Genomic DNA, 72,089 nt, shown 5'->3' with positions numbered 1-72,089 from the left:
TGTATGTATATTTTCATTAGTAAATTATAATGAGCTCCATCGACTGATGACCTCAGATGTCAAGTCCCATAGTGCTCAGAGTCCATCAGGTTTAGTCACCTTACCAGAATAAATTCTGATTAAATCTGCAATGAGCTGTACATTTCCCGTTAAAGAACAATGGCAGGCCCCAAGTGGTCATGCACACAACGCTACCGTTACTGAAACAACTTTCCGATTGAAGTTGCAGATCTTTCTGGAGCGCCAAGCGCTCGCAGTGTTGCTTGGTTACCTGGCATATGCAGAATCGTTTCACGCGTAGCTGGCTACTAGTCATCAATACAACGCTGCCCTGCTTCACCATTCCCCTCCTTCCTGCAATCTATCAATCATATAATTATTTTATTGAAGTTACATATACCCTTTGTGACAGACGTCAGTATGTAGCAGAATATTTTAGAACATTTAATTAATGCTTATTATGAATTTTTGGAGACCGAAAACTTCCTTCCTAGGAAATAACGTAGGCCGACCGCTGTGGCCGAGCGGTTCTAGGCGCTTCAGTCCGGAACCACGCGACCGCTACGGTCGCAGGTTCGAATACTACCTCGGGCATGGGTGTGTGTGATGTCCTTAGGTTGGTTAGGTTTAAGTAGTTCTAAGTTTTAGGGGACTGATGACCTCAGATGTTAAGTCCCATAGTGCTAAGAGTCTTCTGAACCATTTTTTTTTTGTTTTTGAAAGAACGTAGATACCAGTGCCGACGTTAATCCTCGCAATACAGAAGTGGGGCGTACTTCGTATCCACCTTTTTGAAAATTTTGTGATCTAGCCAGCTTCTCATTTTAAAATTTTCCAAAAGATTTATTGTTTTTGATGAATTGTTCTCCCAGTGTTTTGAATTTTTCCGTTAAACTTAACCCAAAAATTTACATCTCAGTAGTAGATGTCACTTCAACAATAATGGTTGTATTAATTAGTAACAGGTTCAGGGCCTTAGTTACAAATCAGTATCTCCATGAAAAGTATGCTGAGAGTGAAAGTCAACAACAATGAACGAAATTTTTTTTTTTTTTTGGGTAGTCATAATGTCGGTAGCACATGTTATTGAAAGTATGTTGTTATCACTAAGGCTGTCCTAGAAGGTATTTTAAGGTTCTGAACCCTCATTACACATCAGTACCTATTTAAAAAGTATGTTGTTAATATAATTCAATAACAATTAATAGATTTCTTAATTTTTTTTTCAGTTGGCACCAAGTACCAGCTGCCCCCAAGTAACATGCGTTATGGGAAACGGTTCAAAATGGCTGTGAGCACTATGGGACTTGACTTCTAAGGTCATCATCAGTCCCCTAGAACTTAGAACTACTTAAACCTAACTAACCTAAGGACATCACACACATCCATGCCCGCGGCAGGATTTGAACCTGCGGCCGTAGCGGTCGCGCTGTTCCAGACTGTAGCGCCAAGAACCGCTCGGCCACATGGGCCGGCTTATGGGAAATGCCTTGGCACTGCTGGGGTTAATGGCGTGTTCATCGACATCCAGAAGGTGTTCCGTACAGTTCCGCACTATCGCCTGATGAAAAAAAAGTGAATGTACGGAATATTAGACCAAAATTTGTGTTTGGACCGAAGAGTTCGTAGCAGTTACAACACGGCTTGTCGTTTTCAGGAGAAAGATCTTCAGACGTAGAAGCAAGCCAAACAATATATACACCGGATCACACTCGTAAGAGACGTGAGGTACGTTTTTTCATATGTTTCAGCAGATGTTTTCGATTTCGTTCTTGCAGTGTGTAGCTAGAGGCGGCGCAAACAAATGCTGCTAATCGCGTCCTTCATACAATGCCCTTTATCAACAGGGTGCGTTGGTTTGTTTCCCATCACAAAAAAAAAAAAAAAATAGATTTGAAAGCGGAACTTTAGGTCTATTCGATAGAACGGTCCCGAGTTAGTCTAGTGCGATATTCGATTTAGATATGTGTATCAACAGGGACAGTAAAAAGCAGTAAAATGTGAGTTCGTCACGTATTAGTTGCCCAGCTTACCCTGTCACGTGCGCTGTACTGGCCCGCACTGTCTGTTACCGCTGTGCAGCACCGCTACACAGTCGTTGCTCGGGTACTGGTTATTCTTCGTGTTTTGATGTCCCTGTTAATACATATCGGTAGAACGAGTATCGCACTAGACTGATCTGGGACAGCCCTAGAGAATAGGCACGTGTAATTCCACTTTAAAAATCGTTTCGTTTGTAACTAGAAAATCAGGGACGATGCGTCTGACGATTCTAAGAAGATAAATACCGATTGTCCCTCTCAAAGGTCGTCAGGCGTATTTTCTCTGATGTTTCGAAATACATTTGCAATTTAGTTTTTGCAATGTGTTGTTGGCGTCAATTTCAGACAAATACTGTTCATCACATTTTTGATGCGACACGCAGCGCTAACGGAATGCGTCGGTTTTTTTCTAGTTACGAATGAAACTATTTTTGATGCGGAATTATACGTGTGCGTTCGGTAGAGCTGTCCCAAATTAGTCTAGTGCAAATTCGTTTCATCGGTATGTATCAACAGAGACAGTAAAACACCAAGTACAGTATAACCAGTACTCCTGTAAAGACAGTTTTGCCATAGCTCATGCTGACTGCTACTGCGATACAGCAGCGCTGCTCAGTCGCTGCAGGAGTACAGGTTACATTTCGCGTTTTACTGCCCTGTTGATATATGTCGATAAAACGAATATCGTACCACACTAATTTAGCACCGCACTATAGAACGGGGAGGTAAAATTCCACTTTAAAAACCATTTTGTTTGCGACGGTCAACGAAGGCTATACGTTCCGTCGACGCTGGGCGTCGTACGTAAGACGTGAGGAGCATTTATTATGTAACCTGAGTCAAGCTACATACTGAAGAAACGAAATGCAAAGAACTTTAGAAAAACCAGATAAAATACGCCTGATAACACTTACGAGAGACATGCTGTATATGTTATAAGGTAATGGATAACGCCGTAAGCGCGAAACGGCTGCTCAAGGATGGTGTTGTTGTATATACTATGTAAAATAATCTTAACGCTGCAGAAATGTTCAGAAATAATTGAAGACTTTCAGAGGATCGACGTTTGGTTCAGGATCAGGTAGTTGACACTCAACATAAACAAATGCAACGTATTGTGCATAAAGAGACGCGAAGACCAGTTGTTAATTCGTTAACGATAGCTGATCAGCCACTGGAGGTGGTCACATCCATTAAATATACAGGGTGTTACAAAAGGGTACGGCCAAACTTTCAGGAAACATTCCTCACACACAAATAAAGAAAAGACGTTATGTGGACATGTGTCCGGAAACGCTTAATTTCCATGTTAGAGCTCATTTTAGTTTCGTCAGTATGTACTGTACTTCCTAGATTCACCGCCAGTTGGCCCAATTGAAGGAAGGTAATGTTTACTTCGGTGCTTGTGTTGACATGCGACTCATTGCTCTACAGTACTAGCATTAAGCACATCAGTACGTAGCATCAACAGGTTAGTGTTCATCACGAACATGGTTTTGCAGTCAGTGCAATGTTTACAAATGCGGAGTTGGCAGATGCCCATTTCATGTATGGATTAGCACGGGGCAATAGCCGTGGCGCGGTACGTTTATATAGAGACAGATTCCCAGAACAAAGGTGTCCTGACAGGAAGACGTTCGAAGCAATTGATCGGCGTCTTAGGGAGCACGGAACATTCCAGCCTATGACTCGCGACTGGGGAAGACCTAGAACGACGAGGACACCTGCAATGGACGAAGCAATTCTTCGTGCAGTTGACGATAACCCTAATGTCAGCGTCAGAGAAGTTGCTGCTGTACAAGGTAACGTTGACCACGTCACTGTATGAAGAGTGCTACGGGAGAACCAGTTGTTTCCGTACCATGTACAGCGTGTGCAGGCACTATCAGCAGCTGATTGGCCTCCACGGGTACACTTCTGCGAATGGTTCATCCAACAATGTGTCAATCCTCATTTCAGTGCAAATGTTCTCTTTACGGATGAGGCTTCATTCCAACGTGATCAAATTGTAAATTTTCACAATCAACATGTGTGGGCTGACGAGAATCCGCACGCAAGTGTGCAATCACGTCATTAACACAGATTTTCTGTGAACGTTTGGGCAGGCATTGTTGGTTATGTCTTGATTGGGCCCCATGTTCTTCCACCTACGCTCAATGCAGCACGTTACTATGATTTCATACGGGATACTCTACCTGTGCTGCTAGAACATGTGCCTTTACAAGAACGAAAAAACATTTGGTTCATGCACAATGGAGCTCCTGCACATTTCAGTCAAAGTGTTCGTACGCTTCTCAACAACAGATTCGGTGACCGATGGATTGGTAGAGGCGGACAAATTCCATGGCCTCCACGCTCTCCTGACCTCAAACCTCTTGACTTTCATTTATGGGGGCATTTGAAAGCTCTTGTCTACGCAACCCCGGTACCAAATGTAGAGACTCTTCGTGCTCGTATTGTGGACGGCTGTGATACAATGCGCCATTCTCCAGGGCTGCATCAGCGCATCAGCGATTCCATGCGACGGAGGGTGGATGCATGTATCCTCGCTAGCGGAGGACATTTTGAACATTTCCTGTAACAAAGTGTTTGAAGTCACGCTGGTACGTTCTGTTGCTGTGTGTTTCCATTCCATTATTAATGTGATTTGAAGAGAAGTAATAAATTGAGCTCTAACATGGAAAGTAAGCGATTCCGGACACATGTGCACATAACATATTTCCTTTCTTTGTGTGTGAGGAATGTTTCCTGAAAGTGTGGCCGTACCTTTTTGTAACACCCTGTATGATGGTAAGCACATGGAACGTTTTAAAGTGGAACCTCCACATGAAACTAAGCGTACAAAAGACAGATGCCGGACAGACTCACTGGAAAAATCCTGAGGAACTGCAAGTCCAGTCATGAGGGAGAAAGCTTATGAAATCATCATTCGACTATTACTTTAATACTGATCCTCACTCTGCGGTCATTATATAGCTGATAAAGGGAACAGAGAGTAGCCATAGAAGAGCAGCCCGTTTCGCCACGGGTTCATTAAGTAAGCCCGTTAACGTCAATATAGTGTTCATTGAACTCCAGTGGCAGACGCCACAAGCTAGTGTTTCTGTATGACGGAATGGTTTACCGTTAAAATTCCGTGAGCTCATTCTCCAAGGAAAGTAAACTATCACATTTTTTCTTCCTACGTGGATCTCGCAAAAACACAATGAAGCCGAAGTTACGAAGATTGGTTCTCATACGGAAGCTTACTAATGGACGTTCTTCCCACCCAATTACCCTTCTCCGTACGTGGTAAGATGGTCTGTGGAGTGTAGATATAGATGTTCCAGCCGCGTCGAGATATAACCTATTTTTCTAACATATCGGCCACATGATCCGTCTGGGATATGACTGATCGACAATGTGCTCGTCACAGTCCACCAGCAATCACTGTTGGTTCTTCCAATCATATGGGAGCTCATATGAAGTTATTCTGTGGTATGCAGTTCACTTTGTATCCCCTTTGTTGAATCCTCGCTAACGTTCGTGGAAAACAGAGCAGAACATAAATACAAGGCAAAAAACCAAAACGGGTAGAGAAAATGTTGGTAATAACACAATCGATTTAATTTTATTACGTATTTTACTGTTTGATCAGTGCGTCTCATTGGATACTGTCCATCAAGTAACGTAGGGCAATCTCATTAATTACAAAAATTTGTTCCCATATTTGTGTTAAGACCTCACTTGTTATAATTACTCTTTAAGAAACAGTCCGCAGCTCGTAGTCTAGGGGCTAGCGTTGCTGCTTCTGGATCACAGAGTCCCGGGTTCGATTCCCGGCCGCGTTGGGGATTTTCTCCTATCGGGGATTGGGTGTTTGTCCTGTCACCATTTCAATGTCATTACCATTTGTGAGAGTGACGAGATTGGATTGTGAAAAGAAAATGGACTGTGCAGAAATTGGGTATTTGTACGGGCGCTGATGACCGCGCAGTTGAGTGTCCCACAAATCCATCATCATTATCATCATCTCAAGAAACGGTTTGTGTAAAACACATAGAAAGAAGAAAAAAACACACTGCACTGTACATTTATATTAATTCAGCTCTTCAGATTTGTTAACATCACGAGGATGCGCTCGCTCACTGCTTTGCAATCAATTTAGAAAATGATGAGCAGGTGATTTATTACAAGAGATGAACTTCAAATATTGAGGTATAGTAGTCTCTGCACGAAGAGCGAAAGCAGACAAAGTATGACTACGTAATAAAATCGATCGTTTATCAACCGAATGTATGCCTTTATGGGTTTGCGTTCTGAGTCGTCTCTTGACTGCCTAAATATTGGCGTAAGAGAGAGTTTCTAGAAGACTGAAGTCATAGACCTATTATATTGATGACCTCTGCATAGCCGTCGAAAGTAATAGAAGCTCTTAGCACAACTATCGGAACTAAAATTAATCGAATTACATAAAAAGAAATCACAAAAAAGACACCTAAGAGTCCACATAGTTATTCGGATTTTCATCCCTTCCCCCTGTTAGGGCACAATATGCGTTATTTTCTCGGTCATACACACTGTGTTTAATTCGAATTTTCTTCTCAACATTGCTGTAAACGTTATTTACAGTTGTGCAATTAACACCTGTTTAGTTCTGTCGGATCGTTATTTTCACTTTGTAGAGCGGAAATTAAAAGCCGAGTGTGACTAATAGCTAGCGCCCAGCTCTGCTCAAAATTAAACTGTGCGTCGGCATGCATTTAACACTAAATAAACCGAATCCCTAAGTAACAATAAAAAGAAGTAAATGCCAAACAACACGGCAAACGCCACTGTCATTAATTTACGGGGATGTTACGAAATAAAGTAGTCGTCTGCCGCAGACCATACACCCATTGCGCACAACGCATGAAATAGAGTAAGTACGGCAAACACAGAATTTCTGTTACCAGAACGTGAAACTCGAAATGATCAGCTCTTGCAATAATTAATTATGAACAGTGAGCTAACTACTAGGACTCTTACTTGATTTTGCAATGGATGGGGACATCTAAATAAACGCGTGAACTACTAGCCAACATACCTCGTAAAAAAAAGTAGGAAATATTAAGGTTTCTTCCAATTCCATTCGTTTACGGAGAGCGAGAAGAATGGTATTTAAATACTTCTTTGTGCGCTCTCATTACTCCAGTCTCGTTTCAAATGTTCAAATGTGTATGAATTCCTAACCTCCGGCAGGAGAGGCCGCGCAAATCGTGACATGGCGCCTTAAACCACGCGGTCACACACCGCGGCAATCTCGTTTCCGCGTTTCGCAGATGTCAATGAAAAATACGAAGTATACAACAAGAGTTAAAGGCAAACTTCCTGACAGTTTTGTAATTCTTATCTTCTGTACGTGTTATCTGCGTAATCAATGGAAGAAAATTCCGTACATGTGGCTCTTTCTTGGTTATTTCATTTTCATAAATATTGCTGTTGTTTCTACTTATTCCTTATAGTTTCCGAGTCAAATAGTGGTGGAACAGTTGGAGACAGTGAAACAAAGCTTCACCCATTTTTGTTTTTCGTTGAGGCAAATTTTCGTAACAATATTTACGGAGATATTGAAGCAACTACAGTTTATCTAAACGCAGTTATGGTTTATTTAAATGCAGCTACTGATATGGCACACATTGGCCACTGAACAGAATAGTGCACCGTCGTAACACTTGTTATGGTTCGCCGTGAACAGAGGGAGAGGAGGAGATACACGCTGCGCGGCGTGGAGAAGAGGAGAGGCAGATATGCTGAACATTTTCACACACAGCAAATTCCACCCCATTACGTATATCAAACGTAGTTCTACAGACAGCATGTTTTCCGCTTCATGTAGTTTAACTACACTACTTTCGAAAGCCACTTTTTTAAGAAACAAATATTTCATAAAAAACCACAATTGCTTCAGTATGTGGCAGGATAACTCTAAACGATTCGACGCAGATTCCGTGTAGCGTGTGTAAGATGGAAACATTTTGTTAACAGATCACATGTGGTTTATAAAGGAATATGCTGAGTTTTTCTTTAAGTAAGTATTTATCAACTCTCACTGAGTGTCTGCATAAAGCCACCACCGTAACAGTGAGTTGAGTATAGAAGTTCAAAGATGATGTCCTCTATAACACGCTATAGCTTCTACTATGTTGAATGGAAAGTTTATTTCCAGTATTCCACGCCAACATGCTGGACAGATTCCCTGGATATCATCAAAGATTTCCCTTCTTCGGAAAATAAGAAGAAACAATATAAATGTCTAAATTAATAGCTGACTGGCCTATAAACAACACTTAAATGTATGTGTTTGTGTCTACACTCGCACTTTATTTATTTTGCCTGCTGGCCACCGGCTTCAGTAGGTGTGTATCTGACACCCCTACTTGGGAAGCAGGCGTGACAACTGCGTGCCGTGGGAGAGCCTGAGAATGGTATTGTGTACCGATACCGGTAGCCAGTATGCAAAATAAATAAACTGGGACTGTATACACAAACACGTACTTTTTCAGCACTGTATTGGTCGCTTTTCCGCTGAAAGTACGACGGGAATATACAACGACCAACAATCTTTTTTCTAGCTTTATTTTTTAAATTCTAATTTCGTGAAGCATTTTTTCTAAGAAATAAAACACAAACTAACACAACTGTAACTAAACGATAACGCGAAAACAGCAGTTAAACTTTTTGTCAGGACGAAAAGCGGAAATTTTCCAAAGAAACATGTTAAAACAATCTTAATTAAGCTGCATTTAAATAAAAAAAAAACCGTTTTGTTACGTGAAATACTTACAAAGAAAATGGTGCAGTGTTGAGTGTCGTACATGCCTTACCTGTAACAAAAATCATTCCCTTCAATAAATGACTCTTATAAAGATCATAGAAGTAAGTTAAGCTAGAAATTGGTAGCCTAAGAAACAAAGATTTCTTTAAGACACAAAATTATCCAGTTCATCATCTTTTCAGAGAGAGAGAGAGACTAACCATTGTTAAGTATAAATCACTGCTCGTAAAAATAATAAAGGTATTTTAAGATCATAAGATCAATGGAAGCAAGATTAATGTAATAATCATACAAATAGCCATCACTTTGTTATTTCCATCACTGAGAAATTTATAACAAATGTAAAATTACTCGACCCCGTCACAGTGAGAGATCGCATCTATGATCACAGCACATGCAAGTAACTAATTACTCACGAAGTCGTCTGTATACAGTACTTAATTACTGGTCAAACGTCTGGAGCAAGAAATGACACAAACTGGAATGAGGCCGAGGTCAATGGTGTATAAACAGAAGTAATAGTCATCGAATCGCATTGTAGTTGCGGACTGATATATTAAATCTTTTGAATGACGAATAAGAGGTTAAATATCATGATCACCTAGAGTCGAATATTTAACAACTCTCTCACTGTATCTCAGGTATCTGCAATCTGAAAACACCCCTAAACTTGCGTTTGCGTGGTAAATGACGTCTGCTTCATCCAGTCACGTTACCTATCACAGCAATTTTCGCTCTAAGCCAACTGCTGTCCTACATTCAGTCCTTCAGTTGTTTGGAGTGCGTAGATGAAGCAAGCAGATTGCAACGCTGTGAATCTGCGTATGGTAGTTTTAGCATATCGGTTTTACTTAACCTCCTTTGACGGAGGTGGTGTAAGGTGGTGCAGTGTTAGACACTGTACTCATACTGGGGAGGAGCACAGTTCCAATACTTTTCTGGTCAAACCTATTTATGTTTTTCCATAGTTCTTCGTAATACGCTCACGCTGAATTACGGGATAGTTCTCTAAAACGGCCCATGTTGCATCCTCCCCCTCATCTCCGACGGAGCCTTATCCTGAAAGCCTTGGACGAAAAATTAATTCCAACTATCTTTCCTTCCATCTGGAAGGTAACATTGAGCCGACGAGTGGCACAACGTTATCTTCTGTAAAGAATCGCGCTTTTCTCTTTGAGGAAACGATCGCCACGACCATATCCAGTAACGTACACAAGAATAGCTCAGTCCAAACAATTTCTAGACTGGAATAAAAAAAAATGGAGAAAACTATTATGGTGGTTTCAATGAATCAGATGTTACACTGTCTCCCCCACGTAAGTACAACGTACGTAACTTTCATACAACCATGTGAAACGGTCAGAAATGTCTTTCTTTTGGATGTTATTCAACGCTCGCGTCACATTGGCTTAAATATCCATTATGTCAACAAAGCATTAACTCTTCACATGAATTTCTGCACTTCGTCGTTTTGTGGACATTGTAGTGAATGGAAACTATGGAAAATATCTTTAACATTATATTTAGAAATGCTTCTCCATTACGGTTCATGACGACAAGGTTGACACACTACGGCCGCACAACGACTACGTAACACCGCCTGCATGTAACCGGCTGATCGAAAACACATCTGTTGTCTACAGTAGTTAGTTCAAACGGCCACCGTAGGTACTGCGCTGATGTCGCTTATAGGGCAGGAGTGAAATCAGTCTCGGAACCTTTTGGACAGACACTGAAATTTGGTGAGCTTACAACATTAAAGTGAAATTGTTACTTTTGATTGCTGAGGACAGATTGACTGACTGGCAGTTATCTGGCAAAACTCTCAAACCACAGTTTAATTTTCCGATGGCGAACGTAAACAATTCGATATTTTCTTAAAAGGCAGTTCGATCATACAGAGACTCGGCAGACCACGTAAAACGTGTAGAATACAATAGCGGAATAGCTCCACCACTTCTATCACTGCCTCTTACTGCGGATGAATACCGCTAGCTTTCACATACTATAAAAAAAAACGTGACAGCTAAAAATTGCAGGCAGTGCGATGATGTGTTCCGAAAGTTACCGGAAAACAGACAGCATGTGTTTTCTGAGGGAATGAAAAATCAAATTGGAAGCAAATTCTCTCTGGAGTGATACATGGGCTGGCCGTGCGTACATTATTGCGATAATAGTCAGCACGCAGTATAAATAGTGTATCTTTCCATTAAAAAAACCTGCTTCAGTATCTCAGATCGTGCAAGGGTTTTGTGGATAAACAATTTAACAAAATTAAGAGGCCCTAAGCTTACGGAATGGAAGGGGTGCAAGTTTTACGTGACACACACACAGTACAGACGATGCTTCGATTACGCAACAGAAAAAATACAAACAGCTGTTGTAGAAAAAGAAAAGAAACTATTTTTGTGTTTGCGCCAGTTTAAGTAGCCGTGACTTCCCTAGAAGACACAGCACTAAGTAGCGTACCGAAAATATTTAAAGGGAGGTGGAACTATCAGCTTGCGAAACGAATAGTACCCATAACAAATCTATCTACATTTTCAATTTAACGTAACAGCTACGTTCGAACATGTTAATGCCGTAACAACAACGAATTGTGCCTCTCCAGCAGCCAAGGATAGCGCTGTGTGTGACACGCCTGTGGGCGCAGTCCCATTTTTGGGGCTTTTCACATTCTGCCGGCGCAACCGCGACTAATCCGCGGCGCAATGTCCCAGTGACGTCACGCAAAGGCGGGATTAAGCCACGCTGTGTGAGCCGCCGAGATTTCCTCACGTAAGGGTCCGGTCACCCCACAAAGGGGGCTTTGCATGATGAAGTAGCTACCATTACTTACCTTGATTACTATGCTCGCTGCCTACTGCTACGAAGACGCAGTGGGAATTAGGAAACAGTTGCTCGCTCGAACGGATAAAAAGTTACACCAACACACGTACTGTGCAAAAGACTCCGAAGTGTATGACGCAAGATACGTAGTATAGTACCATATACTGGAGTTTCTTTCCGTTCCAGTCGCCTATGGAGTACTGGAACATTTCCTCTGTACGTACTGTAATTAATCCAATAGCTTACATTATCATTCCGTTCGACCTTCTATACATTGTATTTGTATAATTTGACTTATTCAAACTGTGACTCATTGGTATGGTAGTCACAGAATACTTCACTGCATTTTGTGAAATGTGCAATTTTATGTTTCTGCACATTTTAAGCCATTTCATGGTACTTCTGTCGGCTGTTTTCGTTGTTAGCTATAGTGTGTGTTTCAGGAGGCATGGGCTATACTGACACCTTCTACAATAATTAGTAACTAGCTGCGTACCCGAAGTTGACTGCCTATTCCAATTCTATTAGTCCATTGTCTTCTCTCTCTCTCTCTCTCTCTCTCTCTCTCTCTCTGTGCCCCACACACCTCTCCATGTCGTCCTTCACCCCCACTCTCTGCCCCTCTACTGCCATCTCTGTCAATCTGCCAGCCCCCCTCTGTCCGTCTCGTCCCTCCTCTGTCTCTATCTCCTCATAGCCCCTCTATCTCCTTCCCAGCCTCTGTATCTCCTACTCCCCTCTCTCCCTTTGTCCATCTCTCTCTCTCTCTCTCTCTCTCTCTCTCTCTCTCTCTCTCTCTCTCCATTTCCTCTTTCCCGTCTCCTTGTCCATCTCCTATTCTTCCCTTTCTCTGTCCATTTCTCTCTCTACCTCGCTCTGTCTATCCCCTCCTCCACTATACCTATAACTATGTCCTCCCCCACCTCACTGTGTCTCTCTTCTTCCCACTTTCTCTCCACATTATCGCACCCGCCAAAATAGGAGGTTGCTGGTTCTTACTTCCCACAGTATTTCTTTCCAGATAGTAAATAATACATCTACGAAGTTTGATTGAAACCAGTCGAGCGGTTTAGGAAAAGTTAATTTTACCTGTGGCTTTGCCTCCATACGCGTGTCACATATATTTCAGGTACATATTGGACATATTTGTACACATATTTCACGTGTATTGCTATCGAACTTCGCGCTGCAGGTTCGTTTCCCTGTAGCTCAATGTTTCTGACGTCGTATCTCCTGAACTGTGTGTTGTACAATGATATAATTTTGTAGGTACATTCACTGGCATATGTGGGTACAGTCTACGAAATGCACAAATTATAACTTCGAAGGCGTATAATCCCTCGTCACAATCCAAGACCTACCAAAACTCGAGAGGCAGAACCCTAATTATTCTGTTATGTCTATGGTCTGGATGCAGGTGAGAGGAAAAGCAAGCTAGGAGATGTGAAGCATAAAATTGTAGGACCCCTCTACTTTTCTAAAGTAGCTGGTCAGCATCCGAAGTATGGAGCTTTACTGCTGTTCACCAAAGTGGAGAAGCATCATCACTACATCTAGATGAACACTTCCAGCCTACTTCTCCCCCAACTGTCGAAACGTCACGGGGAAAAGCGTTTTTTGCTTTAGATACCTGAACTGTTTTTCTAAGCATTTGTATTTAGAACAGGCGAGTGATTGCTAGAGCCAGAAACCAATACATGTGAAAATACCCACTGACGATAGTAAGTTCTTAAAGTTTAAGAACGCGAACTATTTGATGAAGAGACTCCACGAAACTACACTGCTACATATAACTGCTTTCACCAGTGAACACACAGGCACTGCCATAACAGATGCTGCGTACAGGCACGTGGTGAATGTTTGGCAGGAGTTCGACATCTCCGATTCAGATGGATTGCTAAATTGTACATCGAGACAGACGTGCACTTGCTCGCAGAAGTTTTTGAGAAATTCCAGAATGTATGCCTGGATAAATACTCTCTGGATCCTATCTTCTGTTAAACCTCAGCAGGGATTTCATGAAACACAATGTTGTAAACGACAAATATCAAAATCGAACTGTTGACTGATGTTGATACGTTGCTCTTTTTCGAACGCGGGATTAGCTGTGGAGTTGACCTGTGTGTGCGCAGGCATGTCATAGTGAGTAACCCTCGAGTGAATGAGGAAGTGTGCATGCCATTTAATGATTTGAGTTGCGTCTTTTACTTGGACGCAAATAATCAAAACGGGCATATCATGCAACAAACTCTGCCGTTTGGAGGGATCCGATCTCTATCCAAGGAGAAAAATCATCAGATTGAACAAAAAGATCCATTGTGTGGCTGCGAATGCTGGTGTGGGATATGTTCTGAAACAGACCTGGAATATACTGCTAATTTGCATGATGTGCACAGCGACTTGCCGGTATGTCTGGAGCGTCTAGTCCCGTGAAATGGTTCCGTTCTCGAGCTGATGACAACGCTGAGGAATAAGTAGAGATACATTCTACCCTATAGAAACCTCCAGCAGGGTCTCAGGTTGGGGATGGGACTTATTACAACCACCTGTGTTATCTCCTTCAAGCAGCGTCATTACTTGAAGGAGTACATCGATGTTAATACCAAAAAAGAGACCTCTTGTGTTGTTTGGAAAAAAAGAATTTTATAAATTAATGAACAACTCAGTTTTCGGAAAACCGAGGGAGAATGTTAAACGCCATCGTGAGGCCAAATTTTATGTGGGCCGCAATCTTCTATGAACGACCAGTAACTATCAATGTTTCAGTGGAGTTCATGAAAACTGTCTATATCGATATATGTATTCTAGATCTCTTCGCACTCCACATGTACTGATACCACTATGAGTCTGCAAAAACGACTTTTGATGACCGCAAGTTACTGTATATGGATACAGACAATTTAATCTAATGGGCGAAAGGCTGTGATCCATATGAAGTAATTAGGTGCAATCCCAAGGTATCTGACATGTCTGGATCCACGACCGATAATCCTCATCACGTAACATCTCAGAATGGGAAGGTTATCAGCCTGACTAAAGATGAGGGAAATGGTTCGTCGAAAGTGTAATTTGTGGAGCTCAGATTGAAAGGTTATGCATGCTATATAGATGCAAGTGTCACTCAAAAATGGGCTACCGGTGTGCATCATGCGGCCTCACAGGCTCTTACGATCGAAGACAACATGGAGTGTTTGCCCACTGGTGAGGCATCTCTGCGTAAGTTGCACCATATACTATTTCCGTCACAAGGCCATGAGGTGCATACAGCACTGCAATTAACCTTGATGTGTACCCTCAAATGGTATATTATTATTACGTGTACTGTTTACAAGCTTTTGCATACAATGTGTACTTGTATATATACTGGGTGAACATTAACAGAACTGGAACTGCAGGGACGAATTCATGACTATAAATGGAGGAAGAAAGGTTCTATGAACATGTGTCCGGACATGCATTGTTGTCACAGTAGATGTCACTGACGAACCACAGTTCGTCTGATCCCATGCCGTGTGTTCTTTGTGTGTTCTACGTTGTGTGATTGACACAGCGCACTGTAAGCAGCAGAATAGTCTGGTATTGATGTCGGAACAAGCCGAGAGTGTGTTTTTGTACGGTCAAGAAGAGAGAAACAGTCGAGAGGCAGCACGCCAAACCAAAACAAGTACGCTCACCCAAGATTTCAAGCCCTTTTTGGGTGTTTGTGTGCTCACGGGTCTTTTGAGACAGACAACACGCAGAGAGGTGGCGGACGGGAGAACCAGTTTCTACAGGATGTCCTAGCTGTGCTGCCCCTCGAACGTTTCTAACTGCTTGGCAGTACACAAACACCATTTCGATTTGTTTCCAAAACTAATACTGGACCATTCTGATGCTTACACTACGTTGTGTCAGTCACACAGCCTGCAACAATAAAGAACACACGGCACATGGTCAGAGGAACTTTCATTGGTCAGCGCCATCTACTATGGCAAAGATGTATTTCGGGACCCATGTTAAAAGAACCTTTCTTTCTCAATTTACAATGAGGAACCAGTTTGTCAATTTTATTAATGTTTCTCAGCCTACAAGCAATCAACTGCGGTTGTGTGAATATTGCATATAAAATTCTCCTCCTCTCTCAGTATGATATATGTCTCCATACATGTAACCACATGCTGCTCGTCATGTATAAAATATTTAATTGTATTTGTGTGATGAATGTGTCTCTGCATATAAGCTATCTCCTTTGTAAAAAAAATATTAACATAGAATTGTAAATAATTTTCGAAAATGTATTGTTAATGATAATAACAGACAAATTAATTTTGGTTAAAGTTATTGTACAGTGAAATTAAATGATAATTTTCAACACCACCATTTATGTACATACATAGAGGCACACAGTCATGCAGTTTTTACGGTATTGTCCAAATGATTCTGTTCTATGACCCCAGAATAGGGACTGAATCGTATTCAGGGCTGTATGTGCAAATACACGCATAGGCATTCCTCCAGTAAATTCAGTCTCCACAGATTTTATATTTATAGGGTTTGCAGATCCATATTTTGATATTGTATAAACACAGTGATTTATGCACTGTTCTAACTGGTTTATACTCGCACTATACGCACGTAAATAGTCAATAAGTCACAGTATGTAGTTCTAATGTAAAGATGCCAGTGGCTTAATCTGTCTGCCACAATCAGTAAAGCATTGTATGGGTTGTTGAAATTCTCCACACTTCACTTCAGTGGTTAATGCGTATGAGTGCACCTTCATATTTTGACTCAAGCACTGCCTCTCCATACATGTCAATAATTGATGTCTCACCCATCAGCACACTAATGTTAACAGGAGTATGTGAAAGGTCGTATTCAGTCATCATTCTTCTTTCTGTAAACCCTATCATACTATACAGACAGTTCCATTCATGTGAAGCATACTGCACTCTGGTACCAAAATTCTGAAAGTTCTTTAACTCAATCGCAACGTAAAGTCACTATAAGGTGCTGGGCCTACATTCCCATGCTTAGATTCAATGACAGTCAGATTGAACGTATTGGTGAATAGCAGTATTCTGCTAGCAATTTGCTGAGACTCACATTCTCTGTATCTGCTACTATTGTGCTGAAGCATAGGCAAACAATACCAGGCCTGAAATGTTGAGATGACGTCCTGTGGACAGTGACTGGTGCTGCTGTGATTCAGGCAGGGATGTGTGTGTCCTCGATGTAACAATAATAACCAAGCCCTAACTATAAAGAAACACATTAATAATAATAATAAATAAAACTAACAATTAGAGATGGATTAATAAAACGCTTACTGAAAGTCTGCTTCCCATCTGATCACTGCTGCTATTGGTAGTGCTTCATACTGAACACAGCAAATGATGACACTCATACAATCCAATTACAAAAATTACAATTGATCAAAGAGTGGGCGGGGGGGGGGGGGGCGCCTAAGCTTGACGTCGACGAGTGGAGGCTCGAGGGGTGGCGGGCGTGTGGTGCAGGTTGGGGGTGGTCTTCACAGGGCAGTGACATGATGTCACAGCCCTGGTGCTCTTGCTCAGATGCTATGATGTCAGAATCCCAGGACTGCTAATCTGATTTCAGCAATTTTCTACCCAAAACTCCCACTGATCCTCTACCCCAGTATTCGAAGAAGACTACAACAGTTCTGTTTCTTCCATGGCACATTGACCACAGTGACAAAGAGCACAGGAGGCATACAGAGTAAATTTCCCCCTCACTCCATACATGAAATAGAATATAAAATCGATAATATTGTTATGAATTGCATTACGCTGGTTAGTCTACAGTGACATGAAGCGTATACACGCTGATGAGCCAAAACATGGCGAACACCTCATTAATAGCATGTTGGTCCACCTTGGAAACACAGTATTGCAGCGTTTCTGCAGGGCATGGATGCATCAATTTCTTGTTAAATTCCAGGAGATATGTGGTACCAGATGTCTATGTAGACGCCAAACAATTCTCATATATTTACAGGCTGGTGAACATGGAACTGGCACCCGATAGCGCCTAATATATGTTCCTTCTGTTTCAGATGACGCAAACTTGTGACGAAGACATTAACATAAGTTCACTATCATGCTCCTCAAATCACTGTAGCACCATTCTGGCCTTGTACCTGGTACAGTTATCCTGCTGGATGATGCTAATGCTGGCTGGCAATACACCAAGCATTAAGGGATGCAGGTGGTCTGAAATAATATTCACGTAGTCCACAGCTGCCATGGTATCTTCAATTACTACCACAGGTCCCATGGAAGCCCAACCGAATGTCTCTCATATTGGCCACCGCTAGCATGTGTCCATGACATGGCGCATAATTTGAGCATCCGTTCATCCAAATGACGTAGTATACGGACCTGAACATCAAAATGGTCCAACAAGAACTGTGATTCATCTGACCAGGCAACAGATTTCCATTGATGCATGGCGCAGTCTAAATGATCCTATGTCCACTGTAGAGTTTTAAAACTACTGTAGCCTGCGACGGTACTTAACGGTTATCTCTGATTATTTGATCTTCCTAAAAGCATCCCTTATGAGTAAAACCAGTTGCTGTTTACGTGTGATTACTAGTACTTTAGATACCTGGGCTACACATGGCTCTGTTTACGAAGAATAGCTCGATATAGTCATAAGATCAGCCGCAAACATCTGCTTTCATGTTCCACGGCTAATTCGCTGCAAATAATAACCTGTAGCTATGATCCAGCAGTCAAATAGCTTATACACTGGCTAGAATTCCGAGATAATACAATACAAAGAAATATAAAACAAAAGTTAAATGAATAATTTAGTAACAAGGGTTCTACTTTAACATTTGTAATTGAAGAAGACAACAGCGAATTATGTTTAATGTTTATTCAAGAAAGGACATCTCAATCTGGACGTGGTGCTACGATATTCAGTTCAAATACAGACAAAAATATCCTTATCAAATGCAGTAAAGTTACACTATGTGATCAAAAGTATCCACACACTCCGAAAAACATTTTTTTTCATATTAGGTGAATGGTGCTGTCACCTACTGCCAGGTACTCCATATCAGCGACCTCAGTAGTCATTATACATCGTGACAAAGTAGAATGAGGCGCTCCGAGGAACTCACGGACTTCAACGTGGTCAAGTGATTGGGTGTCACTTCTGTCATACGTCTGTACACGAGATTTCCACACTCAAACATCCATAGGTCCACTGTTTCCGATGTGATAGTGAAGTGGAAATGTGAAGGGACACGTACAGCACAAAAGCGTACAGGCCGACCACGTCTGTTGACTGACAGAGACCGCCGACAGTTGAAGAGGGTCTTAATATATAACAGGCAGACATCTGTCCAGACCATCACATAGGAATTACAAACTGCATCAGGATCCACTGAAAGTACTGTGACAGTTAGGCAGGAGGTGAGAAAACTTGGATTACATGGTCGAACGGCTGCTCATAAGGCACACGTCACGCCGGTTAAGTGCCAAGCGACGCCTCGCTTGGTGTAAGAAGCGTAAACATAGGAACACTGAACAGTGGAAAGACGTTGTGTGGAGTGACGAATCACGGGACACAATGTGGCGATCCGATGACAGCGTTTGGGTATGGCGAATGTCCGATGAACGTCATATGTCATCGTTTGTAGTGCCAACAGTAAAATTCGGAGGCGGTGGTGTTATGGTGTGGTTGTGTTTTTCATGGAGGGGGCTTGCACCCCTTGTTGTTTTGCGTGGCACTATCACAGCACAGGCCTACATTGACGTCTTAAGCACCTTCTTGCTTCCCACTGTCGAAGAGCAATTCGGGGATGGCGATTGCATATTTCAAAACGATGGAGCACCTGTTCATATCGCACACCCTGTGGTGGAGTGGTTACACGACAATAACATCCCTGTAATAGACTGGCCTGGACAGAGTCCTGACCTGAATCCTATAGAACACCTTTGGAGTGTTTTGGAACGCCGACTTCGTGCCAGGCTTCACAGACCGACAGGGATACCTCTCCCCAGTGCAGCACTCTGTGAAGAATGGGCTGCCATTACCCAAGAATCCTTCCAGTACCTGATTGAACGTATGCCTGCGTGAATGGCTCTAAGCATTATGGGACTCAACATCTTACGTCATAAGTCCCCTAGAACTTAGAACTACTTAAACCTAACTAACCTAAGGACATCACACACACCCATGCCCGAGGAAGGATTCGAACCTGCGACCGTAGCAGTCCCGCGGTTCCGGACTGCAGCGCCAGAACCACACGGCCATGCGTGAATGGAAGCTGTCATCAAGGCTAAGGGTGGACCAACACCATAATGAATTCCAGCGTTACCGATGGAGAGTGCCACGAACTCTTAAGTCATTTTCAGCCAGGTGTCCGTATACTTTTGATCACATAGTGTACACTGTGGGCTTAAGAGAATGGTAGCAAAATCCCCAAACCAAACTGTAATCAAATATACGTTAAAACTAAGTCCATTTCATTTCATGATCACAAGACACGAAATATTCACCAGCTCGAAACAGCTGAGAGTTCAATATGATGAGTCACAAACTTTCACGTACGAGATAATGAGTAGAGACTCATCCTCTGTCTATTCTCTGTTCCATAACACTAGCGGAAAAAGTTTGAGTCCTACTATGTATCACATTCCGACCTCTCGAAATATGAAGTCCCTTCAGACGTTAGAGTATGATAGTGACCGTTCACTGCCCAGAATCAAACACATATATGACCGAATCACGCATATCTCCGACAGGTCTGCCTTCTACAAGATCTTAACATAAAGTGTCCAGAATCGCTCCCTTGAGCTCTTCACTCGGGAAGTCCCAGCCTGCAATTGACTCACATAGTGTTCTGCTACTGTTTGCTTTTCCACTAGCTGAAGACTATCCCTACCTAAAATGCATCATTCTTACTCAGGTCATACTCAGGTAATTCACAGTAATTACAAATAAAGGATTGTTCACAAATAAATAAGCTGGTATTCTTGTGCAAGTGTGCTCACGTTAAATGGCAATGAACTTTTGTTAAATATTTTTAAACCATTATTTATACCTTCTCAATACTAGTGTCTTTTGGTTCTCTTTTCAGTGGTTGTGTCCACTAACACGTGCGACTGACCACGTATAAATTAGCACATTTTTTTTAATACCACTTGCAATCAACATTTAAATACGGTTACTAGCAAAATAGTAAACTCTTCATTAAATAACTGCACAAGTGGAACAATATGTGAGGTATTTATGCTGTATTGATTAGCTCTGTGTTTTGCGTAATAAAAAAGATATAAAACAGATACAGGTGAGTGGCTTTTGCAAAGATAGCTATTGTGCAATGCTATGATCTGAGGTATCGGTTGTTGAAATCGTATGAAGCGTTTAAAAGTTGTTTCTTGAGAGGGTCATTGTGAACATATTTGTTTGCTGTGAAATATAAACTTCTGTGTTTTTAAAGATATTCAAATACTTTTCTGTCACTGGATGTGCCTCAGTTTTCAGATATTCAGATTCGCTTTAATATGTAACTGTGATTTATTGTCGAAGTTCTGACAGCTGTAACTTAGCCTTGCTTAAGATTTTCTGACACTCCGCAATTTCTTGGAGCGTTGCCTGTCCTATTAAGCGTCCGTCCGTCGTCAAAATTCCCTGTACTGGGATTTACCCACATCCGGTCCTTTGATGACGCCCTTGCACCTTGCTCGCACCTTCTACCAATTCTACGCCGCTCATTAGCTTGCATACATTCGCGTAACGTTACAAGCCTATCGTAGAATATCATATGTAAACGTATAATACGGTAGTTTTCCTAGTAGCTTTGGTCAGTTAAGGTCGTACCCTCATTGCCTGTACATTAGGTGTGTTGCATACTTATTGGGCGTTACCTCGTAACGATCGCTTTCTTCACGTATGCAATCAGTATGTTACTACAATCTCCTAGAAACCATAAGCGATGAACGTCTAGAAACTGAGTGAGAATATAGAAAAGGCCGCGTAACATAAGGAACTTTTTTGTTCTGCATAGTTATTTTCATATATGTTACGTAAAAATAAACAGTATTTATAGCAAAGTTAAGTTTGTCAATTTTTAATTCAGGTTTTATTCGAAAATTGTTGATTTGTAACGTGAAACAGAGGGATGTTGTAGTAAAAAAAGGAAACAATACAGATTCATCACATAGCGCTAGAAAACTCAATTTGCGGTAACAATAAGTAAAAAAAAAATGCAAAACAAAATACATCAATCATCGCTTTAATACTTCGTCGAACTCATTTAAAACATTTTAGTTACTGATTAACAAGTTACGCATTTCTCAATAATAACAGGAAACTATTGCCTTTGATCATGATGGTAACGTCCTAAACTGTACTTGCATGAAAATTAGTTGCTTTGGTTCTGTAACAGCTCAGAAGTTACGCCATCACCCAGCTTTTATTATTTAGAAAATGCAATTTATATTCTGTAAGGATATAAAATACGCAATGGACTAATACTGAGGGACGTGTAGGTTTAATTATGTGCGAAACAAACAACATGACAAACAAGAAACCAACAAACAAAGAAGACAAAGAGTATTGGTAGGAAAAGAAACATAAATGAATGTTTAAGAGAGAAACTGTTTGCGGACGACTTCTACCAACCGGTAATCCTACCATTTACCACGTCATATATGTACTGCACCTAAACTACCGAAACGTAGTTTTGGTAGAGCGTAACTCTAGTCCACTACAGCCGCAATGGCCGCCGTCGTTGCGTCGACATGAGAGCACTTAGGGGTCGTCTGCTGCGGTGTCCCGTGTTCAACAATGTGCCTCAGCCATGTGCTACAAACCCTGTTGCCTGCACCTGCATTATACTCAGTCGTCAGATCTGCCACTGATCGACCTGTTCTGCTTTACATAGCAGGAAAGCATCCTTACTCCAGGTTCTAGGTTTTAAGTTTGGGCATCCAACAAGTTGTCGCTTAGTCGTTGTTTCACCGTCCTTCAGCCAGTTGCGTATGCGAACGCCCGTACACCCAAGCCCAACAAAGGCCAACGAACGACAGGCAATGGATTCGGCCGAATATTGGTCGCCAACGTGCTGGCGTTCGGCCTCTCATCCTCACCAACCGAAGGGTTGCGGCCAAGAGATTCGGCCATGTGGAATCGCAGCTGGCTCTAGTATCTTGCCGAGGTTGTTCCTGTTGTTATTGTTATGAAGTAGCGTTTTAATTAAAATTTCGACGGTTGATATTAGGAGGAAAGAAGAGGACTTACCAGTCGTCGTATGTGAAGCATTTACTTTACTGAAAGTAGCTGGCTATCAGGAAACGCTGGTGGACGACCTCTCTTTTTAAAAAAATAGGTAGCAGTGTGATGTAACAAAGTTAATGTCTGACCTTAAAGCTTAAATGGAATATGGGTTATTTCAGATATTTTTCCGAATGAAAAATGCAAGTTTCTAATAGTTATCGAATTTCAAATGGCTCTGACCACTATGGGACTTAACATCTGAGGTCATCATTCCCCTAGAAATTGTAACTACTTAAACCTAAATAACCCAAGTACATTACATCCATGCCCGAGGCAGGGTTCTAACCTGTGACCGTAGCGGTCGCGCGGTTCCGGACTGAACTGCCTAGAACCACTCGGTCACAGCGGCCGGCGTTATTGAATTTTTTAGGCCCTAAAATTTGGAAAGATGACACCTCTTTTATTTACTATTTAGCAGCACTACTAGTTTTGTTTGTTTCGTTCACGGCGAAAACATGTAAATAGAAACTCCTCTTTATTTTTTACATCGTGAACATTACTTTCTAATGGTTCACTTACTTCCCTCCAAGCGTCTAATCTTTTCAATCTGCTCTTATAGTCGTAGGATCCCACAAACATTACAGTTCATGATGAAATTCTATCAGCTTTCATGCTGTCGCCGTATTCCTCGCCGTGGGGGATTAGCCGAGTGGTCTAGGGCGCTGCAGTCATGGACTGTGCGGCTGGTCCCAGCGGAGGTTCGAGTCCTCCCTCGGGCATGTGTGTGTGTGTGTGTGTGTGTGTGTGTGTGTGTGTGTGTGTGTGTGTGTGTGTGTGTGTGTGTGTGTGTAATTTAGGTTAAGTAGTGTGTTAAGCTTAGGGACTGATGACCTTAGCAGTTAAGTCCCATAAGATTTTACACAAAATTTCAACAACACAACGTACTCCTCTCCATACTACATTATTTTTAAATACAGTAAACAGACGCCCGTTCAACAGACACAGCAAATCGCTACATAATCAACGAACATTCGAACCCGTCACAAGGCCAAACAACCGCCAACGCTTTCATATAACTGCCAGCAGACCGAACGCCGAACCGCAACCGAGGCCATAAGCTTCGTAGGTCCGATTTGTCTCCCGTACACACTAAGCAAGACCCGGTCGGTTAAGCGATTGGCTGTCGTTCATTGGCCTTAGTTTGCCTAGTGGGTACGTTCCTTTTTTAGATGATCTTCCTCGGATTCCGGAATAACAGGAAACACTGAGACAATCGTGTATTTCTTCCCTAAGCAAAAAAGTGTGTTTTGAACTAAACAGCCAGAGCCTGGGATACGCATTAGATATAGTGATATACTTATCAAGCGAAAATATTCTGCAACGCTTAGAGAACCAACTCACAGAAGTAATTCTGTGGATTTCCAAGTATAAAAAAGAAACAATAAAAATCCGAAATTCTCGATTTAGTCGACATACTACATGGACAGTAATTTGAACTTTGTTAAAGCGTTAATGACTACATGTATCAAAACGAATATTTAGGGTAGGAAGGTTGTTCTGCTTTACGAAAACATTAGGTACTAACAGAGTACTGTAGAGGAATTAGCTCACCTCCGGAGAGAAAAATAACGGGCGTCAGGGGCAAAAAAATTCCAGAGTTTCGTGCAGCTGGCAGAAAAACACGATTGTGCCGAGCATGGCTGTCACGGATAGTAACGACCCACCACGGTTAAACAGGCCAGTTACAAGGTTGCTTTGAAAGCAATACAAATTTAAGCTAAGTAACACCGATTCAAACGAAGTAAAAAGCCTTATTTACAATCATACGCTGAGTGGAGGGAAAGTGACTGTATTGAGAGCAATCTGAGAAGTGTAATAAATTCGAAAATAAAACTTTTCCAACCAATCAGACGAGAACTCCCAAGGTGTTATGGACTTCAACTCAGCAAACTAATCAAAATCGTCCCTACAGCCGCTGGTACCGAAACAGAACGTGCCTTAAAAAGCAACGACAAAAACAAAAAGAGCTACATTTTAAATTCTGTCATCCGCATTTATTTTCCATAATGATTGTACCAGAGCTGTTTTTAGACCGTTGCACCAGTTTGGGAATCGCATACTGAGAAAAACTTTTGTGCAATAGGAAAGATAGTTTACAAAATTGCTCAATAGGGAAATTGTTCTTCCTTGTACCAGCAGTTTATCATAGATCGCTCGTACAACGATGCATTCAAAGCATTTGAAAAATACTGGTCGTTCCAGTTTTCGGGAAGTGTCTCGGACATAGGTGTAAAATTAAAGACCCATGTCACTGGCTCGATGTAATGAAGAATTAAAGGGAAACCTTATATGCTTAAGTATCATGACTGTGATTACGAACCCTATTCAATAGGAATCAAAATGGATTCCATAATCAGTGATCTTGTGAAAGTGTCCTCTCTCTTTCACAGCTGCGACATAGCCGCGAATAAAATATATGAATTACAGAATTTATTTCATTAATTTCAGTCTACGGATCGATTTCAGTCCATAATGACCATATTCAGACTTTAGGAAAAGAGAAACCAACAGAAACTGTTGGACAGCCTACATCTTGGAAAGAAGGGACTATAAAATAATTACTTTCCGTTTTTCTGTCATTTTTATTATTTATTTTATCATTTTAGACACAGTACAAGTCTTTCTATTGGACGCCACATCCGCAACTTGCGTGTCCCTTAACTATGTCAGTTATCCAACATTTTCTGTGACGTACATAGACTTTTATTCACAGTCTGGTACAGTTAAATTTGTGTGCAGAATATTTGCTTCTTTGATGTATCTTTCGAAGAAACACAAGTTTATTACCGTTTATGTTTTGTTTGAGAGTCTCTTGTTTGTTGGTAGTCTTAAGTTTCGTCACGTTTCTTCACATTATTTGCTGATATTGTTGATTCACTAGTTTAATTTTTGTTAGACGAAATGATGTATGTTTCTACATGATGTAGTTCAATTTGTCTCTTGTCACTTCCTACTAATTTGAAACTATATAACGTTTTCTTAGCACATTGACGTACATGAAGATTAAACATACCTTTGGCTAATAGCAATATAGGCAATTACAATCTACACGCAGTATACTGATCAATGCCCAAGGGCAGAACATCGTATCACGATATTATAGACCTACGTATGAGTAATAATTAAGATAAGTAAATTAGTCAGACACACTATAAATGTTTGAAGCGATAAAGAACAGACGGGATGGACACAATGCATTTTAACAAAACAAACTTTTGTTTAAGGAAGAAAGAGGAAAGGGGAAGGGCGAGAAGGACAGGGAGTAGAGGGAGAGGGAAGGTTGAAGAAGGGATATAGCGAATTCTTGTATAGAAATATTATTTTAAAAAATATATTGATACGAAAGGAAATCGGGGAAAGGCATACAGGTTAATGTGGAATCCAAACCACATGTTGTATCTGGCGACTATTCACATCTCTGAGAGATAGAGGCTATGTTAAAACGAAGACTTAAAAATCCGCGGTCTGACCGAGATTCTATTCCGCAACCTCTGTTTCTAGGCAGAAGCTTTACCTCTTTACCGTTTTTTCCCTTTAAGTTCGTCGTTGAATACTTCACTCAGCTTTTTTTTTTTTTTTTTTTTTTTTTTTTGTTACAGAAGGCAGGCATCCCTGTGACCAAACACGCTAAGCTACAGTGCCGGCAACAGCAAGACCACCAGACCCGACATGTATTCAGAATGTTCATCTACAAAGTTACAATGGGTGGATTTGCGAGTATGACAACATGTGACATAAGAGACCCCGTATCTTCTGACTGTGTTATTTACACCGCCAGATGACCGTAGGCCTTGGTACCCGACGTAAATTTCAACTTGATATCTCTATCCGTTCCTCAGAAAAAATGAGTCTTATCAGTCGTACCGACAGACGGACAATAAAGTGATCGTATAAGCGGGTCGGTTTTTCCCGTTAGAGGTAAGGAACCCTAAAAAATTAATTTCATTTATCAACTTTGATGTATTTCATATTACTTTTAATTCCAAAAAGTTTTCTTTACCTTATTTTACATAACTGTACATAGATATTCTTCTAATATGCGTATGTTAACGACACCTAAAGAGTTAATGCCACAAAAAATATTTTTGTGCCGCAACTGCACTCGAGGTTCCTGCGAATAGAAGCCCTTTCATATTGTGCAGTTAGTGCCTTTTAATTACACACATCAAAAAAAGGTTTTGCATCACCTCAGTTCCGAGAGTTCCTGAACCTGTACAGAAAATTGCAATAAGAGATCAACATAAACATCATTTCCGCCCTTTTTTATTGATCATGAAAACTACACATTGCATGTTCAACCACCATACAGCCAGACCTTCAGAGTTGATGGTCCAGAATGCTGTACATACCAGTACCTCTAATGCCCAGTAGCACGTCCTCTTGCATTGATGAATGCCTGTATTCGTCGTGGCGTACTATCCACAAGTTCATCAAGGCACCGTTGGTCCAGACTGTCCCACTCTTCAACGGCGATTCGGCGTAGATTCCTCAGAGTGGTTGGTGGGTCACGTCGTCCATGAACAGCCCTTTTCAATCTATCCCAGGCACGTTCGATAGGGTTCATGTCTGGAGAACATGTTGGGCGCTCTAATCGAGCGATGTCGTTATCCAAAAGAAAGTCATTCACAAGGTGTGCACGTTTGGGGAGCGAATAGTCGTCCATGAAGACGAATGCCTCGCCAATATACTGCCGATATGGTTGCACTATGGGTCGGAGGATGGCATTCATGTATCGTACAGCCGTGACGGCGCCCTCCATGACCACCAGCGGCGTACGTCGATCCTACATAATGCCACCCCAAAACATCGATGAACCCCCACCTTGTTGCACTCGCTGGACAGTGTGTTTAAGGCGTCCAGCCTGGCCGGTTTGCCTCCAAACACATCTCCGACGATTGTCTGGTTGAAGGCATATACGACATTCATCGGTGAAGAGAACGTGATACCAATCCTGAGCGGTCCATTCGGCATGTCGTTGGGCCCTCTGTACCGCGCTACGTGGTGTCGTGGTTGGAAAGATGGACCTCGCCATGGATGTCGGGAGTGAAGTTGCGCAACATGCAACCTACTGCGCATAGTTTGAGTCGTAACACGACGTCCTGTGGATGCACGAAAAGCATTATTCAACATGGTGGCGTTGGTGTCAGGGTTCCTCCGAGCCATAATCCGTAGGTTCAAAATGGTTCAAATGGCTCTGAGCACTATGGGACTTAACTTCTGAGGTCATCAGTCCTCTAGAACTTAGAACTAACTAAACCTAACTAACCTAAGGACATCACACACATCCATGCCCGAGGCCGGATTCGAACCTGCGACCGTAGCGGTCGCGCCGTTCCAGACTGTAGCGCCAAGAACCGCTCGGCTACCCCGGCCGGCAATCCGTAGGTAGTGGTCATCCACTGCAGTTGAAGCCCTTTGGCGACCTGAGCGAGGCACGTCATCGACAGTTCCTCCTAGATACTTCTCTTATTGAGAGCCCTTCCTGGCACAAAGTAGCAATGCGGACGCGATCGAACCGGGGTATTGACCGTCTAGGCATGAAAACTACAGACAACACGTGCTGTGTATCTGCTTCCTGGTGGAATGACTGCAACTGATCGGCTGTCGGACACCCCCCCCCCTTCCCCCCTAGGTCTAATAGGCGCTGTTCATGCATGGTTGTTTAGATCTTTGGGCGGGTTTAGTGACATCTCTGAACAGTCAAAGGGACTGCGTCTATGATACAAGATCCACAGCCAACGTCTATCTTCCCGAGTTCAGGGGACCGGTATGATGCAAAACTCTTTTTGATGTGTGTTTTTTATAATTCATTGTTTACAAGATGCAGACTGTCCAGCACTGATTTGGCTTCCCTTTTCCTGAAAGATCTGAAGCTGGTCATTATAGACCATAAGCGATAATCTGACAACGTGTTTTTCATCATGAACTGTATTTAAAGAAAGAAATTCATCTATCTCGGATGGGTTATGACATCCAGAAGGCAACAGATAACAGCGTCCACGTTGATGCCAGGTTTCTTGAATTCCGGAACGCGTTTGGTACGGTTTCGAACTGTCACCTGGCGAATAGAATGCAAGCTTGCGGCATATAAGACCAACTTTGAGACCGTCCGCAGCTCGTGGTCTAGTTTTTAGCGTTGCTGCCTCTGGATCACAGGGTCCCGGGTTCGATTACCGGCTGGGTTGGGGATTTTCTCTGCCCGGGGACTGGGTGCTTGTGATGTCATCATCATCATCATCGTAATCATCATCGTAATCATCATCGTAATCATCATCGTAATCATCATCGTAATCATCATCGTAATCATCATCGTAATCATCATCGTAATCATCATCGTAATCATCATCGTTATCATCATCGTAATCATCATCGTAATCATCGTCATCATCATTCATGACACTGTGCAGATTGGACTGCATAAAAATTGGACTGCATAATAAAAAGTGAGACTTCGTATGAGCGCTGATGACCGCGCAGTAGAGCGTCCCACATACTAGACATCATCATCATCTTCCAGACTCCGACCAAATGCAACTCACTACAAGTTTTGTCCAAAGGTAGAATTTGTGAAATTTTTAAAGTACGTACCTGGGTGTAGCAAGGAGGTGTTTGACAACCGTTGCTGTTCGCGATATAGTAACTAATCTCGTTATCATACGGTTTTGATATTACAATGAACAATCTAACAATGTGAATTGAACCATGAGAACATTGCTGAGTTACATATAGAGCAGATAAGCATTAAATGCGACCAGTGCAGAAGATGGACTGTGGTACTACACTGATAAGAAGTATCTCGATACCTCTACGTAGTGCGGAATCTACCACTAGATGTCACGCGAGGCTGTGTCAAAAAAAAAAAAAGGTTCAAATGGCTCTGAGCACTATGTGACTTAACTTCTGAGGTCATCAGTCTCCTAGAACGTAGAACTACTTAAACCTAACTAATCTAAGGACATCACCCACATCCATGCCCGGGGCAGTATTCGAACCTGCGACCGTAGCGGTCGCGCGGTTCCAGACTGTAGCGCCTAGAACCGCTCGGCCACTCCGGCCGGCGAGGCGGTGTCCTTAGTACAAAATGAGACGGAGTATTGTGCTGTCAGCAGGGAAGCACTAACAGCAAAATGTGCTGGCCACTAAAGCTCAGTGACTTTGAACTTGGACTAGTTGTTGTATGTCACATGAGTAACAAATCAATCAGCGACATTGCAGCCCTTCCACATCTGCCCAAGTCGACTGTTGATGATGTGATTTCGAGGCAGAAAAGCGAAGTAACAACCACAGATAAAAGAAGACCCGTCTGAATTCGTGAATTGAGGGACAGGAATCGTCGAGTATTGAGGAGCGTGGTTGTAAAAATCGTTTGATATAAGCGGAAGGTATCACGCTCGAGCTCTGGCAGTCCAGGTAGAACACTGACTGTGCGTGGGGAGTGAAAAGGCATGGGGGTACAATGATTGAGCAGCTCGTCGTAAGCCACATATTTTTGTAGTCCGTGCAAAGCCCCATGTCACGCAATACACATTCTAAGTCATCTGGGGTTATGCAACGCCTGACGTAATGTAAAGATGAGCGCCACTCGGCAGCTGATGACTTGCAACAAGTGGCAGGAAGAAATGGCGCAGCTATCACCTGTGGCAACCTAATGGGATGGTTTGGGTTTGACTAATGCCTGGAGATCGTTACTGACCATCTGTAGTGCCAACAATGAAGTAAGGTGGTGGTCGTGGTGGTGGTGGTGGTGGTGGTGGTGGTGGTGGTGGTAGTGTTACGGTAGTAGGGTGTTTTTCGTGATTAAGGTGTTGCCCCCCTTACCGCGCTTAAGGAATCGCTAAATGCGGAAGGATAAGAACACATTTTACAGCGCTATACACTGCGTACAGAACAGAATCAGTCTACAGAGAATGATTGCATCAGTATCAGAATACGCCCTGTCATAAAGGGACATTAGTGAGGCAATAGTTTGTGGACAATAACGTTCCTGACATGGACTGGCCTGCCTGAGTCCCGACCTGAACGCAACGGAACACATTTGGGATGAGTTAGAACGTCGACTTCGCTCCAAACCCCAGGGTTCACCATCAATACCGGCTCTGGTTTCGGCTCTTGAGGAAGAATGGGCTGCCATTCCTTCTCAGACATTTAGACACCTTATTTAAAAAATACCCAGCTGAGTTCAAGCCGTCCCAAAAACGAAGTATGGACACACCTCATAATAATATTTAATAATAGGTACCCAGATACTGCTGATCAGATGCTGTACATGGACTGTGACAATAGAGTACTAGCTTACCTGCTGAGACAACCTTTCGGAAATTATTTAGGGAAGTGATTTTGGGTACTGTTTGATAATTCAGAATTAGATAACGACAGGAATTTTTGTATGGGTTGGTCTCAACCTCCTCTAGAAGATTCACTGTGTCGTCCTTTTCCGCAAGATGTATAATACAGGGGTTGCTTTGTATGTCATCAGGTGTATTACTGCTTTCGGAAAGAAGAGGTGCAAGGCTGATCTGCTTAAGTTATACACAGATAGAGGATCGTGGTATTCTTTAAATCCTATCTGAAAACTTACAGCTTTTACTCCACTGTAAAATTCAGGACAATTATTGCACTTTATTTTATAAATACTGATCCTTTATGGGAGACAATGACGTGTTGGAGTGTGCGTACAGAGATACCCAAATTTCACGAGTGATCATGACGGTAAACACTGATAAAGTTAATATTAGTGTACTAACATGGTTACAAACGAAGTGTCACTTAAAACTAACTGGCCTCTAAAAGAAACAAGGAGGACTCCAGAACAACAACAACAACAACAACAACATAACGTTACGTTAATGGCACTGGATCTAAAGTAAAACAAGGATTGAACTAAACAGATCACGTTATGGAACAGTTGGGATGCAAGACTTACAGATAAATGATGATGAAATTAGAAAACCTTGAAGAATAAATACCTGCTGCCAACCAATCTTCGAATTGTTGAGTACAGACGAAGAAGAAGAACTCTATGGAATCTGGGAATATAAAAACGGCGTTTGTGTACGCATCTCATCTCTAGGAATTTAATTTCGTGTCTATCCGATGTGGCGACATAAGCCTGAGTTCTCCACCGATTCTGTTCCCCAAGTGTGCTTACCATATACCCCGTGGAATATCCTCTGGTACCGGTGTACCTTAATGGATAAGGCGACTGGTCGCGAAAAGCAGGAAATCTATTTTCGAGTCCCAGTCTCGCGCAATTTTCCTATTGTCATTACGTATAGTATAGTATTGTATTCCACACTTGTAAATGTGTAGACTTGTGTTTGACTTAATTCCTCTGTAAATGTGTAGACTGATGAACAGTATCTCTCTTAAGGATTCTTTCCTTCGACTCCGCGTTTTCAAGTTTAATAAATTTATTTGTTTATTTAAATCGTGAATGGCCCGTCTGTAAAATTCCAAGAATACAACAATAAATCCAAATAAATGTAAAGCAATGACTATTCGCGCCCTCCGTTTCAACTACTCCAATTCTCAATTCCTGGTGAAAATACTTTCTGTAATCGATCACCCACTAATGAAGAAACTCTTAAGATCTTCTTATGCAGAAATGAATGGGTAGAGAATAAACACTTCCCTTCAAAACGGTTCAAATGGCTCTGAGCACTATGGGACTCAACTGCTGAGGTCATTAGTCCCCTAGAACTTAGAACTAGTTAAACCTAACTAACCTAAGGACATCACAAACATCCATGCCCGAGGCAGGATTCGAACCTGCGACCGTAGCGGTCTCGCGGTTCCAGACTGCAGCGCCTTTAACCGCACGGCCACTTCGGCCGGCAAACACTTCCCTAAAACCCACATTATGTACAATATTCACAGATTTAATGGAAATTTTAACTAATCTCAAAAAGGGCGAATGTATCCTAATTCAGTTTATCAGTGTAACGAAATAACTTCAGCAGCCGACGTTTTGTACTTTCAAAAAAACATTCGCCGAAGGAGAATAAGCGGAACTAGTCCGAAAAGCTCGACATTTCCTCGAATATTTCGAGATACTCATGTATAAACTGACGGGTTAAAAATTGCCGGTAATGGCAAAGTGCGTTGCTTTCTTCTGTACCCAAGCACAAGTTACATGGAAATGATCTCGCTTTCCAGTGAGACACTCTGTTTTTCTGTAGAAGTCATAGCCGTGGTTGCACTTACATTATTTGCCGAAGATCACAGTAAGTAACATTTTCATTTTAACTGACTGCAGAGACTTGCTCCAAGACATGCAGGCAGGAGTGTGTGTGAAATCTTATGGGACTTAACTGTTAAGGTCATCAGTCCCTAAGCTTACACACTACTTAACCTAAATTATCCTAAGGACAAACACACACACACACACACACACACACACACACACACACACACACACACACACACACACACGCCCGAGGGAGGACTCGAACCTCGGCCGCGACCATCCGCTCGGAGTCAGGCAGGAGTCGTCCTAAACAAAACTAAGGCGTAGCTAATGGACATTATGAAATTCAGAAAGTAAAACAAATATCTCGGGAATAAGGTAAAATTTTCGTGGATGAAGGAACCCATTAAATGTAATGAAATAGTCTGTAACTTCGCAAAATCTGTAGATCAAAACGTCTTATTATCGGCATTAGGCCAGGAAATTACGGACATTACATAAAGAGCATGACGCCAAAGGGAAGACAAATATCTTTCATCCATAGTATTAAAGAGAGAAATGTTATGGAGAAATGCAGCCGAATATTTCCTCGACCCCTAGGTCCACATAATTAAAGCAAATAAAAAAATTGTAAGTTCCCTAACTCGCATGAGATTTAATCATGGATCGTTCCCCAATCAACATCACTGAATACACGTTCTATGTAATTCTTACTGTGAATGTGACAAAAAAACACTAGAAGATATCAGACATCTCTTTCGAACATAGCCCGCATCTCGTGGTCGTGCGGTAGCGTTCTCGCTTCCCACGCCCGGGTTCCCGGGTTCGATTCCCGGCGGGGTCAGGGATTTTCTCTGCCTCGTGATGGCTGGGTGTTGTGTGCTGTCCTTAGGTTAGTTAGGTTTAAGTAGTTCTAAGTTCTAGGGGACTTATGACCACAGCAGTTGAGTCCCATAGTGCTCAGAGCCATTTGAACCATTTCGAACATAAACTGTACACGTATCAGGCAAATGCCTTCATACAACAGCTAGATCTCATCATTCATCACCAAGTGATGTATCAGTTCTCCTTCATGAAAATACATTAATTTTTATAACCAATTACGAAATTTTTAAATAAATGTAAACTTACTCTGGAAAAGCCTAGAATATTTCTAACACACAGATAGCTGCATGGCCTTCAGGAAAAGAGGAGACACCTGCAGATACAACCTTCTAGCGCGCTTCAATGTTTCCCAAGTGCATAGATGGGAAGCCATTTACATCTCCACAGACAACATGAAACAGCAGCCAACGCTAACAGTCGTAAAGGAATACGTACCCGGTTCCGAGACGACCTGAGACTGTCGCCTCCTTTGAGTCTGGGTTTTCCAAGTCGCTTGCGCCGGCTGCGCTACGACAAACAGCTGGAGTAATATCACTTACAGATGGCATGATTCAGGCCAGCAGAGAAACTGTGTTGTTTCATGAACTCCTGTCCCCAGCGGTGAAACCTTACTGCCTCGCTCTCAGAAAAGTAACGCTCCAACGATGGGAACAAAGTTTTATTACACATGTGACACACGGAAACAGCCCCCATGGTAACTAAAATTCTCTGCTCTGTCCGAAGTAACCGCTTTTCTCTACTTGCATTCATGTACCTAGGAATTCCAAACTTTAATCTCCATTTACGGTTTGCATTCTTTAACTACATGACACAGGCAGTATCACTTAACTTCCTGCAGACGATGAGAGAAGTGCAATCTCGGATTGGTGAGAATGGGGAATGAAATCAGCCGTGTCAGAAACTACCGCGGCACTTGCATTACGCGATTTAGGAGACTTAATCTGCATGGTTGAAGGGGGAACTGATAAATCTACTACCGAATGGAGAGACTGAGACTTTAACTGCCTCAAAGACTTGAGATTACACATTCGAAGGATAACGAGTAACCTAAAGAAGAGGCAGGATCCTTCGAAACACCTCGTAAGATTATAGGGAGCTGTTATTGTTTTTCATAACCTTTGTTAATTTGTGACGTTTTTACATTTTCCTGCAAAAAATTGGGGCGGTTAAGGATCATCTAACGTGGCGTAGGTTTGAACTTTGGTCAACTAATGAACATTTGCCTATTATCTATGACCTTTTTGTATTGATGTTGATTTCTTACTGCACATATTTTGGGACAAAGTCGTCCTCGCCCAAATATTTTTTTTCCGTGAACTGTACTATCCTGACCACATGTCATCTTAATAACAAAGATGGTGTACGTCAATGTTCAAATAAACTAATGTTTCTGTTCCTGACATCACAGTATATCTAATGCCTCACGAGACCTTTCGTTGAAAACCTTTATCTTTTTAAAAAGAACAGCTATAAACATTCAGCGAACATAAAACAAACAAAAGATCTTTGTGTAGAAAAGTAGACCGTTAGCCTATCATTTTACAACATACTCCCTTATACAACACTTTAAAAATGGGTGAGGTGTTATTTTACAAAAACTTTGATTGTTATCGTGTTAATAATGGTTAATTTAGGCAACCGGACCCAAAGGTAACTATTCCTCTCCGAGACATACCATAATCACTGTAAAAAACAATGCAGACTGCGTATCGTTTCTCTTAGATTATATAAAAATTAATTACGAGTTATATCGACGGTAACAATACGGTCGCCAGTACAGTACGGATATACTTTCAGTGAGTAAGAAATTGCAGTGACTGAGCCCAATATTTTAATGCTAAATTAAATGTTTTTATTATCTATTTAATAACAAACCTACAGAATCAACTTCTTTCAGCAATACTGATTATGTACTCCACTGTGAGGCACTTACCTGATCACTCCGTCACGCTAAAGATTACGAAAATATTTCGCATGGTTGTGAGCAATGCAACACAAAGTAACCACGGTACTTAATCTGCAGCTATATTTTCTTTACGCATATGCTTCATAAACAAAGGGACACACAAACCAACATACACTTATCACACTTTCCAAAAATGAAATGCTAAGGAAGACAAAATTTTATAATTTAACTTCAATACTTGATTAATAGTACTGTACGAATAAATTTACTTTCAGATTATTTGTTGACTTTTCGATTACATTAAGCAACAGGCAACTTCGGAATCGTTTTTAACTAGATTAAATCACTAAGTTGTTTTTCAAGACCACACAAGTTTCTGACAGTCTTTCTTAAGAAAATAAGACAGTTTCGTCTTTTTAATTGTGAAGCTAAGGTAAATTTTAGGATTTGGGCCAGGAACCTATCACAGGTGGCATTACGTAAGTCAGTAACAATCTGTGTGCTCACATAAATTAAACTATATTGATAAAGGAACATACGATAGATACTAACACATGTGATTTACATTGACAAATAAAGCAGTACATTGCCTGGAGGTGACAACGAGAAGACATGCGTCGAAGTCATCTAATACGTAGTTTTAGCCTGTGTTTACAAGGGTTACACATGACTCTTGTAATTAATACCTACCATGGAACAATGTTGAAACGTTCCACATATTTACTAACGGAGCCAATGACCAGCCGTGGCAGTATTTCAATGTAGCTGTACAAATTTTAGCTTCGTATACGATCCGCAATGTGCTCATCATGATGGCTGACTACTGGCTGGTTGTTTGTCTTCAGTTGTTGCGCTCTTGCGCGCCTTCTACCTTTTCCATTTGAGCGCTGTTGCCTCATTAACACAGTGGGTCTTCCCTCCAGCTTCTCGTATTTTATCATTAAAATTCTATCGACTCATTACGTGGACTAGCAGCCCATTCAATATTTTTACGCATTACGTTAATGTGTAGAAATAATATTTGGTACAAAACAAGAAATATAGAAATAATGGCAGAATGGCCCTAACATTATCTATAAACGACTGAAATTTATGATTGGGAAAGTGTTGGTGTTACACAGCGTTGCACTGGAGCATCACTCCCACTTTCATCTCCATTAAAATACATAGTTCACAAGCCTCTGTAGAGTGAATGGCGAAGGGAACTTGGTAACAACACTATCGATTTCCAGATCCCTTCTATTTACGTACTGAGCGATGGAAAAATTACCGTTTATATGCATCTGTACGTCCCTTATCTCCCTATCTTTTCTAATGATCTATACTCGTTGTACACGATAGTGCCTTCATAATAAGAGTGTTTTTTTTCGTGAAGGTTCTCTAAATTTACTCGAGAGGCTTCCTCGATAACTACGTCGCCTTTCTTCCAAGGATTCCCATTTATGTTCTCCTAGGGGTTCTGTGTTGTGTTGCGTTTCATATAACCAACACCGAGCTGTAACAATTCTGGCAGTGCGTCACTGAATTCGTTCTGTGTCTGTCGACATATCTACTCAATAATCTCCAAACACTAGAACAATATTGTAGAATTGATCGCACTAGCGCCTTGCATAATATTTCTGTTGCATGTACACAGCATTTCTTCACAACCGTTAGAACAAATTTAAGTTTTCCATTCCCCTTCCTTTATACTGATCTTCATATAATTCCTTAATATTGCCCGTAAATTGGTATATGATATGACGGGCTCAAGATGTTCTCCACTTACCTTGCAACGTGGTCCTATCGGCTTCTCTCTCTTTGGTAATGGCTTTACCTGAAATTTATCCACATTTAAAGACACCTGCCATTCATTACATAAAATGTTAATTATGTGCAAGTCTTTCTGCATTTCCTTACGGTCGTCCAACAACGATACTTTCCTGAAGACAACACTATCGCCGGCAAACAATATCATAGTGCGGATGAACCTGTCTAATTATTTATGTACACTGAAAGAATAATAGGTCCTATTACACTTCCTTCCTGTAAAACATTCGTTGTCCAGTATAGCGCAGTGGATTATATCAGGCAATTATTCATGGAACTTATTACACAGCTGCAAAGTTGCAAGGTATCTGAGTTAGTAGTGGACGATGAGATACGGCGTCGAACACCTTTCGGAAATCTAGGAGGATGGACTCTACCTGTACACATGCATCAATTGCTTGAAACATGTCGTGCATGGGGAAAACATGCTGTTTTTAGCACACGAGTGGTTTTATGATTTGATTCTATGATAAAATGTTGTTTTCGTCAGAATATTTGAGCTTAGAATAATATGCTCTAGTATCCTGAAACGGCGATATTTCAACTTGCTTTCGCAGAAATGCAAGCAGTTAGGTGAAAACTTAATATTGTCAAGCGCAAGGTAAAGTTACTTTTCTCGGCAGGCCTACTACTCTTTGTAGTAGTATTTAAGGTACATTCAACTGTGATTGCAACTTAGTGTTAAGTGTAGGGAGTTTGGAACCATTTTTCCTGTAAAATGGGATCATGAGCATTATCTAATCCAACCATCCTGACCTGAATTTATCATGGTTTCGCGTATTAGCCCTGAGAAAGCTTGGATAGTGCGCGAAAGGGTATGGGAATCTCCCTGTGCAATACACAGCCGTCATTAGTAATTACACCGACGTGACAGGAGGAACAACAACTATGACGATGGTAATATACACGACGATACTGATTATCAATTGAGTGTAACGGAACATACGATGATCGGATGATAGCTTTATGGTATATTATGGTATCATAAAAAGTATCATGTCTCCAGTATGAGTTACTAAATGCTTAAAGTACAATGTAATTATAGGCGGCTGAGTCGGAAATGTAGGGGATTAAGGCGATACATCATGTTTCTCTCTTTCTCTCTCTCTCTCTCTTTCTCTTTCTCTCTCTCTCTCTTTCTTTCTCTTTCTCTCTCTCTCTCTTTCTTTCTCTTTCCTCCCCCTCATTTCCAAACACACGCGCGCGCGCACACACACACACACACACACACACACACACACACACACACACACACACGTTTCACGTCTGTCGACTAGACTTGTCTCCAGACTTTTTTTTCTGAACAGAAAGGTCGATTTCATCCACCAGCCTTTCCCAATCCGCGCTTGTACTCCAACTATAATCAACTCGACGTCGACGGGATATTGAAACCTAGTCATTCTTTTCTCTGACTTTGTATTTTTCTTCTAATGATGCTGATGCTAATGCTAACTTCTGCTTTTACTGTGTCCGTCGATGCGACGGTAATACACTCACTAATTATTCAACGGGAAATCTCTACGAAATATCGTTGGAGAGCCAACTTCAGTTTGCAAAAATTATCTCTCTTCGCGAACTGGCACACTGGGAGCTTAATGTTACTAACTACTTTAGATACACTGGCAGGGGGGTCTCCGGTCAAGTGCTTAACAGTCATTATTGAGTTCGAGGATGGAGCTTCGGCAGTGATCGATACATCGCATCCGGCACACCCTCGAGAAGACAGAATACGAAACCGAGTTATCTTTCCCGGTCGTGTTCACTGATCTGCGCCAAGTTTCACGAAATCTCAAGGGGCACTAAATTACGTCTGTGGTCGGCACAGTGACTACAAGCTGCAATAACCAGCATGACGAGTCAGTTTTCGAACAAAAAACCGTTTATCCGTGTATTATGTGCTACGCTTCAGATATTACAAAACTCAGACACAGATCACTAAAATTACATTCCAACAGTTACTCAACGCTACAAAACATCATAATGTACAGAATTACACTTTTCTACGCAGGTACTCTTTCTGGTAGGAGCATGTGACGACCAACATGCTTTCACGAATTTCACTCGCGCACGTTCCTTCGCTGTCTCTGAAATTAATGTGTACGTTGAGTGACGTTCCGGAAATTAATAAATATCCGAGGTGTGCTGAACATTAAGCGCAACACAGCTATAGAAATAATGTAACAGTCTGTAAGCTACTGCCAGCAGGTGTGTGTAAGTAACCGAGCCAGGTGGCACACCGACTTGGACATTGAATTCGTACTCTATGGTTGAAAGTCTTGTCGGACGTCCCGATTCACACTTTATGGTGTTTCACTAAAACGCTTCAGCAAAATTCTAGGATGGTTCCTTAGAAACGGACTCTGTCAGTTTCGTTCCTCATAGTTCCCCAGTCCGAGCATATGCTGCACCTGTAATGACTTGATTATTGACGGAAATTTCAACTCCAATTTGACTTCCACCCTACCGTACGTTATTCACTGGAATAAGGCAGGAAAAACTGAATCCAAACAAACGACCTTATAACACGTCCTGGTATATTGAAACGGTGTACTGGACCGAGACTCGAACTCGGGACCTTCGGAAAGTAGGAGATGCACTGGCGGAGGTACAGCTGTGAGGACAGCTCTTGAGTCGTACTTGAGTAGCTCAGTTGATAGAGCACTTTCCACTAAAGGAAAAGGTCCCGAGTTCGATTCTCGGTCCGGCACACAGTTTTAATCTGACAGGAAGTTTCATATCAGCGTACTCTAAGCTGCAGAGTGAAAATTTCATTCTGGAAACGACTTTATGTCGTTTACGTTGGACTGTAAATTCTAACGGTAACAATTACCTTTCCCAGCAAAAAGAACACTGAGCTTCGTTATAAATGCAACTAGATAGCTTCAAGAAAACATAATTTCATACGCTGATATACCTGAAGATAAAGGTCAAAGCTGCTAATATGGTTCGCGAAGGAAAATGAAAGTGACTGACACAGAGAAACATTTTAATCTCTCTTTTATTGTAATAAGTACCTTCACAGAATCTACTTCTGCATCAATACTTAGCAAGTCACCTTTCAGCCTGAGACGGAGGGTACTTTGTGACAATGATGATAATAATAATAATGATTATTATTATTATTATTATTTGTTTGTGGGGCGCTTAAATGTGCGGTCATCAGCGCCAGTACAAAGTCCCAACCTTTACACAGTCAAGAATGATCACGAAATGATGAGGACAACACAAACACCCAGTCCCCGGGCAGAGAAAATCCCCAACCCAGCCGGGTATCGAACCCGGGACCCCGTTATCAAGAGAGAGCAACGCTAGCCACTAAGCCACGAGCAGGGTATTTTGTGTACCACTGTCACTTCTGTCCCTTTCCTGTACCAGTCGCGAATGGTCCGTGGGAAGAACAATTGTTGGTACACCTCCGTGTGAACTAGAATCTCCCAAATTTCATCTCAACGGTGTTTTCGCAAGATTCGCGCAGAAAGAAGCACTATATTGTTTGGCTCTTCTGGGAACGTATGGTCTGGGAATTTTAACAGTAAACAACAGGTTTCACAACGCCTCTAATGCACAATCTGCCACTGGAGTTGGATCAGAATTTCTGTGACCTTTTTTTTATTACTTACTGAATCCGTGACTAAACGCTCTTCAATTCTTTTGGACTTCTCTATTTCCTCTATCAACGCTACTGATATAACGGTCGAACGTTGTGTTTTGCCACCTACGTCCTTTGTGGCTGGACTACACTTCGCAAGAATTCTTCCAGGGAATTTGTCTAGGATGTGCCCCACCTGCTATTAGTTTTATTTGGTCATCCCACTTTATATCTCTCCGTACGCATACTCCCAGATATTAAACGGATATGACTCCTCGCAGGGATTGCTCTGCGTCTTGTAATCATACAATAATAGGTCTTTCTGCCTATTTATGCACAATAATTTGTCTCCTCGAAGACCGCTAAGCGAACGTTGCTGCTTATCGATCTCAGTAATAGGTGGGTGGTTCATGTACTCATGCTCAATGCTGTTAATCGGCGTCAAAGGCTGAAGTTCGCCAGCCAGTACCGCAACTGGAAGTCCACTGATTACAGGTGGCCTTTTTAGATGAATCACGTTTCATGCTCCATCGAGTAGATGGCCGTTGGAGTGTATGGCTTGAAACGTGCAAAAGCGAAGGAGTACACTCCGGAGGAAGAAGTTTCATTGGTGAATTTTTTGGTGATTTAGTTATTCTGGGAGGCACAATGGATCAACGAAAGTATGCATATATCCTTGGACCATTTCCACCCCTACATGCGATTTGTTTTTCCCTCGATACAATGGTATCTACCAGCAGGGCAATGCAACGTGTCACACAGCTCGTAGTGTACATGAGTGGTTGGAAGAACACCAGGTCGGATTTACCGTTCACCCATGGAAACCAAACTGGCGAACTTAAATCCAAACGGGAATGTGTGGGACTACCTCGACTGGGCTCTTGGTGCCACGGATCCTCAACCGAGAAACCTAGCGCAGTTGGCAAATTACACTGGAATCGGTATGACTTCGCATCCCTGTAGGTACCTTAAAGAACCTCACTGATCCTCATCCAGCATGTGCCGCAGTGGTCTGCGCTTCATGAAGTTGTTATTCTGGCTTTTGACAGGTGGTGACAATGTGACTTGCCAGCGTGCAAGAGCCTCATCAGAAACTGTTTGAAATACAGCAGTTTGTTCATTACATTGCCGTCAGCAGAGATTAAGTTGGCTAGCCAACTATTCCATGTATTTCAAACCGTTTCTAATGTGACATTTGCAAAAAATATAGAGGGAAACCAGTAATAACGGAACACAATAACCGCGAATTGTGGCTATTCTATAACTTCAGTTCAACGGTCGTCGTTTCCTCTGCAGGGAATGTGGCATGTCACAGGCTCTCGACTAATAGATCAGCAAATTCTCGGGCAGTTCCATCACACGAGCAGCCTCACTGCCCTTGCATGTCTCAGCATTGCAAGTGCAACACGACACCGTCACGACAGGCCAACAGGAGGCAAAGCCGGCGCCTGGAGAAGGCAGCACCTATACAGAAGCTAGTCGCATCCGCGTGTCACATGACAGGGAAATAGTTCCAATAGTATTCTGCCGCTGGGAGCTGTATAAGCCTGCGACACGACAGCACGGGTAGGTCAGGCTTTGAGAGCCTCTCCTGGTCAAAGAGATGTGTGCTACTCATCTCATCAAACGGGACTGCTCTCCAAGTTCATCGTTTATGTTAAACGCTGCTGTCAGAAGTCATCGTCGTTTCTTCGTCCAGACACTCGCACCAGCTGACGTCCAGGGAAGTTAGCTTCTGCAGCAGAACAGTGTGTTAACCGTAAGTGGTGATATACTGAATTGAACGTTCTGGCCTTCCTCAAATTCTTAGTGCAATCTTAATGAATCCAAACGAGAACAGTTGTCACCCCCGGACGCAGACTTACAGGCCACGAACTTAGCGTCTAGTCAGTGGTCATTGCGAACTTTATGTCTAGCAATTGCTGATTTCACTACTTGGCTCCAAGCAGTGTTTAGTTCTAAACGGAGCATTCCACCAGTGTTTTCTCTGTGAACTTAGTCTCCAACCAATACTCCTGGCGCTTAATGCCAGTCTGACCTTACTGTGATCCACACTTACGAGTATGCACAGAATAAAATGGCCAGTAGATACGCAATCAGCAGGCACATGTGGAGAGAGCAGTAGTGGTGGGGGTTGTGGGCAGATGTTGTAGGGGAAATGCCAAGCGCTGGTTGAGAAGTGCCGTTCTAAACTGAAGCCTATGTTGACATATTTTTTGTGAAGTATTAAGTGGACCACCAGGACCACACTTGCATGATGATTAATCAAAAAGATCCACTGTTACCTCTGCATTGGTTAGTATCTAGAAAGAATTCTGCTGAAAATGCAACAAAGGCAGCGATTTATTTTCGCCTGATTATTAATCATTTGAAATTTCAGATAAGCATCATGAGTGGTGAATTTTGGGTAAAACCTACATTTCTCTTGTTGCCATCTTAAAATTTGCTTCTTTTGCAAAAACACAGCGAAGTTTGCACAATGTCACATCACAAACAAGTTGTACAGACGTAATTGCGAGACAATTCTGAAATCGTGGTTTATTAAGTGAGGAACTGAGGAAAAGTAATGTCAATAGCTTGTGAAAAACCACATCCTTCGTACAAAAACGTTTCAGGACTTCACTTATGCTGTTCCAAACACACAGCATTTCTCGTTTAACCAGGTGACAATGGCTCTTGAAAATTATATTCTTTCATCAAAAAATATCTGTAGTTAATGTAATAACATAGTAGATAGCTGAGTTTTGCAAAATAAACATATAGCAAAATATTCTCCTCTTTGTATGCTACCGTTTGCCAAAATCCAACCGAGCGAGGTGGCACAGTGGTTAGACACTGGACTCGCATTCGGGAGGACGACGGTTCAATCCCGCGTCCGGCCATCCTGATTTAGGTTTTCCGTGATTTCCCTAAATCACTCCAGGAAAATGCCGGGATGGTTCCTCTGAAAGGACACGGCCGACTTCCTTCCCCATCCTTCCCTAATCCGATGAGACCGATGACCTCGCTGTCTGGTCTCCTTCCCCAAACAACCCCCCCACCCAAAATCCAATTGTCATCACAACACACAGTTGACCAGCCGGAAGTGGACATAGAATATTGGCCTCACCTGACAAACGAAGGTACTCGTCCTGCGCTTTGGAAGGAAATTGCTCACTACACATCATCCACTGTATCATGTGTAGACTATGTTGTACCTACCGTGTTACTCTTGATACTTTATTCTTGGCTTCTCTTTCCATACCGTCAAAGCAGAGTTTTCTGTTCAATAAATTTCTTTTATCTTAAGACATTGCTTTCCTGTTTTGCAGACACTTCAGTTTATGAGAGGTATTTCCTGTGCTCCAACTCCAATCCTGAGCATCCTTGGTTCGATATATGACACCAGTTCATGCTCCGGACGACAGTCTACACACGGATCTTCTCAACCTTATGGATATATCTCTTGAAACGCGTCTGCTCCTCCACCGTGCATTCAACCAATCGCTCTGATCGACGGCAGCTGTGTAAGACCCGCCGCCTGTTTTCTCGACCAAACTGCAAAGCCAGGGAAGCAGAACCTTGGGGAGGCGCCGCGTCGGGTCCCCGCCGATTATCCCTGCGGCTGACGCATAAAGCAAACTTCCTTTCTGAAGCCAATGTTTCACACACCATCGGTGGCAACAGTGCTGGTACAGGAAGGCAACGTCTAGCGACTGGCAAGATGGGACATCGAGCGGAGATCTGCCAGTCGGCTCACGAAATGGCAGTGGACTTTAATACATAGGACAATGCCGATTACAGAACAGATGGTGACTACAATCCTACTCTAACGAGAGTTTCTGCTGTGCTTTGTTGCCTTTGCTATCGGTTCCTTGCAGGTTTTCCTACACCTCAATGGACACACAGTCACTCTTCATATGGACACTATGTTCTCAGCTACCATTATCGACTGGGGGTACATGCTCCAATTTGGGGTCACCTTCCCTTTGGCAACTTTAATCTACCTCTACAGAGCTGTTGACATGATACATGACATCATCCAGATCAAAGGACACTTTTAGGCTAGCTACAATCTTATCGCTCTCACACCATTTAGAAATGTAACTTGGTGGCAGATGAACCATATAATATCAACATTCAGGGGCTAGCCCCATCCACTGACCTGGAGCTTGAGATTCACGATGTGGAACCTGCCATCCAGTATTCAGGTATTCATGTGTGACACGGTTGCTGGAAAATTTATGTCCGTTTTTGATCCCTAAATTCTGGAGTTTGGAACTTCGAAGCCAATACTGACCTTCTGCCTAAAGCTCATCCTTGTTTCTGCAAAGCATGCAGTGTCCCATTCATTCTGAAAGAGAACTGTGAGATGAATTGTACTATCTTCAAGATGCAGGCATTTCAACCCTCTTTCCAACAATCAATGGACCACTTCAATGGTCTTGGTTGAAAAACCCCATGGTGTGTTGCGAATTTGCGATGTTCTCAAGCTGACAGTCAATGCACAATCCACAGTGGATGTGTACCCAATTCCTAAGGTGAAAAACTTGTTGGTCCATTTGGCAGGGGCAAAATTTTCCTCCAAAATCGGCATCAAAGACGCTTATAGTCAACGTCCTCTGGACGAGGTTTTGAAACATATTCTCGTCATTAACACCATTTTGGATTGTTCCAATATAATCGACTTCCTTGTGGCATTAGCAGTGCCCCCACCTTCTTTCAAAGATATCTGGAGCATCAAATGCAACCAGTACCCAACCTTGTTAACTATCTCATCGACATACTCGTCGTTGGCAAGGATGCCAAGGAGCTAGTGGACACCCTGGAGGCGCCTTTAACAGTGCTCCAAGGGACAGAACTCTAATGTCACAAGGACAAATGTACGTCTTTCGTCTCCAAAGTCACATACTTAGGATAGGTGTTCATGGCATTAGGCACATAGGTTATGCCAGAGTACATCGGTACCATTCAATGCTTACCCCCTCCTATGTACACGACCCAGTTGAAGTCTGTCCTCAGTCAGTTAAATTACTACAGACGTTTCATCCCACATACAGCCAATGTCGTGGAGCTACTTCAATTACTGCGAAAGAATGTCGAGTGGGAATAGACACCTTTATGTGACAGGACACCCCTGAGCCTCAAACAGTTGTTCATCCGCCCTACATGCTTAATGGCTTACAACTCTCCCTAGCCTTTGAGGATTGCTTTGGCAATTTCGGTTATGGGCTGTACGCTGTTCTCTGTCGTGTCATCAATGGCGTCGAACGGGCGATTGCATTTGTGTCCAAGACGCTATGTATACCACAGTGCAACTGTAGTCAAACTGAGAAAGGCCTTGGCAATTATCTTCAGTGCAAATAAATTTCATAATTATATCTATGGCCACCGGTCCACACTCTCGACAGATCAAAAATCCCTTCTGTCATTTCTCAGTGCTACAGTAACTATTCCCACCTGCACTGGACAGTACTTTGAACATTGGGCCCTTTTTTTGACCTAGTCATACGATATTAGGTACCACACCTCACAGCAACACACAAACGCAGACCAGCTGTTCGACTAACTCTGGCTGATGACCCTGAGTTCGATGAGGATCCAGTGGTGTGCTTTTATCTAGACATCATGATGGTTGAAGTCTTTGCTTGTCTGCCACTCGATGCCTAGCTCATCGCCCATCACACCAGCAAGGATCACACACTACACTTACTACATGCAGGACGTTGGGGTGTCATTTTGACTAAACATCTTGCATGGTGGAACGTTCTTAATCTCCTCCTGTCATGTATACCAAAGTAAACAAGCAGCACCTTCGCCGCTACGATCCTTGGGCTGACACTTCTGAACCTTACTCTCACTTACATATCTATTTTGCCTGACCTTACCCTGGCTGCTACTGGCTTTTTGTGGCTGATGCAGCAAAGATTTTCCTTGTATTTCGCAAAAGTGAAATACATCCGCTGATGGCACTACGAGTTCTAATGCATAGATTTTCCATTGAAGAACTTCCCACAACGACAGTTTCTGACTATGGCCCTCTGTTTACCTCTGCTACACTCACGCTATTTTGTGAACGCAATGGCGTTCATCAGCTCCACATGGTGCCTTTCCACCCTGCTTCTAACAGCATGGCAGAAACATTCCTTCAAAAACCAAATGATCGAACTCCACAAGCACCATTCAATGGAGAAGGTTCTCCCGTTATTCCTGGTCTCTTATCGAGCCATGCCCCAGCATGGCTCCTGCACAGCAGAGAATCTGCGTGGAAGGACCCACTGGTCTCAGCTCTCTCTGCTCCATGCTCGTGCTGCCCTCGAGTGTTCTCTGTACCCTCAGCAGCATCGTTTTCCCTTTAGCGACCCTGTGTAGGCTCTTACGTTCTCTCACTGATGATAACGGCTTTCTGCCACCGTTTCCCAAGTCCCTGGTCAAGCTGTGGTGGAGATCACAATGGTCAACAGGATAACCTGCCGGAAGCGTATTAACTGGCTCTGTTTATGTGGGAGGCCTTACTCCACTTTCTGTTCCAGAGTCGTTTCACTTACAGGACCTGGCGACTGAGGACGGGGCAGTCGCCCAGGATACACTGATCGACCTCCGGGGCCGCCTACAAGCTTCCACGACCGTAGCACCAGAGACCTTCCCCATGGATGTGGATGATGTATATTGCACCTCGCCCATGACCCAGCGTCACGACGCAGACACCGAGACTGGCTGCAACCTGGAATCCCGTTCCTAGGAGGGTTGGGGTGGGGGGTGGGGGGGCTGCAATGTCAGAGGCTCTCGCCTAATATACTGGCAAACTTTCGGGTAGTTCCATCACACGAGCAGCCACCACTACTCCTGCACGCCTCCATATCGCAAGAACCACACGATGACATCAAGAACAGCCACCAGGAGGCGAATCCAGCACCTGCAGAGGGCGGCATAAACCCAGAACCTGGTCGCATTCATGTGCCTCGTCACAGAGCAATAGTTGCAACAATATTCTGCTGCAGGTAGCCATATAAGCCAGCAACAGGACAGTGTAATTCTTTTAGGCTCTGGGAGCCTCTTCTGGTCCAGGTGACAACTACCCCATCAAATAGAGCTGCTCTCCAGCTCCATCGTTAGGGACAAATACCGCTATCAGAATTCATTGTCGCTGCTTCTTCTTCTTCTTCTTCTTCTTCTTCTTCTCCTCCTCCTCCTCCTCCTCCTTCTCCTTGACTCTCACGCCAGATGATATCCAGGGACGTTAGATTCTGCGGCAGCACAGTGTGTTTATCATTAGCCACGTTATTCTGGATTGGACGATCTGGCCTTTGGCCTAAAATTTCAAGTGCTATCTTATTGAACCTAAAACCGAACAGTCATCCTCTGATTCAGACTTACAGGCCACAAACTTAGTATCCAGCAAGTGATCACTACCGACCTTCACGTCCAGCGAGTGCTCATTTCCCAACTTGACTTTAGGCGTTTTCTCTGTGTACTTAGTTTCCGATCACTGGCCTCAGCGCTTAGTGCCAGCCTGACCTTGTTGCGATCCGCAGTTATTTTGTACCTACTGTATTACTCTTGTTACTGTACTCTTGGCCTTTATTTCCATACAGTCGAAGAAGAATTTTTTGTTCAACAAACTTGTTATATACTGGACGTTTTTCTTTTGTCATGAAGCGCAACACTTCACTAAGTCTGCTCTCGCTAAATCAAGTTTAGTTTCTCTTTTCCCGAATTGTGTCAACGTGTTGATCATTTTCAGTGACAGTTGTTTCTACAGATGTAAGCAAAATCCTTGATGGTTTTGATGGCTTTCTAACATCCTAAAGCACCTTGAAAGTGTGCGTTCTTTAATCACGGATGAAACACTTGGTTCGACTAATAGCTTAAAATGTTTAGTTGGCAGTAAGTGCCTTTTAATTTCTATTATGATATTACTCTTCATATTCTCGCCAATAGCCTGTAGTGGTTACATGCAAGATAATTTCATACTAAACATACTAGTTGTTAAATTTATCGCTTTACTACTTCCAACGTATTTTTCTACGAAAATTTCAGAAGTACTCCTTAGTATAGTAGGCAGCATGCCTCAACCATCTGGCAGATTTTCAGTGTCTGCTGCTCTTAGCAGGTATTTTTAATCACTGGATGCAGCTGCATAAAGCTCTCAGTCATACAGAACGTTGAATTCCATCTAGTGAATACTTCTTGAATCACTTTGAAATCCGATTCTTTTCTTAGCACATAACCTGCTACTACTCTGGTTAAACCTCAAAAGAACTCAGAGTTTGTCAGTGTTTGCAGCAGATTTTTCTTCTTTTTTCTGCTACCAAATTGCGTATGTAGTCAGAACACGATTTATGACTCCCTGCCGAATGTTGATTCTACCCCTTTAACCATTGCCTTGATGTTACGAGACTTGTTCAGAAAAAAGATGGGTTGAAATGACGAAAAAAACTATTTAGAGTGGTAACAGTTACCATGGCTTTTTACCAGCGTCGCAGGTCAATATTCTATCTTTAACAATGATCTTACAATGTTTTGAAGACTTCAGTGTCGATGCTGAAATATCTACTTTTTTGCAAAATATCTATTATCATCGAAAACGCCTACCTCCAGCACCTCACAGGCGAACTGTACCTTCTACAGCTAAATGACGACGCTATAGTTAACAATTAAGTGCCTGGCAGAGGGTTCATCGAACCAACTTCAAGCTATTTTTCGCGTGTTTCACTCACGAAAAGCGCGTGGAAAAAATGAAAACTTAAATCTTTCCATGCAAGCTCTCTTATTCGATGATCATTTCTCCCTATGTAGGTGGACGATAACAAAATATTTTCGCATTTAGAGTAAAAAGTTGCTGAATGAAATTTCTAGGAAAGATCTCGCTGTTCTGAAAAACGCCCTTCTTTTAATGATTGCCACCCTAACTCGCATATGCCATCTGTGACTCTCTCCCCCCTACACCACCCCCTTATTTCGCGATAATACAAAACGAGCTGTCCTCCTTTGAATATTTTCACTGTCCTCGTCAAACCTATCTGATACGAATTCCGTATCGTGAAGAATTACCCCAGAACAGGACGGACAGGCATAGTGTAGGCTACCGCCTTAGTAGACCTGTTGCATCTGCAAAGGACTTTGCCTATTTCGGGCCGCTATGCGCAAGGATGTGCGAGAGAAATAGAGGAGGTGAGCACAAATGGACGCAGGGGCGTGCAGTGAAACTGTGATAGTACTGACAGCTGTTTATTCAAGCAGTCTTATATAGCACTCCGGCCCGCCTCGGCGCCACGCTGTGTATGTGCAAACGCAACCGACTGCAGAATGCGCTAACGCCCCGTTCACGCCGGTGTTGCTGTTGTCACGGGTCGCGGTCCATTGCCGCGGCGCCGTGTGGGCAGCAAGCAGCCCTTCGACGAGTGCAGCGCTTGCAGGCAATCTGGAGGTGCGTCAGCTAGTCACCCCCGCGCGTACTCGTTGTCCCCGTGTTGTGTAGTCAAGTGCGATAGTCGATACTAGATGTCTATATGGCGAGCAACAGCATTCCGATCGCTCCTAAGGAGCAGAACAAAACGGTGGACGATGACTTCTAGGTGGCTGGGAGACCGTGATAGCGTGCCTCCCGCAGCCAGATCGTAGACAGCTTGCAGTCCGTCGGCCGGAGTCCTTCAGAGGCAGATGCTGGACGAACATCAGCTATGCATTGGCGATATTTCCCCTAGTATAGCAGCCGCCACGCCACAGGTATGGCGCTCCTCTTGCCGGAGATGAGTTTATCGGCGGACAGGTTACCAGCCACTCTTCTTCACTCAATGGTAGCCGTGGTTTCTCTGAAACTCGAAAGCTGTCATTCTCAGCGGTTCAAGACGCAAACAGAATGGCGGCACGACTTAAGCCTTTGGGCCTCTACGCTCAATTGTTTATACCCTTGTAGCTAAATTTGTGACCTCCTGTTCGTGGGGCTTGTGTACGTTTGTTATTTACTTGTCTTGTCAGCTTTTACAAGCTTGCTCCGACCGGAGCACGAGTTGCTAGGCCGGACTAAATTTGCAAGATGTCAGTTTCCCGGTAGCATGCAAGTGCTCTGATTTACAAAACGTTACTTCACCTTGGTCATTCTGTGTTGCAGCGTTCGCGGTTCTATGCGCTTCGACCGTGAGCAGTGTAGCAACCTCGTCTGACCGGAATATTTTATGTAATGTCAACAATAACGTCCAATGGCTTACTTGAGTAGCACATCGCGCGAGCTGGCTTCTACTGCCAGGCCGTGGCTACAATTAACTTTCTAAAATTTACAGCTCGTGCCGAACTTCTTCTGGGCGCAGCACATCTCCCGGGTGTTCTGCCAGTAAAACGCAGACTTTCGTTGGCTTTCCTCACAATATTGTCTATGTGATCGTTCCAGTTTAAATTCTTCGTGACAGTAATCCCTAAGTATTTAGGTGAAATGATAGCCTTTAGATTCGTGTGATTTATCGACTAACCGAAATTTAACGGATTTCTTTTAGTATTCATGTGGATGACCTCACAGTTTTCCTTATTCTCAGGCAATTTCCATTTTTCACACCATGCAGATATTTTGTCTAAATCATTTTGCAATTCGTTTTGATCTTCTAATGACCTTACTAGAAGATGAATCATAGCGTCATCTGCCACCACTCTAGCAGTGCTGCTCAGTTATCTCCTAAATCATTTATATAGATTAGGAACAGCGGAGGACAAACATTTTCTTGGGGAACGCCAGATATCACTTTCGTTTTACCTGCTGACTTTCCATCAGTTACTAAGAACTGTGTCCGTTCTGACTGGAAATCACGAATCCAGTCGCACAGCTGACGATGAGACAATACTCCATAATCACGCAATTTGCTTAGAAGTCGTTTGTGAGGAACGTTCGTGAGACCATCCCATCTCTTCCAAATGGTCTGATAAACATTGACGGACATGAGTCCCCTGGGTCAGTAATCATTAATCCTACTGAGATACCTGCGGAATGTGCACACCTTTGAGCAAGCGCCGACAAATCTGCATGTAGCGGGTGAATGCTCAAGAAACGAGATGGCTGTCCAAGGCTTACTGTTTATAGTGTCTCGCGGACTTCGAATTTTTCCGGTTCTTCCATCTATAAGCTGATTTAAAACTGTATACTTTTTTTTATTAATTAACTGTTCGTTCCACCCAACAGTACGTTGCACCGATCTCACGTAACTATTAGGAACAGTTTAACCTTTTATTGTATATAACCACAGTTAAAATACATACCGAGATGGAATCACATTCACATCCATAATAAATAACACAAATACGTGCGCCTTCAGTTGCTATCAGGAGGGGGGAGGGGGGGGGGCGCAAGTATCACATATGGCCGGATAAATTTCTCTTGGGTCCTTTCAAGTAATGCCTTTCTCTTGTTAAGGTTTATGTAAACCAAAACTAAAAAGAAAAGATCACCAGAGGTAATGTAGCAAACCCTCCTGATAGCAACTGAAAGCGCACGTATTTGCGTTATTTATTATGGATGTGAATGTGATTTCATCTCCGTATGTATTTCAACTCTTATTATAATAAAATAAACATCACTTATTTGTGACTTCAAATGAGGAGTTTAACAGAAGTCTTCTCTCACCAAGGCGTTCTACCCTTTTAGCAACGGATTCGGCGTTATGTACGACTTAACGAAATATTTAAATTATTCATAATCAACCTAATTACTTATAATAAACAAAATATGGTCTAAAACCGGAAACTGGGTGTCATATGCTGAAGGCATAATTTTATGTAAAAACAGAATCACCTTTAGAAAGCAACACCGAAAATTGGGGACTGGTCGTTGAAGCGAGGGGGTGGTGTGGGGGGGGGGGGCGGGGGGAGACTTCATGATAACCATCTATAAAAAGCTAGTGTACTTAAAAGCCACGATCTCAGTTTCTGTATAAATAATTTACTATATCTTGTGCCTTTTCTAAAACAACACTTTGAATAAACCTAAATACATTCATGTAATCATAAGAATTCGGGCTACAAAACTGTGGTGCAAAGTTCTGATAGCGAGCGAGGTGGCGCAGTGGTTAGCACACTGGACTCGCATTCGAGAGGACAACGGTTCAATCTCGCGTCCGGCCATCCTGATTTAGGTTTTCCGTGATTTCCCTAAATCGCTCCCGGCAAATGCCGCGATGGTTCCTTTCAAAGGGCACGGTCGACTTCCTTCCCCATCCGTCCCTAATCCGATGAGACCAATGACCTCGCTGTCTGGTCTCCTCCCCCGAAACCAACCAACCAAAGTTCTGACAAACTGCGCTTTACAGGGTTTAAAATTTATGGACTATTAAGTGACGAAAAAAAAAGAGTATATCAACCGAATTTATGTGACGAATGCTTGAAGCATGCCAGTATACCCTGCCTGCTGCGTTTCAGAGCCCATGATATGACGCGTCACTGCTACTACATGTGAGAAATAGCCGTATTTTGTGAACAATGCGACTGGGTATCACTCTCAATAAAAATTTACTATCACTAACAAGCAAAGTAGTTAAATTGTTTTTGAATACAGAATCAAATAACTTATTTGTTGATACATGTAGTAAGATTTACTTTGCACTTCTCCATGGTGGTTATTCTTTGAAATCCAGACGTCGCGGATTTGTTAATATAACTGTGAGCTTGTAAACAGAGGAAAGCAAACTAGATTACTTTCCTTCTATTTACATCAATGTGCAAATTTTATTTTCTATCAGGGAAATTGTTAGCAGTCTACAAATTTCGTGTAATGTTTCAACGGTTTTGAAGTAGAGGTGGTAAAGGGTGACGACAAGGGTCCTTTCTGTGGCACAGTGGGACGAGCCCGGGCGTAATTTCGTTATGCAAATGCATCCTACGGGAACAAACGCCGGGAGCGAGTACGAATAATGAATGGTCGTTTCCTATCCAGAGCCTGGAACGACATGTTCGCTAACGAATGCAGTGCCAATGTGCCGTGACGAAACCGCGTTCTCGAGGTAGTACAAATGGCACACGCTGTAAAAAGTAGCACGCCCAAACTTTAACTGCTTCAGTTAGTAGTGATACTTGTGTTAAAAATACAACAGTGTGAAACAAAACCATTGAGGGTGGTATGTGAAGTTAACAAAAATACAATAGGTATCACTGTTTGACCAACCAGGCACCCTCGAACTTACATACCAAAGTAATACTTTGTTAGAAATGGGAAGTACTAAACAATGAAGCATCATTCCGTTATTTTTGTCAACTTTTGCGGTTATATTAATCACACAACGACATTAAATGATTTAAATCCCATTCAACTTGGAACTAATGTTTACAACCACGTCAAGTATGCTCCGCACGCACGAATACGCTCTTGTATTCGCTGTGACTTGGAGGCGGACAGCCTTCGAATGTCGTCCTCAAAAACTTATTTGCCAACTGCAGACTGTTAGGGAAGTACACGACTTCCCATTGCAATCCAGATAAACTCTCTAGTGAAAAATAAAGGGGGATCAGTCAGGCATGTCAACGATCCATATACGCGTTCAAGGCGTTGATTAAGAACTACAATTGTCGAGTCTTGCATTATCCTGATGGAATGTGCTATTTGGTACTCTAAGGATGGAGGATGTGACAGCCGGGTGTACCGTATTTGCCGCATTCAATCACCCTTTAGCATTTACAAATGGCTGCCCACACCTTGATTCCAAGAATAGGAAAGAGATAAGTTTCTAGCACTGTTATTTCTTTTGAGTTTTCATCAGACCATCTATGGACACACTGGCGTCCATATGACCGTCACCAAAAGAAGCAAGGCTCATCGCTAAACGCCACAGAATGCCATTCATTGTTTCAGTCTGGTTCCACACCACGCATGTCTGTCGTCTATAGTGTGGTGTCAGCGCGAACGACGCCACTTTAGGTCTCAACCCATCTTCCTGAAATATGTTCCAGAGGGCTCATAGTGACAATGCCTGTAAACTCTGTCCGAATATCATGTGTTGTCAAACGTCTGTTCGTTGGAGCCAGTCTAACAACCCTATGAACTTCTCGTGACCTAATCCTTTTGGAATAGCCTGTACCTGCTCTTATTGCCACACTGTCGTTCTCAGTCCACATCGTCCATCACAATCGAAGTAGTTTCGTAGTAGGAACCCCAGATAAACAATACGATTTAGTTGTTGATTTATATTGATAAAATTTACGAATTTGCGAGGTAAAATTGACATAAATGTCAATTTTACAATTTGTAAGTGCACGATCAAGCCGGTGGCATAATAGCTCAGTCAACGAAAACCCAAACAGGTCGAATATGGGAAATAATTCATTTAGTGCAGATTTTTGTACAGTGGTAGGAGGGAGTGCCATGAAAAACATACTAGAAATCCTGACCCCTGGAGGTGAGTTGGGAGATGGGCTAAGTTTGAATGTCACTTTCGTATTTTTCTCTTGAATAACTCGAAAAACGCGGTCTGTAGCGAAAACGTATCCCAGTAAAAAACTGAACTACATGGAATTTCCTACAAAAACTGTCCTATTCATTTTTTTCTTGGACAAATAGTTTGTGCCCGGACAGCGAGTCGCGCGACGACGATGCTGTATAGGTTAGGTTGTTTTCGTAGGCCAATGTATGGTAGTTTCCTGGCTTAATGGACCATCAGTGCCCTGTATCGAATTGTTCGTCTCAACTTTCTCCACACCACTTTGGTATGTTGTACACAATTATCGCTCTACAGGGTGTCCTGGGAGTAATCGTTAATTTCAGGGATACGTCAGCAACAATCATTCGAAGCACAAAGATCTATTAAACATGGGCTCTAAAACGCATACCTGAAGAAATATGAACATTTTTTCAGCAGAAGAGATATATACATAACTAAAGAGAAGTGAGCACTTCTCTATCTTCGCTACCGTGAAATATAAGAGCCCATGTTTACTAAATGGTTTTGCTTCGAATAAACGTTGGTTGGTTGATCGACCACCGGGAGGGGGTGGGGGGCAAACAGCGAGGTCATTGGTCCCATGATCTAGGATGGCAGATATCTAGGGAGGAACAACACAAAAAGCCAGGGGGAAGAGAAAATGTGCAAACAAAGAGGGAAAACGGACATCAGGAAGAGGATACATCAAGAGCGGGGTGGGTGGGAACGGGGGGAGCAGGGGTGCCCCAGAAACGTTACATGCGTAGGGACGCCAGCACTGCCACCGACCCGTCCTGACAACCAAATCATACCATTATCACGATACAAATGGGAAAGCACCAAGGGAAGAAGACATAAGAAAAGGGGAAACAAAACGGCACCACAGACCAGACAAAATAAAGGGAAAAGGCGGGGAGAACGTGGCCAGTGTGTAGGCAAGGGCAAGGCCTCTATAACCAGCCACTACACGAACTGAGGGACTCAAATGCTAAAGCAAAATTCAAGGACTTACATCTGAGAGTATAAACCACTTTCACGAATAAAACTGAAGACAGACGTAATCATGCGAGGGTCGTCCCCTAACATCCGCGACAAGGAAGGTTGAAGGGCATATATAGTGCGAAGGGCCGAAAGGCGGGGGCAGTCCAGCAAAATATGGGAACAGAGCCCCATAACTATAAGGGGGGGGGGGGGGGGGCGGTGGCTAATTGTGGAGTAGAAGAACCATGGCTCAACCTAGTATGGCCAATACGAAGATACCAATGCATGGTAGATTCGCGCCAAGAGAGCAGAAGGAAGAATGCCACATGGTGAGAATCTCCTTAATGGCGCGAAGGTGCGAAGTGTAGTACACACCCGTGATGAAGGAACAGAAGAACTAGAGAGGAAACAAAGCATTCCAAATTCACCCGTTTGTTCTGTTTGACTAAGTAAAGGGCTTTGGCGCGAAGACGTTTGAACGTAGTAAGACCAGCCGAGGCTGGGTGTCGCTGAAGATGTTGCAAGGCGGGACAACAATCACGGATGACGGTGGCAATAGCTGTGCTCCACCACAGAATTGGCCGACGGTGAACAGGGACTCTCAAGCGGGCAACGGAGATGCCGGCAGCGTGAAATATCTTATCGAACAGATCACGGACGACTTCGTCAATACAACCTAACAAAGAAGGTGGAAACACGACCTGCAAGGTATGTAGAGGCCCATCAGCATGATGGAAAGCCCAGCCGAGAAACATTATCAGGATATGGGAAGGGAACGAGGGAATCAATAGGGGAACGAGGGAATCAATAGGAAGTGGTCACTATCACAGAGGTCATCGTGTGGCGACCAGAGGAAGGAAGGAAGGAAGGAAGGGGAGGGGAGGGGAGGGGAGGGGAGGGGAAAAGAGCAAAAGATAAATGTTACAGAAAGTTCCATATGCAGCACTGAAGTGAGTAGGAGAATCATCATTAAGAAGTCACAGGTCATGACTTACAAGGTATTTGTCAACGAGGAGCCCCCAAATAGATTAAGAAGCACTGCCCCACAAAGGGCAATGGGTATTAAAATACCTAAGGAGGGAGGAAGGGAGGGGAAGCTGCTGAAGGAGTGCAGTTAGGGCAGCAGGAAACACGCATAGCCTACTCGATTGCAGAGAGAAAGAATTAATTCTGTTACATTTACACTCTTCAATTTACGATGACAATGGCGCAATTCCATCCAGTTCTTTTTCACAGTCAGTAACTGTTCGTTTTCATTTATAATTCCGTCTATAGTCTGTGCTTCTCTTTTGAGTTAATCAACATGGTCTACTTTCTTCCCCCATGAAGCAGCGTCTACAGCAGTAAGACCTTCATGTAGCAGTCTTTCCACTTCTGTTATAGTAAAAGTCTTGTTACTTTTAATGTACGCCTTGACTTCACTCCAAACCAATTCAATTGGATTAAAATGACAGTAATAAGGCGGTAGCCTAATTACCAAGTGACCCTGTTCGCTCGCAATTTCAGCTGCAACGTATTTAGGCGTCACAGGCTTATTTTGTTTTACGACCCAGTATAACAGCAGCTTTGTCATACTCATGTTTGCAGCAATGTCTCTCGCGTACAACCACTGTTCCATAGTTTCTTTACAGTCACTAGTGGTGGGAGTTTTTACTAAAATCACGGAATGGTATGCTGCATTGTCCATCACAAACACTGTCGGAACACTAAACTGGAGTAACAAATTTTTAAAGCACTGTAGAAACCGCATTGTTCCATATCCTCATGGTAGTCACCAGTTTTTCTCGATCTAGGAGTCCTTCAGGTACAAAGCCGTCCGAAGATCCTGCATGGGCCACAATTAATCGGGATCCTCTTCCTGTTGGCTAATGACCTCTGCTATTCGGAGTATCGTCTGTCCAGCAATTATAAACTGATTCTCCAGCGTTGACCCATGTTTCGTCGAACCACATGACCGAGTGTATGTTCTTTCCCACAATTTTGTGTAAGAAAATGCTACGAGCTGCAACGATGTGAGCTTTTTCAAATAACATTTAACTTTTCAAAACGGAAGCCCATATACTTTTAATACCATGTTAGGCTGGTTGGTTAGTTTGTTTAAAGAGGGGGGAAGGGACCAAACTGCTAGGTCATCGGTCCCTTATTGCTATTAAAATAATTACACAAGAGAAAGAAGAGAACAAACGACACTCAAAGCACAAAACTGGGAGAAAAGGTAAAAGCCACAAGAACGACGAAAGAGCAACTAACACTACAATGAACAAAATAGGACAAGAAATCCAGGGAGAGATGCAAGAAACACGTAGAAGGGATTAAAACAAGAGAGCAGATGACTGTGGCTGGCTGATCACTAGAATAAAAAGGATAAGCGAGCCACTCTGCAACACAATAAAACCTCCAGCCTGTAAGCACTAGGGTGGGGGACACAGAGGGACAAACGACATGCGGTAAGACTTAAAAGGATAACCCCCCCCCCCTCCTCAGGCATAAAACATAAAACTAAATCAGCCGATGAGGCGTTGTCTGCTAAAATTAACGGTAACGAGTCCAGTAACCGAAGATATCGTCGCAGGGCAGCCAGAGTAGGACAGCTCAACAGAATATCACCTTAAGTGACTTTTCCCCCCTGAGAAAAGTTCACTTTCTTTTCAAGAAATTAGCAACTTCGCTATTGTGGGGTATTCTTTCCTTCTACAGTATGTGCCAACGAATTGCATCGGTTTGGAAATAATCAATACCTGTAACAGGACGAGGCTTTTTTTTTCTTTTTCTTTCCAGGAGTACTTAAAAACACATTGCTTATTCCACGGTGGCTTTGTTCCATACTTTTTAACTTAGGGTATAGTGAGTCTTTAAGTAGCACCCCTTTCCTTATAACTGTTCTTTGAGTCCTACAGTTTTCGAGGTAAGCTTTAAGACTTTATTGGCAGAAATCCACTCATGTCCATGAACAGAAACAAATTTTTTTTCTTGCTCGTAAAACTCACGCGTTCCCCGTAGCAATTCCGAAGCCTGACTATTTAATGGCACTCCACGGCGCAACGGATTGTCGCTTGGTGAATTACATCGTTTTGGTGACACTGTTTAACAAACAGACTCTGCAGTCGAGGCGGTAACACAACACAATACAAATGCATGCGGTCACGTACTAACATACAGTGTTTACAAGGAAGCCGGCAACGTCGTAGCGTCGACGCCGGTACCGGCTATTGTTCGATGCTGTTATTGGTTCAGAAGACGCAGCACCTCGCGTTCCTCTCATATTTGTCAGTTTGGCCCGGGTATAATATGGTTGAAAGTGGAAACCAGGTACTAACAATATCCATACGGACCTATATGCAGACGCCACCGGGAGCCGTCAGAGGGTCGACGTGGTTCCAACAGAAAGCACAGAACCCCCACAAATGGTCACTGCGTGACCATCAGTAAAATGATATTCCTGGAGAACGACAAGCTGCCAAGTAAAAGACAGTAAGGTATTGCAACTCTGGGAGGTGAAGGAAATATCCATTTCAGTTCCACTGAATAATCACGCAGCGGCTATCGAAAATGGGGGCCAATGGGTTAGAGCAAATCATGGCATTGGGTCACCATCTGTCACCAATGCTGACGGGGTGACATCCATAAATGAGATGTCAGACTCCGGTTGCAAGGGGGAGATGGCACCTTTGGGGACACCGAGGCAGTGTTGTCCTGGGACTTACGTTTCTTCTTCTCTTTCGTAGGTTGAGCAGGACAGGGCACAGAGAAAGAGTAGACTTCTGCAATATCCAGAATCAAAGGAGAGCAGGAGACCTCAGAGTGCACAGACTGTGTGTCTCATGGCCGAGTTGTGGTAGTAGGCCTCCAGCCTGATAGACGGCAGGGGGATGGGTCCCAGGAGGGAGCCCCATAACTGCCGGGCCCTGATAAAAGTGTCACTTCTTCGGATTGGGACAGTAGCGGCACCTTAAGGGGAGGGTGTGGGAACAGCAGGGGAGGGGGAGAGGGGATGGGGATGGGTCTGGGATAAGGAAGAGGGAGGAGATTGAAAGGATGTAACAATGGCTGAAGTAGAGTTCATCAACACAGGGTGGAGTCCGTCATATTTTTGACAAGCATCAGTGTAAGATAGACGATAAAGGGACTTTTACTTTGTGTCTTCTTTTTGTTCTTGTAAGCTGGGTACTCTGGTTGAACGTGGAGACTGACGATCATGACAAAATACACACACAGCTGGTGGAACACAAGGACTCCAATCAAGGGATGGTCATCCAGAGGGCCCGCCGTACATCGGGCAGACGTCCCTGAACTGCAAGCACCTCCTGGGTGTCGAGACATACGGGTTCACGTCACATTGACAACACACAGCCTTGACTTTCCCTGAAAGGGTATCTCTCTCGAGAGCTAGAATAACGGGGCCAGCATTAGTGCAGTTGTCCTTACGACCTTTATGCACAATCGAATAAAATAAGCGCCCTGTCGTTCCAGATTAGTCCAGAGTTCCTCATCAGTTTGAAGGTTGTGGTCCCGATGAAAAATGATTCCCTCGACCATATTCAGAGACTGGTGAGATGTAATAGACTCCGAGACGTCGCCAAGATGATCCCAAGCACGAAGAGCTGCAGACTGGGCGGCAGGAGCAGATTTTATCAACAGGGAAACCGACAGCATCTTACTGAGATACTGCATTTCGTCAAACTTGTCTTCGATATTTTCCACAAAAAATAGCCACTTTCTGGCGGTGAATGTGTCCCAATCCGACCTAGTACAGACGAGTTACTGGGGAAAGTGTTTCATTCCAAGCCGGCGAACATGGCCCTCCTCCCAGGGTGCAGCCAGCGGGGGCCACAGGGTCTCCAGAAGCATCATTCAATGATCCGTTACCACTTGAACAGACGGCCACAGGAGAATGACCAGATTTATGGAGCTTGATATGCTTCATATACAAAGAATCCATCCTGATACCACCCACTCCGATCTGGGGCTCTCTCCACAGGTGCCACAGCAAGGCGGCTGTTGCTGGGAGTTCTGATGCTCCAGAATGACAAGCAATAATTCCCAGGCATACACTGCGAGACAACAGCTCAAATACCTTAAGTGTGATCCATGTGTTGTCAGAGGGCTCAGCCTGGTGAGTACGTAACAGCCCCACCACATGGACTGGCTCCACGAGCTGGTGACACAGTAGGGTGGAGGGGGGCTACGGAGGGGAAGGAAGAGGGGAAGAAAGGGAGGAGAGGAATCCATGCCATTGATTCTAGGGAGGGACTTCTTCCCCAAATGGCTCACACTACAGACAGAAAGTTCAGAAGTGGAGGTCAAACCCCAAAGGGGGGCAAAACGCCAAAAAGGATGATAGAAAAAGGTAAGGGAACAAATCCGTAAGGAAACAGGAAACTAGATAGATAGCCAGGTCAAAATAAAAAAGAACACCGAGAGAGAGGAACGACGGGGCAGCGAGGATGGGGAAGGATCGGCACGGGGAGGGGAATGCAACCCAGGAAAAAAGAATGGGCTGCAGCAGCTAGGGGCCGCATGAGAGCCACGCACAACCACATGGAAGAACCTTGAGCCCCTTGGGGGGGGGGGGGGGGTTGAATGATTTCTCCTCACATACCAATGAATACTGGCCATTCCTCCTGGCGCAGCCTGTATTTAAATGTAACTTTATATTTTAGGCTTATTAGAAGAAGTCTCTGTAAATATTTTTATTTCCCACTTCACGAAGTGGAAGTAAAGTTACCAGAGTGTGAGGATAACTTACACGTAAACATACCATGTAAAATTGACAGTGGAATTAAGAAGAAATGGTACTGAGCCTGGCAGACTTCGTCCTCTATAGTCGTCACAACGAATTGCTGCAAAAATTTGTTCCTTCGAATTTAGGATTTTAATTTAAAAAACAATATTTCACAAAGGGACAGTGTTAATCCAGGAGGTTCTGTGTTGCTATCCGTAATCATCCTGTGAATGACGTCGCCACGTATACGGTTAATAATAGAAGACACTAACAACTCCCTGTGTATTGAGTCAACGATGCTGGTTGAACGGCGCATCCGCCGCGCAGTTACATATTGGTGGTAATAAGCTCACTGGGTAAAATACTAGATACGCGCATAAAAGATGACACTTACTATTTTAGAGCGGTGAAGATGATGTGGAACAGGTGACAGGTGGCTGTCCACACCAATGACGTAAGTCACTCGTGTGTGACGTTTTTGTTTCCATGACAGCACTGTGAATGAAGATGCCTGACTGTCCAAAGCATTTACAAGAAAAGGTGAATCATTCGTAGCCACGTAACAAGCCTGAGGAACAGTGGCCGTAAGCAGATCCTAACGGACAGTCAATCAGTTTAAGAACAGACAGAAATTGCTGTAATCAGTGAATAAATATCTGTGTCAACCAATTTTCGAGCGAATACTAGGAAAGGAGCTGCTTGCAAAGGAAACTGGAATGGAGTACCTCGCTAAGTCCCAATGCTCCCAGCAGAAAATACAGCTGCACGTCTTCCATGTGCTATAGAAACTGGGTAGTAACTGATTGGAGACGTGTAGTGCGACCCTATGAGTCAAAATACTGCCTGTTTTTAAACGCTGCATTTCGTTAAATGCATCGCTAACTTAATGAGATGTTTAACCAGCGGTGTTTATGTGGGGTGGGGGTGGGGGGATGTATTTCAGGTTAGAGGTGTTGCTGTGATATTTAGGGAGCGTTTTTCGTACCATGACTTGGACCCAGTCATTCAGGCTACCGTGAACCACGACGTTTATTCCAGCTTTCTTGGACACCAGGTGTTGCCTAACTACGGGCCTCGGCAGCTGACGCCCCACGCATGTGCTAATGTTAACACCACGACATCGGCAACTACAAATGAAATGGGAACATGACCATCAGCACTGGATTTTGGCGCAGTGGCAGAGCGTTGCATGGTCTGATGAAACCTGATACCTTCTTCATCATGCCGATGGGAGGGCGTGAATCGGTTGTCTTCCAAGAGAACAGCTCCTTGATACCTGTACTGTGGGACAGACATAAGCTGGTGGCGGCTCCATTACGATTACGCTCTGAGGAACATTCGATTGGGCATCCAATGGTCCAGTGCAGCTTGTGCATGGAATGTTGATGGCCAAGGAGCCTCGTACACTGATTACAGACAACATACATCCCTTCATGACGACCGTGTTTCCTGATGGCAGTGCGATTTTTTAACAAGATAATGCGCCATGTCACAACGCCAGGAGTGTGATTGAGTGGTTCGAGGAACACAGTGGCGAGCTCCAGTTGATGTGCTCTCCCCCAATTCACCAGATCTGTACCCGATTAAATACATCTAGGATGTGACTGAACGTGGCGTCAGAGCTCATCATCCACTCGTGCGAAATGACGGCATTCTGGCTATTACGTAGCTGGTCATAATGTTCTGGCTAATCATTGTACATCACAGCAACACGCTATGTGTAATCTAAGTATCAAGGGACACAGTTTTTACTGCCACTGAAAGAAGCCATCATCGGTCCTCTCGTAAGTTTGAATTTGTCACTATGTTACTTGTCTGAGGCACCGAATGCTGCTTGAGTAATCTGAAATTCAATAATTTCTTACTGACAAAATTACAGTGATTGTCTTCTACTATCACCACAAATGTCAATAAGGTGTAAATATCTATAGTTCTGTAAATTACGGTGCTGGCACGTTTTCTCTTAAATAGGTTTTCCTATTAATGACTTTTTTTAAGATCTTTAATGGAGTATACGCTACGATTTACATTTTGGATAAGCTAATCTTGTGTCAAATCAGGAGTCTGGTACGAAACTCTTAATCTTTTTTTTGTCAGTACATTAATTTTTGTGCCAGCGATGCATGAGACTCATAGTATTAACTTGTGATTTATACGAACATCAAAATAGGAAGATAACAAGTTTGGATGGGAAACAAGTGAAAAATTTAAACTTTCACTCGATCTGTGTTAAGTGCACGTATGGAGTGAATGATAGCGCACTAACTGTGAAATAAATTACTTCGGGTTCGAAACCCAGTCTAGACAAAATTTTAACTCGTCTCTAGCGATCAAAGTTTATTATGTGGGTGAAAGTGGCTATGACACCAGAAAACTAAGAAATAATCATGTTAAAAAATCTTATGTATGATTTACATAATGTGTTATATCTTGAACTGTCTAACGTTAAGAACACAACAGAATGATTGTAGATATTTATTTACTGTTGTTTGGGAAGATGCTGAAATCGAGCAAACAGTAGAAGCCACTCAGAAAACGGATCGTTGACGCAAGAAAGGCGTATACGACACTGTTAGCTGTTTGGCATTGTATTTTCCCAGTAAAGCTGTACTGACTAGTAGATTTTTAAATTCTGGTGGCCTACATATATACACAAATCCTGTAATCAGTCTCGACGACAGAGGAGTGTGTGACGATAATTAACAATGAAGAATTACATTCGTTGTTGTGATTTGCGTAAAAGCGCCCTTAAACAATATATATATATATATATATATTTCGAGAATGCGACTTCAAGTAAACAAAATACTCTGCTTTATCACTTCCACACGTACATAATGCTGATACACCACTATCAGCTTTTTATAAATAGAGAAGCTACAACGGAAAAGGACGATGATGAAAGTGAGGTCATGAGTCAGGAAATCCCACTGTCAGCTTTTAGAAGACGCGTGTACCTTGGGGCAGTGTCTCTGATTCCTCATGTGGCGCATTACTGTGTAGTCTAAGTGATATTTTACACGCTATCATATGCACCTAATAATTTCTTTCCTTGGGCATATTTTAGGCGAGACTTAAGCCTAATCGTGAAGTTTTTGGTATATGATCATAATCTAAACTTTTCTTTACGACTGCATTTGATTGTTTATTGATTACTATCTCCATCAAACTACTATTATGATGATAAATATCTTAAGACGCGGGTTTGCCTTGGGTTCTAGCAATCATGTAGGAAAGTTAATCTTTTCAAATTGAAAAGGTGTTACGTAAATTGCAATTTAAAATATTTTGCTAATGTGAGATAACGCTTTAATCTCTGTTTCTACTTATTTTTGCGGTTATCCGTGGTGGTCCTCACGTTCTGATGAATGCCTGTGGGGAAAAAAGGGTGGTACGATGCATTTATCTGTATTTCCAGCTTGGTCTATAGTGTGTGTGTGTGTGTGTGTGTGTGTGTGTGTCTCTGTCTTGACCACAGGGGCGCACGTGAAAGGTGCTATACCGGGGATAAAAGTAAAAAGACAGAGGAGCTAAAGACATAGCACAGGCAAATGTGACAAAAAAACAAAGGGGAGCCAGTAACTATGTTAACACATGAAGACCATTTCCCTAAAGCCTTGGGAGAAATGTTAGACAGTTCACAGAACTTTAAAACTCTAACCAAGTTCGTTAGAAAGTCACTTAAAATAGAGGGTACGTCTGTCGGTAAATCTGCCACTACCCGCTGATCTAAAAATAAAACGGAGTCTAATAAAATATGGAGCGTGGTGATCTGTACGCCACAAGCACCACACACTGGAGCAATACGTCACGCGTCGTAGGTTTGTGGCAAATGCAGAGACGAGTAAGGAGTACCTCGTCCAGTTGACGTGGCTGGAAGGAAGCACACTACGCCGTGTTGTGGCCTTTAATGCGCGGAGATTATTGTCTGTCACGTTCAGCCACTGGTCTTCCCATTGACGCGAGACTATATCTCAACAGCGAGGCGATATCATGCATGGTGGCTGGCACACCGAACTAACTAGGGTCGCGACGCACCTCCTTGGCTGTTACATCTGCTCTTTCGTTCCCCGCAATACTGATGTGTCCTGGCACCCAGCAGAAAGCCGGCCGATGTGGCCGAGCGGTTCTAGGCGCTTCAGTCTAGATCCACGCTACCGCTACGGTTGCAGGTTCGAATCCAGCCTCGGGAATGGATGTGTGTGATGTCCTTAGGTTAGTTAGGTTTAAGTAGTTCTAAGTTCTAGGGGACTGATGACCACAGATGTTAAGTCCCATAGTGCTCAGAGCCATTTGAACACAGCAGAAAGACACCTCCTTCCCCCGCCCCTTTAATTGAAGAAGGGCATGCTGGATATTTTGGAATAATTTATCTGCTGTGTACAAACGATGTAGAGAGCGAAGAGCACTCAGAAAATCTGAACAGACAAGGAATTTAGTACGCTAATCACGTCTCGTATGCTCTAGAGCGCACAAGATCGCATATAATTCCACGTCGAAGACATTAAAGTCTTGAGGCAGTCGGACCATGCGGACACGATCATTTAAAGCAACAGAGCAACCAACGGAGCGATGTGCGAGCGATGGTGAAGTTATTGGCAAGATAGATTTTGCCAACTTTAAAGCAGCCAGTGATGAGATGATATACGTCTATATAATCTGAATACGTTAAGTACCTTCGCACTTTCACTGGTGTGACAAAACATTATGGCCACTGTCCCCCGCAAGTTTCAATGCCACCTGGTGTGGTTGGGCGAACGTGGTGCGGTAAAGAAAGCATACAAGATGAGCAGAGGCGAATGGGGGAATCATTCTAGTGCCGATAAGGGCTGCAAAAGGGGAAATCCACAGACATAAGCGACTATGAGTAAGAGTAGACTGTCATGCCCCGGCTGCTGAGAACGACGATGTCGGGAACGACGAAGCTGGTCGGCTGTGCGCTTGCTACTGTCGTGAGCATCTATGGAACGTAGTTGAAAGACGGTGACACCACGACCGGGAGTAGGCAACATGGTGACGGACGTCCCCACTGTCACAGAATGTTGAGAGCGGAGGCTTGCTCGTTCTGTAAAGCAGGACAGGCGGCAATCTGCACCACATGTGGTGACAGAGTTCAGTGCTGGTGCAAGCATAAGTGTTTCAGAGCACACCGTTCAGCGCATATGGTTGAACATGGGGCTCCGTAGCAGAGAAACCCTACTTGTTCCCATGGTGACCCAGCAACGTCTTCAGTTACGATTGCAGTGGGCACGAGATTATCAAGACTGGAGCGTTGATGAATGTAAAGATGTCGCCTTGTCAGACGAATCAAGTTTACTTGTCTCGCCAGGTCGATCGTCGAGTACAGATACTCGACTATTTAGACGAAGGGCTGCTGTATACATGCATTCATCCACGGAAGCAGGCCGGTGGGGGCAGCATTACGCTATGGGAGACATTCAACTGGGCGTCCTTCAAAGGCACGATGACAGCTGTAGATACACAAACGTTATTGCGGACCACCTGCATCCCATTACGCTTGCCCTCTTCTCATCGACGGTGGCATCTTTTAGCAGGGTAAATGTTTTTTGTGACAAGGCCAAAATAGTCCTACAATGGTTTGAGGAGCATGAGACTGAGCTCACCTTTACGGTTTAGCCAACAAATTTTATTTGCCGCCAAATCCACCTCATGAACACGATGAGACACTTCTGGGACGCTATCGTCCGCTAGCTCCACGTCCGCAAACCGTCAGTCCGTAATTTAAGGGAATTGCTTGACTTGTGTGTAGATATTTGGTGCCAAATACCTTCAGAAACCAAGGACTTGTCGTGACTATGCCATAAAGAATCTCTAATGTGTTACGTTCCAAAGGTGGAACAACAGGTTATTAAACAGGTTGTCATACTGATTTATAGCCTCAGCGTACTTAAGTACCTTCGCCCTTATTTGTTATGAAAAATACGAAATCATGGGTGCGATTACAGACTAATCTACATTGTAGCTCGAGGTATGTGTTACGTTTGAAGGTGATGCTTCTGTGCGCTAAAAAAGGGGCATTTTTACCCCAAAATACGATTTGTTCTTGCGCTCGTAACTGAAGCCTAACGTTGCAAACTTGCACTTATTTGTTCCCTCGATCGAAAACATAGCATGTTATTGTTACGTCACTGACTTCTGAGAACCATATGCTGCTACACTACCTGGTTTGCCTGGTGTTATCAAGATATGCTCCAAGATAGGTGCGTGGCGACGCCTAAGGCCAGTTTTACCTCTTCTCGAGTCCTGTATACAGGACGGCTACTTTGAGAACGTTTCTACAACAGAACTGGTTTTGTGTGTAGGTGATGGTACACAAGTGAGTGTCGTAGCGAGGTATTTTTTATCTATGTTCGACGTGCGATTTGCTTACTGCTTTGTCTTTAACATACAGCTGGGACAGAGAACGGAGTTCTACAGCAGAAACCATCTGGTGTTTTTCTATTTCTACTATACGTTTCTGCAGAGCAGTTCTTCTCAGTGATTAGGTACTGTGGAGCGTAGCTGCTGTGTTAAAGCTTTTTGGATCGACCACAGATCTTGCTGGCATATGGCCCATTTCCATAACGTATTCTTTTTTTATGCGCTTGATTGCTCCATGTGTGTTTCAAATTTAAGTTTACTGTGTTCGTTTCTTTGCGTGGATCGTGTTTATACCATTCCGGGATAAATGTACGCAACTGGATGTTTGTCACAAAAGCGATCTCATTTACGTACTGACATCAACTTTTTAATACTTCATAACTCACGCTTACATACTGTTTCAGTACTCTTATTTGCCATATAACCTAAAAATATGTTAGCTAGAAGTCCTCTGAGCGACCCATCCTGTTGTGAGAAGAATTTGTCACCTGATATGAAGAGTTTCCTCCTGTACTTAATTTGAGCGTAGGTATTATTCTTTTTATGTTTGATTCTGAAATCTCCTGTAGTCTGAAGATGATTATTTCTCTACTTTCAGTTTTTGTATACGCAAATGTGACATCGATTATCTATTTGTCGGAATTTTGGCTATGTTGACGTATTTAACATTTTGCGTCAATCTTTTTTTTCCCCCAACTTTCTGATGCAAGTAAACCATATTACTTTTATATTACGCATGTTTGTGGCCCTGTAATATACAGGGTGAACATTAATAACACCAACAAACTGCAGGGACGGATTCCTGACTGGAAATAGAGGAAAAAAAAGCCCTCTGAAAACGTGTTCGCAAATGAACAAATCGTCCCTGAACACAGTACAGACCTGCCTCGTAACTACGTCACAGCACGGAATTGCAAGTGATAGGGATAGTAACGGTTGTCATGCAAGACACACATAATAGTGTTTTGGCTTACACCATGTTGGCGGGCCGCTGACCTGGAGCTTGTACTAGGATTTGTCACAGTATCATCTAGAACCCGGTCCTACAAATCTGGTGTAAGCACATTCGTCTGTCTGAAAGGACCCATGATCACACAAACGCCCAAAAAGAACTTGAAATGTTATGTGATGTGGTTGGTGTCTGTGAGGGTACTTGTTTTGGTATAGCTGTGCTGCCTCTCGACCGTTTCAATCTGCTTGGCCCGTAACCAACACCATCTCTGCTTGTTCCCTACATGAATAACTGGCCAGCCTGCTGCTTACACTACGCTGCGTCAGTCACATACCCTGGAATACACAAGGAACACATGCCACGTGGTCAGAGGAACTGTCATTCTTCAGCGCCATCTGCCGTGGTAAAGATTCATTTCAGGACATTTTTTTCCTCCATTTCCAATCAGGAATCCGTCCCTGCAGTTCGTCGGCTTTATTAATGTTCACTCTATAAAGGACATTTAATAATATCACGACTGGTTTGATTCCTTCAAGACAGCATTCAAAAAAAAATTGCGTTAACCCTTCTCTACCTATGGGAGAAATTTTCGCAACATCACTGATGGTCGTTAGCATATGAGTCTACTTAAGAGCTATAGTAGCTTACCTTGACCGATAGAATTTAATGCAAATGTACTAGCCACCTCTGTGTGAAACATCAGCCGCGGGACGTGAAGACTAATTTTTCTTCCACATATTCATTTTCTCTGCCTTTACTCGCAGTTCTCTACTTATTTTCCATTGGTGTGTCTTTACGGCATAGTTTATTACAAGAATTTCAGAAATTTTGGAATGAACACTTATCATTCCGATTTTTTTTCTTCTATTTCGTTCGGCACACATTTTGTCTCACAAAATGACTGTTTTCGTCTTCTTCGGTGCCCGGTTTGCAAGTTAATCACAGTGATATGTATTCAGACTCAATATTTAAACATTATATTTAGATACTCCATTACACTTATTCTCTCACTTCAAAATGTACTTATATTTGTCATGCATATACGTAATTATTCTATTGCTTTCTTCCTATATTGCAGAGGTTATTGTACGGTATCACTATACAGATAAAAATTTCTGGTAGAATTGAGAATCGGTATTCGTTGCTCTGTTAGCCCGTAATATTAGCGTACTCCTCAATAGGTCCAAAGAGAAACAGCTGATATGTTATAATTTCAAATCTTATGCTTCAGTAATAACGTCAGTTATTTTGTTGGGAAAAAAGCAGAAAAGAATGTTGCTCTATATAAAAAGCACGTGTCTGAGCACAAAAGAGGGAGTGCCCCAGGAAACTGTGAGAAGTGCGGGAGGAATTCTTGGAGCGCCAGCCTTACGTGACCCACTTCCTGCTTTTATGAGCGAGACGTAACTGATCGTAAAACCGTCACTCTGGTACCTCCGTCCGCAGTATCTCACAAATACGAGTTCTCACAAATCACAAAAAAGGAGTTCTAAACACGAATCAAATAGTCGCAGTCGCTTAGTCATATTAAAAGACGCAATTTTAAAATTCTTGGAAAACAGGTACTGTAGTATGTTTTTTTATGAAATCGAGTGAGTTAAGATCATCTTTACACCTTGTTACAAGAGTAATCGTTATAAGGCCCGAAATCACTATAACAAAACGGGTTGGTTTTAATTTATCTGGGAAAATTGACTTGAATTACATACATTAGCCGCAAATCTTCCAAATACATTCCCAGAAAAGTATGGTAAAATGAGTAATCAACGTCGTTTAAGTGACCCTCCTGCTGCATTGTCTTCTCCAGATATTCTGGGTACTTTATTGACGTCAGTTGATCTGATGAGTAAGCAAAGATGGTGTTTTCATAAGTGACAGTAAATCAGATAATGAATACTTTTTTCTCCAATTGCTAAGTACGACCATTTATGCAGGCAAGTTAGATAGTAGGTGAACAACAGAGTCAACGGAGTGCCCATGTATGTCCACTGTCTTTGTCTATCTGCGTCCATACAGTGTAGTGTGTCACGCTTTTCCAATTAATAGATTCGAGTCCTTCAAGAAGATTCTCGAAGTTCTTCAGAACAAGCGTTTACAGATACCATAAAACGTCTTCACGGGACACACAGTGTTTCCTGGCCACACATGTCACTACACAACTAATTAGTTCAGAATCATATGGTGCCGAATTTCGTGGATAGAAAGGGTTTTCCAACATACCGTACTTGAAATTCCAACCTACTCGTATAGTTTTGTATACAGTTGGTCTGTACGACATGCGCTTCGTGCATTACCCTTCTCAAAGTAATCAATAAGAATAATATGTGCTACATTTCCGAAA

The sequence above is a fragment of the Schistocerca nitens genome, chromosome 3 (genome assembly GCF_023898315.1).
Source record: "Schistocerca nitens isolate TAMUIC-IGC-003100 chromosome 3, iqSchNite1.1, whole genome shotgun sequence".
NCBI lineage: Eukaryota > Metazoa > Arthropoda > Insecta > Orthoptera > Acrididae > Schistocerca > Schistocerca nitens.
Note: the sequence above shows the minus strand (reverse complement) of the source record.